At 36.1% G+C, this 72,089-nt stretch overlaps 2 protein-coding genes and 1 non-coding gene across 5 annotated transcripts; all 3 read left to right on the top strand.

The window, feature by feature from the left end:
- Nucleotides 1-30,502: 30,502 nt before the first annotated feature.
- LOC132612054 (uncharacterized) lies at nucleotides 30,503-41,019 on the top strand (the record flags this gene model as incomplete). The annotated part of the gene is made up of 11 exons (XM_060326399.1): nucleotides 30,503-30,635; nucleotides 30,749-30,930; nucleotides 31,030-32,076; nucleotides 32,163-32,366; nucleotides 33,648-33,698; nucleotides 33,759-33,969; nucleotides 34,049-34,248; nucleotides 34,430-34,497; nucleotides 39,974-40,075; nucleotides 40,383-40,569; nucleotides 40,656-41,019. Coding segments are annotated over 11 exons (2,475 nt in total), but the record flags the coding sequence as incomplete, so codon positions are not given.
- A 6,068-nt stretch (nucleotides 41,020-47,087) lies between these two features.
- Nucleotides 47,088-54,922, top strand: LOC132609122 (uncharacterized). 3 transcript variants are annotated; one of them, XM_060322978.1, is made up of 9 exons: nucleotides 47,088-47,310; nucleotides 48,633-48,842; nucleotides 49,156-49,238; nucleotides 49,766-49,819; nucleotides 50,993-51,259; nucleotides 51,341-51,403; nucleotides 51,867-51,935; nucleotides 52,034-52,076; nucleotides 54,485-54,922. In XM_060322978.1, the coding sequence occupies exons 1-9, from the start codon at nucleotides 47,277-47,279 to the stop codon at nucleotides 54,544-54,546; spliced, it is 885 nt and encodes a 294-aa protein (XP_060178961.1). In that variant the 5' UTR covers nucleotides 47,088-47,276; the 3' UTR covers nucleotides 54,547-54,922. The 3 variants fall into 3 exon arrangements, with proteins under 3 accessions (XP_060178961.1, XP_060178960.1, XP_060178962.1); XM_060322977.1 differs by having other exon boundaries at nucleotides 47,091-47,310; nucleotides 52,034-52,079; XM_060322979.1 differs by having other exon boundaries at nucleotides 47,094-47,310; nucleotides 49,171-49,238; nucleotides 52,034-52,079.
- Nucleotides 54,923-62,544: 7,622 nt separating this feature from the next.
- On the top strand, nucleotides 62,545-62,635 carry LOC132612501 (small nucleolar RNA U31b). Its single transcript, XR_009571855.1, has one exon. It is a non-coding gene; the product is annotated as a small nucleolar RNA U31b (small nucleolar RNA).
- The last annotated feature ends 9,454 nt before the right edge of the window (nucleotides 62,636-72,089 follow it).

The raw sequence follows: 72,089 nt of genomic DNA, 5'->3' as shown, positions 1-72,089 counted from the left end.
GTAAGCAATATACCATCTAATCAACAAAAACAACAATTGGGAAAGAAGACCCAATTTTTTCTACCCTTTTCAAATGGATGAAACCATCATTAAATGGTAATTCTATCATAATCTCACTCCAAATAATCATTATCCTCCAATTTATAGGTTTGTAATCAATTTAACCCTTTTAAAACAGATTTTAGGCAAAAGTTCCCATTTTTATTAAAACCCTAAGTTTCAATGCACAATTCTCATCATTAATAATAGAATTCTCATCCTAGGAAGTGATAATCTATCCTTCCAGATGATTAAACAACAATAAAATTAATCTTCCACAATTTATTCAAGGTTTTACTATTTCTAGGGTTCTAGTACCCTCACCCACCGTGGATGGACCTTAAACTAATCATGGAACTTGAAGAAGAAAAGGGAATGAACCACATAAAGATTAGAACTTACCTTCAAAGAATAATTTCACCCTAGCTTTAGAAAATCGCCTCTCACTTTCTTGGTAATTATTTTTGGCGCTATGAGGGTAATGACTTCGAAATTTGCAATATAAAAGTAGGTTTCTGCCCCCCGACTTCGTTGCAGTGTTCCCTAGCTTCATTGTGACGGCTTCGTTGCAGTGGTAATGAGTTTCGCTGCAGCGGACCTGCTAGTACAGCCCGCACTAAAATGACCATAACTCCCTCATCCGAAGGCGAAATGCGATAATTCTTTTTACTATAGCTTCGTAATTGAGATACGGGTCTAATGGTTCAATGGAAACACAAAAAAAGTCGTTTTATCAATATTAATCCCTTTATGGAAAATAACTACGGCTAAAATATCGAATACGAGCACGACAAAACCCAAATCCATCTGAATCTCTTCGGAATCTCACCAAAATTTGAGGACAAGTCCAAAATCATCATATGAAATTATTGGAACATTCAAAACATTGACACGGGATCATCTTAATCTGATGTTAACCGTGGTCAACTCTAACTCTTTAACTTAACCAGTTCCTCCACCAATAACTCAAATCACACTCAAACTTTTTTGAGGAACCAAACCAATGACTTCACTAAGTCATAGATCATACTAACGGGACTCGGGGGAACGGTCAACAAGAGTAAATGGGTCCAAACCACTATAAGACCAGACGGGTCGTTATAGTGTGTTTAACTAATATTGAGTTGTTGGAACGTTGAATTGAATCGTTGGACTGTACTTAAGGGTTTAGATGCTATAACGTAGGCTTGTAACTTATGATTATCATGATTATTATGATTGATATGGATTACTAACTGCGGTTAGGTGTCGAAGTAGTATTCCAAAGACCAACCCTCGTCTCCGTTTTAAGATAGTCGACGATGTTGTTAAGTACATATTGTTTCCCGTACTCACGCTACACTTGCTGCACCTTTTTGTGTGTAGATTCTGTCCCTGGTACAAGCGATGTATGCGAGACTGTCGGTTATTGAGGAGACCTTCTCGAAAGTTCGGGGTGAGCTACACGTATATCCGTAGCACCGAATTCTCTTCAATCCTTACTTTTCTGTCATTTCAATTAAGACAGTTTTGCGTATGACTCAGACTTGTATTAGTATTTTAGCTCGTTCTTGTACTAGTGATACCACATTGTAACGACCCGTTCCATCGTTATTATAAAGATTCTGAAATACCCGTAAACGAGTCATCCTGGGTCTTTCCTCTCACTAAAGCATTTACGACTGGCATCTAACCTAGTGATAATCATTGAGCAGAAGGGGATCAAGCATCAAAACTTCAGGTAAAGGACCCAGCTAGGACGCCCCAGTGCTCATCCGAGCGCTACAGCCATGGCTCTCTTGCATCAAAGACCCCGCTGAAGCGGCTGTGCCATAATAGCACAGGACGCTGCAGCGACTACTCGAGCACCGCAGCACTATCTCCGAAGCAGTAGGCCAACCGCTGAAGGACGCAGTGAAAAAAATTCCCTATTTAAGGAATCATTTCGGGAATTGTCCCATTTTTCAATACCCTAATTTTTAGCCACCCAGCTCGGGGAAAAACCATAAATAGCAGATTCCTTGGTCTTGATAGACCTTTCCAATACCTTCAAATTCATATTCCACCTAGTAGATTACTCTTAAAACCACTTAAATCTTGTTTCCTAAAGAATTATCAAGTGGGTGTTTCAAGTAATCTAAAGTGGAAGAGATGATGGGTTAGCAACATTTCTACAAAAATTCCCTTTTAACAATCTTCCACATACCTCATCTAAAATAGGTTGATAACCTAGACCTCTACTTTCCCTCTTCAAAAAATAAGTTCTTCCATGGATTTGAAGATGAGTATATTTTCCCCAATATAAGCTTAAAAATGGGTAAAACATCTAGGAGTGTTGTGGATGGAATCTAGAAGTGGGTTGAGATCCAAACCCTTCCTTCATAAATCCAAGGTCTCTTATGAAGGTTATAATGGGTATTTCAATTCTTGGGCCTCACGGTTGTCTCCAAGCTCTTTCGTGTGGATTACGAGATGGTGAGCAAATTGAAGAGTCAATAGATGTTCGTGGCATCCGCTCGGCCATGAGTTAGGTTAGGAATTCCCTTCGGTAGACTCCGGTTAGTTTCCCATATCGTTGTGTTAGAAGAAACAGAAATTGCATACGTAGGAAAATTGGAGAGTTAGATGGAATTCTAGGATGATACTGTTGTGTGACTTATTTGTTCGGGCTTGTGGCCTGTAGATTCCTTAGGTGTTGATGTGGTTTAATTGATTATCGGTGGATTTATGTGACTTGGGAGTAACGAACGAAACCTATTTTGTGTCTAACGATGAAAACTTCCAGTAATACGTGAATTACTTGTTTTATGTTATTAATGGTAAACCTAGATGCCAAACGAGAGGATAAAATGTGCCCACGGTTGTGATTGAGTTCTAATTAAGTTGTGACGAAGGACTTCGAGTGTAGGGTGAGATTCTTGCCTAAGCTAATAGGTTGAGTTAAGGAAGTGGTAACGATGCCTATCAACTGATTGATCTAATGTGTGCTAGGACTAGCCACCCTATTATGTGTACTTTAATTTCTCTATTGTGCTGGCTTGATACCGTGAGTAGTTGGTAGATATTGGATTGTGTGTTATCATCTTGATTGGGATAGAATTGACATACCCGTCGTTGGTATTTGTACTTTGATATGTTGTTGGCATACCACTGTTGGTATAGTGATATGATACGTTGTTAGCGTACCCCATCGTTGATACTTGTGATGTTGAACTTGATTGATAATGTTGATATATGCATTGCATACATTCTCACTCATTCATGATGCATGACTGATACCGGTGATGATTCGGTATCATTGATTGAATGAAACTGATACTTGATAAACTCTTTTACTTGAGTGATTGTGAGAAGGACGATGTCCGAAGATCAATTCTGAAATCGTTGATTGAGTGAAACTGATATGTGATAAACTCTTTTACTTGAGTGATTGTGAGAAGGCCGGTGTCTGAAGATCAATTCCAGAATCGTTGATTGCATGAAACTGATATTAAACTTGGTTGTTGATGTTGATATATGCATTCCATACATTCTCACTCATTCATGACGCATGGCCGATACCGGTGATGATCCGGTATCGTTGATTGAGTGAAACTGATATTTGATAAACTCCTTACTTGAGTGATTGTGAGATGGCCGATGGCCGATGATCCATTCCGGCATCATTGTTGCATGGCCGATTTCGATAACTATTCTAGAATCGTTGTTATTGCATGGACTCTGCGGGTCCCCCAGGGTGGTGTCGATGAGAACCCCCCGTGGGCAAAGATCTGGGGTCCCATCTGTCTGTTGGGCAAAGATCCGGGACAGGTGGCGCTTAGACTTCGCCAATCACAATGGGTTGTGCTACCGAGACGTCGATATTTTCGTCCAGAGTACATACGTACACCTCATTTGCATGGCATTGCATTGCACTCATACACGATTGCATTGCATTGTATTATGGATTGATTCTGAGATGTTGGTGTTGGTGTTGTACTTGTGATGATTGGATTCGGGCATGATTTATGCATAATTAGATGCTTTACTTAGGAAATGACGGGTGTTTGGGTCTGGATTTGTTGTTTGGAACTTGTCAAAGTAGCCATAGATCGTCTGGAACATTAGTTATATGTTCAGTCTCTATGAGCTGTAGGATAATGGGTGTCCTAAGATGAGTTGACCTCTAGACTAAATATGAATGACTAAATGTCATGCGAATTGTGAGTCGGACTGGTGGTTAGTGTAGTGAAGTTAATGATTAAGGGGTATTGTTGTACATTGTGTGGTAGATAGACGTATGAATTGGTTGAGTTGTTATCATGCTTGCCTGTGAATTCTTTTACTGATATGTGTTACTAACCACTGTCGACCTATGATACTTACTCAGTACGTGTGGTTTGTACTGATATTACACTTGCTACACCCTTTTTGGGTGTAGATTGTTTCAGGTGATCGATCAAAGCATATGTGGAATTACGCGGTGCCTATCTGGAAAGCCTCCTCCCACTTCATTCCGGGATGGAGGTTGAGTCTTAGAGTGTAGTGGAAATCTCGATTTACTTAGTCGCTCTTGTACTAGTCTAGACCAAGTCATGCGAAATTGCATCGAGTCTGTAATCACGTATTGTTTTAATCATATAAATACTTGAGTTTATTGAATATATTATGGAGTTCCGCTGTATTTCTACTTATCTAATGCTTTTAAATGATTTGTTGCTTAATTGATGTGTCTATGAATGAGAGGGTTCGCCTACCGAGGTGGGAAAGGTAGGTGCCCGCACGGTCCCGAAATGGGTCGTGACACAGATTTTGGGGGATTGTTACTCTATGTTATGTTTTTATGACTATCGATTTATTAAGACTTTTAAATGACTTGTATGATTTCTTTTCCGCATTAATTTCCTTATTAAATTGTTCTAACTGGCTGCGGATGGCTTACTAACTTGGTGAGAGTTAGTGCCTTCACGGCTTATTAATTTGGGTCGTGACAAGTGTCTAAACTAATCTAAACAATAACAATAAGCATGTGTTGGCACATAACTTTGAACAAGAATATGGGTCATACTAACTGAACACATGACTATAGACATCGTTGACTAAGCTAACTAGCAAGGGCAACACAGCTGATATAAATGTAGGCTAATACATGCTAAATTAAGCTAAGCAGGAATCAGACAAATAGGGACTATACTAAACATAATAACACTAAAAGCTAACTAAATGAAAAGATAGGCATTTACCAATATTAACACTAGTATTATGCTAATCTAGCACACACCTAATTAAACAGCCATTTAAACTAAACCAGCATATACGAACAATTTAATAACTAAACTAACACATAATTAAACATACAAGCATGCTAAACACAAACACAAAAGAAAAGTAAAAAAAAATAACTAAAAGGAGGAAAATTTACCTCTTCTTTGCACAGCCTTTGTTGAGATTTGAGTTCAAATCCTTTGCTCCTCACCGAGACTCAGCCACAAAGAAAAAACAAAGTTTTAGACTTAAAACCCCAAACTGATTAAAGGTTTCAGGAAAAAATGCTAAATTCCTAATTTAGTTAGGTACTTTTTGCTCTATGTTTTGAGACTTATGTGTGTTCGAAATCGAGACTTGTGAAAATGAGAAGGGTGAGGTTCTTTATATAGAACACCCAGACCCTAGTTTTTGTGTTGAAATTCGATGTGGACTGAGAAATTTCTTTGGGGATTCATCTTGAATCCCATCTAAACTCAGCAAACCAATGAGAATCAACTATTCAAAATCAAAATGAGACAAATCCCGATTTATCCTTGACTGATCGTGAATCACAGAAAAAACAAAAGAGATAGAGAGGGTTCTACCGTGTTTGGTTGAAGCTCGGTAGAGAGAGGGTGCTCTCAATTAATGCATTGCCCATAGGCCATGCCAGACCTGAGGCAAAGCAACGTACTCTGAATCTTTTCCAATTTTGACTTGATGACGCCAAGAGAGAGAATGGATTCAACGGACGACCGAGGGTTTCAAATGAAACCTTGTTTTACCAATGTTGAAAGCTAAAGAGTCGGTTGGTATATGTTTGTAGACAAAAGACGTTTGGGTCAGGTCTGGGCTGGACTCGGCTAAGAAAATTGGGGCTTGGCCCAGTTTCGTTACTTTAATGAAATCAAAGGCAAAAAAAAAAGGCTATTTGTACAAATATGGAAAACTAACATTTCAATTAAGACCATTTTGAAAATAATTTTTCAATTCTACCATAGCCAAATTTCAAGTGTAGGGATTAAATTGATCATTTCAATTATGACCCTTTAATCGTATAAATAAATCAAAATTTCAATCAATCACTAATTGAGACATAATTGATTTTCTATTTAATTAATCGAATTTCTTGACTTAACGGAGTAAAACATTTATCAATCAATCACGAAAAGTTTTAAACAATTAATTAAATAATTTTTTTCACTATTTCAACTAAATTTTGATAAATATGTTTGAAATTCTTAGAAATATACCAAATATACAAGATGATATACAACAGTATACTTGATGATATTTTGCCAAATGAAATGGCAAAATGTCACTGAAATGTTTTTTGTAAAATCATTTTTGGCTTGTAACATGTCTACTTTACTCTGTTTGTGACTCAAGCACTCCACATAATTAAATAAAATTATTGGAGGGAAAAAATTAGGTGTCAACAATATGCCCTCTTAATTCACCAAATATGTATCAAGAAAATAAAAAATACTTAAATATTAATTTAACAAACCAAACATTGTTTAACACTGTATTTATTTATTTTTTACGATAGTTATGTTTAATTGTCTATAGCGCAACATTCCCATGTATTTGTTTGTTTCAAATGCAAAAGAGAGAGAGGGCAAGAGGGAAGAGGGATAACATAAACAAAAGGCATAAATTTTGGTAACATAAGGCATAAATTTGGGTTGATAAGGCAAAAATCTCCTCGACTGAATGCTCAGGATCTGAGTGAATCATCGGTGTATCTTTCGATCTTCTTTAATCCGCGAAAAATATTTTGTAGATTTCCTCAACTGAAAGTTCTGATACCATTTCAATATTTGTACATTTCTTAATGTAACAGTGATGGTAAATTGAGAAAGGAGAAGAGCATGAGAGAGTTTGAAATTTTTTTAGTATATCTGGGACAATGAATTCTATCTATTACAATGATAGTAGGTACTATTTATAAAAGATTAACAAACTAACTATCTCTACTAACTAATACGTACCAATTGACAAGTGTAAAACTAGCTCACATATATTTATTAACAAATATAAAGTAATATTTATGGAGAACTTTATGACTTGTGTCAACCCAAAGAAAATTAATTTGGCCCAACTTCTAATTATTACCCACTTTAGCCCTAGTTTATATTGTAGCCAAGACAGGTTTTTTTTTTTTTTTTTTTAACTTGTAACTCCTCTGCTAACCCATTTTTCTTCTTTCTTTTCTCCACTTCCACGCGTAAATCCTACTCTAATCTTTAAATGGTTATGTGCACTCTCTTCACTAGTAGGAACCTAGCTGGATTTCAAAACTACAGCGACCTTCTATATATCTTGTTTCCTCTCCTCTTGGGAGTCCGGAACCAAAATGCCAAAAAAAAAAAAAATTTTGAACCAAAATATCCCAACAAAAAAAAAAACGTTACCAAAATGTCTTTAGCGCAGTAAATTACTGCGCTATAGTGCCTCCTTTTTTTTCGGCCCTTTTGGTTAACCCTTCTTCCATTACACTATTTAACGTACTTTGACCATAGATGAATCATGCTTCGGGACCCCGAAACTTCAATATTTTATATAGAACCCTACTTATTTTTGTGCGATTAATAAGGTAGGATCAATACATCAAGAATACGCAAAAGTTCGGATGGCCGTTTTAGTGGCTGAAAAGTGCTCGAACGTCATTTTCGTTTGAAGGCTCGGTGACATTAGCTTGAAGTTCTTTACGAATACTTAAACTTGTTCATTAATAATTAATCAAAAGATAGTCAAAATGGCAGCATTCATACAAAAAAATTAAACTTAATTAAATTGCATCATTCATTCATAACCTTGAGTAGATGAAAATACTTAACATACTAATATTCTTCAAAATAACAGCATAATCATAAATTAAAATTAAAACTAAAATCACAACATTCTTAATCATCATCAGAGTACAAGTCCTCAATATCGTCCTCAGAAAAATATTGGCGGTTTCTTAAGACACATCTTTTTTCAGTAGCAGTTAGTTCTCTACCGATTGATGATGCTTGTTCTTCGGCCAACTGTAGCATGTAAAATCTACATCGTCTTGCCAGCATTCTGTTGTTTTCTTTTCTAATCCTTTGCACGGCAAGCTCGCAAGTTTCTGGACCTACTTGAGGCATGGTTAAGGAGTACCTTGTTGGGATTGGAGCGTTGAGATTTTCCAAGTCACGAACAAGACGTTCTGATTCGGCAAGCCGATGTGACCATTCTCGGCGTAAACCGCAATAATATTTCCGCGGATCTGAATATTTCACACTGCAAAAATCATCATTACACTCTATAAGAAGGTGGGGATTTAGCTCATCTAGTTTGAAATCACTGGTATCGCTCCAAACACTGCTATGATTTGAACTCTCATCATCACTGCTATTTGGTTCTTTTGGAAGGAGTAAAGACCAAGCTGAGTTTCTACTACTCGACATTGAATATGGTGTAGTCTAATAACAAAAAAAAAGGGCTACTTATATAGTTGCAAACCCCCAAGTACCCTCGGGGGGGGGGGGGGGGAGGGTCTTTATGACCCTACCTACTTACCTTATTGTAAGAAAAATATTAATCTTCATCGGACATTTCACAGTCCGAATCCCACTTGGATCTAAATCTTGTGCTATCATGTATACCATATTCTACCCTATGGCAACGTATTTGCATCCGATTGTTCTCTTTACGAAAACGATTAAGAGCCAAATTAAACTCTTGTGGAGTTCCGCGAGGCATTGACATAGTACGTTTTTTTGGGCGTTTAAGCCCTACTAACGCTAACTTGTGCTCCAGTGCTTCAGCTTCCCTAACACACCAATCCCACTCCTCTCTTATTTTATTATTGTATTCTCGATTGAATCTGTCGTTAGGGTTATTTGAGTAATGAAAATCATCATCACCTAGTTCCCAGGTCCTACCCATTGCTTCAAAGATGTTTGCTGGAGTGAACGATATAACACGATTAATATCTCTAAATTGGTCAAAAAATGACATCGTAACTCAAATTTGTGTGGAATGTTGTGTTGGTAAGTTATTCGTCGAATTACGTTATATAAAGTTTGATTCGAATCATGACGTTTTTTTGTTTGACAGTTGAGGTGACAATACGATGCAGCAGCATAGCGCAGTAAAATACTGCGTTATACCAGTATAACGCATTAAATTAGTGTGTTATTCTGACATAACGCATTATTTTACCGCGTTGTGAGGCTCTGTGACAGAATAACGCAGTAATTTACTGCGCTATTTTGCCATAACGCAGTTATTTCATGCGTTATGCAATACTTTATACTTAATTTGATTGGACGTAACACTGCAAGACACTGTAATTGCATGCATGCGTTGGTTTTATATTCAAACTTGGAATCCTATTAATACCGAGTTCGTATAAGGCAAAAAAAAGCATAAAATTCTAAGTTTCAACTAGTTTTAGCATTTTGTATTCCTCCTCAATTATTCAAAATATGGCAGATGTTCCAAGAATTAGAGTTTCTTTATTCTGGGATGGACAAATTATATTCGAGAAAAATAATTTGCGCTACGATTCTCCCCCAAAATACCATGTTAAGTTTCCACTTGACTTAAAATTCTCAAAACTACTCCAAGCCTTGTATAATAGACTACAAGTTAGTAGAAGTAATTTTGATCTAAATATAATTGGAAAATATCCAGTGTCATTTACGCCGCAAGGTGTAACTAGTTATGGACAGTGGTACATTCAAGACGCTGATTCTTTGACTGATTATTTGAAGGCGTCTTATGATTATAGGCAATGCATAACTTTAAACGTCCTTGAAATGTATATAGAAAAGGTGCCCATTAATCGACTTGAATTCATGGCTAGGGCTCCTCAGGAATCCCGAAATACACCTCGTCGGGAAGCCCCGTCTATAATTCAGGCCGAAGTCATTCAAGCGGAACCTACTTATCAACACAATTACCCTGACTTGAGTACCTATGAAAGCATTTTTACTAGCCAAATGCCTCTGGATAGTTTAAGTCAGCAATTTGACGGGCAGTGGTAAATATTCATTTTTTACAATATTATTATTATTATTATTATTATTATTATTATTATTATTATTATGTGTAGTGGCACTTGAATGCTACTAATGATGTCGATTATATTATTTAGGGTTATACACCTGATATGGATCATATCGGACGGTCTCCTCAATCGGGATGGAGGAATCAGGTTGGAACATCCTCAGCCTATCCAACAACTCAAAGCGACAGTCCTTCCTCAAGTTTCGGTGCAGTTGATTACTATCGGTATGGCTATTTTTTTAATATCAATAGTGTTATTTGATGTGTAGTAGTTAAAACACCCTAATTATAGGCAAAGGTCTGCTATAGATGGTCTGAATTATATAGTGACATCATCCAGCGATAGTGAAGAAATACCTAATGCGGATGAAAGTGACGATGAGATTGAGGTTGGAACTAATCCTCAACATCAAGTAGAACTGTTGCAAGACATGATGGACAGTCCGACACACGAGGAGGAACTGAATTCACAGCAACCATTTGAACAGCAAGAGTCGACTCCGGTTCAAACGTAAAGCCAATTTCAACAGCAAGAGTCGACGCCGATTCAGTGGCATTCCAATGAGATCCCCTATCTTGATCATCTTTAAGATCGCCCAGCAGCCACCCTTTGCCTACCATCGTTATTGTTTAAGGCATTTGAAGGCAAACTTCCAAAAGGCATATCAAATCCTAGCACTTTGCAATTGGATGTGGGCAGCTGCAACAAAGCATCAGGAGAAGAAGTTTAACCTGCAGATGGACATTATTAGGCGGGCGAATAAGGAAGCCTTCCACTGGTTGAATGCAATTGATAAAGACAAATGGACATTACAACAGGATGAAGATAGGCGATGGGGTATGCTGACAACAAACAGCTCTGAGTCATTCAATGGCTTGTTGAAATCTGCACGCGGACTACCCGTCACCGCAATGGTGAGAATGACATTTAAGCAGGATGTGGAGCGGTTCGTCACTAGATCAAAGAGGCCAAAGCATATGCAACAGAAGGTCTAAGATGGATTCCAAAACCGTCAAAACTGTTCGAGTACCACAAATATAAGGCTCGAAAACATGACCGGATGGAGTACAACCCTGCAGAGCGCATATTTGAACTCACAACAAGTGTGCACCAAGGTAAAGGAGGTAACGTCCACACAATTTGTGAGATTCCAAGAACATGCACATGCGACAAGTGGCAATCATTTCACATGCCATGTTCTCATGCCTTCAAGTGTTTTATCACAATGGGAAAGAACGCCTCCTGGTACATTACTGAGGAATATACAGTTGAAAATTATGCAAGAACGTATGCTGGAAGGTTCTACCCACTTGGCAGTGAGAGTTATTGGCCACCGGATCCATTTTCAATGGTTGCAAATAAAGCATTTATCCGTAAATTCAAAAAAAATGCATACTCGCGTATTCATAATGAAATGGATGTTCCACCGGGGAGATACACTCGAAAATGCTCATTTTGCAATTATGTTGGTCATGATAAGCGCAAGTGTCCCTTACGGCAAGGTGGTCAAACTACATCTCGCGGTGGAAGTACCTCTCGTGGTGGAGGAAACTTTCGTGGTGGAAGTACCTCTAGTGGTGGTGGCACATCTAGCGGTGGTGGCGGAAGATCAATTCAAGGGCATTAATTGATGAATGTTTTTTAAGTTTTTTTCTTACTTTGATGATTGTATTTTAAAAAGTTTGGCTTTCTTAGTAATTAGTATGTTAAGTATTTTCATCTACTCAAGGTTATGAATAAATGATGCAATTTTTTTTTTTTTTTGTATGAATGCTGCCATTTTGACTAACTTTTGATTAATTATTAATGAACAAGTTTAAGTATTCGTAAAGAACTTCAAGCTAATGTCACCGAACCTTCAAACGAAAATGGCGTTCGAGCACTTTTCAGCCACTAAAACGGCCATCCGAACTTTTGCGTATCCTTGATGTATTGATCCTACCTTATTAATCGCACAAAAATAAGTAGGGTTCTATATAAAATATTGAAGTTTTGGGGTCCCGAAGCATGATTAATCTATGGTCAAAGTACGTTAAAAAGTGTAATGGAAGAAGGGTAAACCAAAAGGGCCGAAAAAAAAAGGAGGCACTATAGCACAGTAATTTACTGCGCTATAGCAGTTAACGGAGCCGTCCCCGTTAAGTGCTTTAGCGCAATAATTTACTGCACTAAAGGCATTTTGGTAACATTTTTTTTTTGTTGGGGTATTTTGATTCAATTTTTTTTTTTTTGGGCATTTTGGTTCCAAACTCCCTCTTTTGTTGCATCTATTACTTTATGTATCCCCTTCAATCCCCATATCAATCTTAGATTTGGTCTATGCAACCTTTGATTCAGCTTTGGTGATATCTTAGGCCAAATTTTGTTCATTATTGTCACTGATTACAATTATGGAATCTCTTAAATTGTTAACATTTTCAAGACTATGTACTTCTGAGATCTTTTCAATGAAAAAATGTATTTTATTGTCCCAACGGAGAGTTCTAATGAAGTTTTTTATATGTCTTTTAGTGTGTGGGTGGGTGGGGGTGATAATTGGGGGTAAGACGGAAATAACGAATGGTGGTGTACCTGTTAACATCAAATTTTTCACAGTTTTAATTAACTAGTTGAAATTCTTGAATTTCAAATAGAGTGAAATAACTATTTTATAATTTATATAGTCAAAAAATATTTCTGAATTATTTTGGTACTATTTTTCCATTTCATTATAATTACATATATCATATATATTTTACATATAATTTTAAGTATTAATGATGTTGTTAATAATTGTTTGATTTAGTACGTATTTCAAATTGTATATTAAATTCGTTTACGCCTTAATTACAATAATTAGTTTCAGTTTTATGAAAATAAGTATTTTACTCTGTTAAAATAAAGAAGTTTAATGATAATTAATTGAAAAGCAATTCATTTCCAAATTGAGTTTAATTTCTGTGATTGGCTATTTCTACTTACAATTAAAATACAAAAGGGCTATTCTACAAACTCATTTCTAACCTCTACTTAAACTCTGGAGGATCAGCTCTTTAAGCTCTTTTTTGGACCAAAATGAGGGCCCAATTCGCCAGCCCAATGATTTTTAGCTTGAAACCCGCTCCAGGCCATCTCTCCCCTTGATTCTCTCAAAGAACTACCCTAATTCCTTACACTCTATTTGGATGGCCGTTACTCGTGGTTTCACGATGTATAGTGTCATATTGTATAGTATCTTATTGTATTGTATTGTATGTATCTGTATTAACGAATATAATATTTGAAAGACTATTGTTTGTTGTGGTCTAATAATATTTTTATTGTTTAGTTTTATTATAACCACGCAAAACCATCAAATATGTTGTTACAAAATTTAAGCTTTCTCATTATATAAACATAATTACAATTGGTTTACAACACCGTACACTATAACTTTATAACTTTAAGAACAAAGGCAACAAACAAAATATGAATGAAAACAATACAATAATAAACCATAGGAAACAAACATGCAAACAGCGGGTTAGTTTGTCCAACCACTCTTAAACCAGTGAACCTTAAATCCCCAAAGACCCAAATAAATCTTAGATCCTACTGCCCTAATCCCCATCGAACCCTAGCACGTCTGATTCACCATTTTTAGTGAAGATCCTCTTCCCTTTCTACGCTCTCAGGTTTTGTTCATCCAGAAATGGCAACTGGTAATGGCAATTGGTCATTAGCGTGAGCGAAAACACACCTCAATAGTAGCATTCCCTTCCATCGCAGACCAGTACATAATTTACATGCAGGCAAGACATTAATTATCTTTATCCCAACTCGAATTTTAATTTTTCTTCAAAAATTGAGTAGCAATCTAGATTTCGAATCCGTCCCACATCGCTCAAATGCTCAAACCCTAAATATTTTTGGTTTTATAACAAAGAACCCCTTGCCACATTCCAGATCACAATTTACACACCAAAACTCTGAATGTTTCAATTACATAGCTCATAAGATGAGTTTTTGAACTGTTGGAGAAAGTTTAATATTTCATTTTTATTTTCAGGATTCGCGTGGTGAAATCATGAAGCGATTGATCCTTGATTTCAGTCATATCCGCTCCTCCTCAACAGGTAAAATCCTCTTCTATAGTTTGTTTATTACTACAAATATTATTTCGATATAGTATAGAATACATTATATGCAATTTTGTTGATTTTCCCTTTACATGGTTCTCTATGTATGAATGTATTTATTTTAGTTCATTATATATTCATTAAGTTTACTTCCTTTCTGAATTTGAGATATTTGGCTTATAGTTTACAGTTCAAAGATGATCTTAGTTTAATTAAAGTATATTAATCCAGATAGGATTCTAGGTTGTTAGTTTTCTTATGGGAAAATAACGTATGGATACATTTATTTCCCCTCCTTTCTTCTTATGGAAATTGCATGTTTGTTCGGAAAATAGTTCATTAGACCTTGGCTAGTCACTTTTATTTGTATTTTGTAGTGAATGCTATAAAATATTTCCATTCGTATTTGTGATTGAGATGAGAGTCGTCCTTTGATAGTAAAAATATATGTGAATATAATGGTATTCTCCTTGTTGTTTTTGTTCATTTATTCAAATTAGCTTTCGCATTTGGCTTGAGATACAATCAACATGTTTTCTAGTCACTTTGTTCAACCTCAAGACATGTTTCATCGCTAATTTCGTTCTGAAATGATTTGTATCTTTCGATTGAGTTTTGGGTAAAGTACGGAGTCATTAACTCGTTGTCATAAGTTTAAGTAGAAATAGTTAAATCAGTAACCTGCCATTTTCTGCTAACTCAGATTATCCTCTACTATGTGTTCTACTTCAATTTTGGTTAAAATTCTTTGGAAGAGTCCAATTTTTAAAACCGTGAATGAATATGTTTTTTAACTGTTGGTGTTTTTTTTTTAATATCTTTGTTCATGTGTTTTCTAGGAATCAGGTTATGAAATTTTTGAATGATAACTTAAGGCTGCTTAAAATGACTTCGTTGTTTGTCACACCCCAAACCCGATCCTAGTGCAACTAGCATTTGGTGCTAAGGAACTGCACTGGAAGTACCTTATAAGTTAGATAATCGTTAATCTCATTTAATACTTTTTTAGCATATATTTAAACAAGTGATACAATCCTAATTAGGAGAGTATGAAAACAACAGTCAAATACACGGAAATCAGCGATAGAGAGAAATATATAGACAAAATAGAAGAAATAGGAGATGAGATAGAAGATAGAAAGGATTTAATCAACTAATTATTGAGGTTAATCAACATTGGATTAGTTGCCAACACCTATCAATCAACAAACAAATATATGAATCAATCCAAGGAGGAAGAGAGACTTAAACTCATACATGAAAATCTAATCCAAGATTATCCAAGAGAGGTTCTAAGCGAAGAGACAAGGGAATACATCCACTAATGACTAAGCAGTAACCTAAGCTCCATAAGGAAGAAACTACACTCATAAGAATTTCACCAACATCAAAACTAACTAATGAAAATGGACTAAGGCAAGTATTTCTAGTTTTGCCTTTACATGTCCTAGCCTCAATTATTGAACTACTACCACATTTGGCATTTGCAAAAACTAACCACATTTAAGATCTAGCCATTATCAAGGATAGACTCTTCTTCAAACGTAGCGGTCCTAGACTCTTCTATCAAAGCTATCTCACATATCTTGAAGGTCGCCACATGTTGACCTTCTATCATCTTCAAGAGCTCTATCTTCATGATTAAGGAGTGTATAACTTGAAGATGTGCACTTGATCTCGCTTGAATGCTTAAGAGGTTCCATAAGTTCCATGAATTGCCCCCTAAAGTGTTCATCTTCATGAAATTGGACGTTGACATTAGATGGTATTGAGGATGAGCTCCAACTTGGGTCATTATAAACATTGAGCTTTCGAATATCATATCATCCTCTCATTCTTGAAAAGGATTCGTCCTCGAATCTGAACCTTGCAAAACCCAAAGAAAGACATACGAAAACATGAGCCTCATACCATGAGGGTTAGTACAAAAGGCAATAATCCTACCATCATGCCAAGGATGCATAAATTTGTGATACAACCAAGTATCAACAATCTACATGAATAAAAATCCCACCATACGAGACATCAAGACTCCTCCTTTGATGAAACTTCACAAGCAATTTAATCAAATAATAAAGTCTATCAAAAGAGAGAGTTTTACCTTTAAGCTCAACGACCTATGCCAAGATTCGAGTAGCATCTCCTCACTCTTTAGGTTAGAAGATCTAACATAGTCCTTTCAAGAAATAGGCTAATTTTCGTTCAAATTGCTCCCCTTCTTTAAAGAGCATTCTTCAAATTTAAAAATCCTTTTTCACACACGACGTCCATCCATCAAGTGGGTCACAAACCCTCAAGAAAAACTTTTCGTCATCGGGGAGGATGTCAACGAGTTCACCCACCCCATGCTTGTCATCATGACTAAGCATCACTTCACAATCTCTCTAGAATGAAGTTCCTTCACCGGAAAGGGGATCATCATACCATAGTGAATTATTAAACAACTTGTGGCCTTCAAAGGTGGCTACATTTTTAACAGTACAATGCGTGCCGCTATGCACATCACTTTCAATAGTCATGTCATCATCAAATAAGACATTATCTTTAAAGAAATAACAATAAACGAATGATGATGAATCACAACATGTAATTTCATTTTCACAAAGATAAATGTCATTTTTCAAAGCACTTTTTTTCACATGACTATCTATATGACCAACTATATCAACATCATCACTAATTTGAGGTTCATTAAGCACATCATAAAATTTCTCTGTTAGTGGACTATTATTATACAAAAGCTGATCAACACAAGTATCCATACCAGTTGGACTCAAATTGATCTTGCTACAAGAATCTATTCGATCATCAATATGATCAAATAGTGTTGAGAAATCTTATCACATGAAAATGCACTAACATTTTTATCACAAGTGTCAACACTAGGTGGGCACAAATTGACCTTGCAAGAAGGATCAATCCACTCATAGAGAGGATCAACTAGTGTTGGAACACCCACATGAAAAATATTGTCAACAACCATTAAAGATCCAAGCTCAACACATTGTAAAGATCCATTCAAATAACACAAGGACAAGCTATCACTCATACTCAAGTTAACATGACCATTCACAATATTTAGAGATTTGATATTAGCTATTTTACCTTGAAGCATATACAAATCATCTTTTTACCTTGGTTTTCAACTTTGGAGCACATTTGCTCATTCAGAATGCCTTCAACTACCTCATGATTTTTAAAATTTGAGGTTCAACATTTAGCTTGCTTCCAAGAATACTTGCACCATCATTAAGACAACTAGAGAAAAAAAGAAAAGTTACATTTGTTAGGATGGGATAGTGACAACCTTCTTACATCACTCCTCACAACCTCTCATTTTTCTACTCTAGACTTGTCACTTTTCTCTCTCTTTCTCCTCTCAATACTTTCTTTCTTAATTTTATGGGAGTTGGGACAAGTGCCAAGAATTCCTTGAGAAGAATTAGTTGAACCATTCACTTTTATCTTCCATGACTTTCGCTTCTTATATTGGTTGCTCTTTGTCCAAGAGTTGAGTGACTAATGGAGATTCTTTTTAATATTTTTTTCAATGTTTTTCAAACCTTTCCCACAATGAAGGATTATGATCGCTCACTCTAGGAAGTGTTTCACTTGCATTTGAATCTTCTTTAGGTGGTATGGGTGGAAAGTGAAGTTTCCTTTCTTGTCCACTACATACTTGTACCATTCTTGCTTATATGGAATTTTACGTTCATTAAATCAAGGATTTCTCAAATACAAGTCACCCCTGTTCATTGGAAGTACATTACACTAAACCTCCTCTTGATATTCACCATGATAAAAGGATACCTTCACACTTTTATCAACCCAATACCCTCTTTGATAGGAATAAGGGTTTCATATCTTTACACAAGGAATTCCCAAATATTCAACCGCATGATGGGTGATGAAGTTTGTGTACCCATGATCATCAAGTACAAGAATGAATCCCGTACAACCACAAACACTCACTTTTATTTTAAGAGTTCGTCTCTTCAGTTAATCCTCCCTTGTAAAATTAGATTTCCTCTACTTTGATTGCCTATCGATGCTCCCTTCCTACCTTCAACATCATATCGATTTGAGAACAGGGCACATTTGTATTAGGTTAAGAAGCATGAGACGTGGTACTTCTTAAAGTAGGAAATGCATATTCTCCTTCTCTTCTAGGGCAATGTTGACTTACTCCAACACACACAATTATACCATCTTGTTTAGTATAGGAAATATCACACAACAATGCTCATGAATATCCACTAGAAGACTCTTCACCATAATTTCAAACCAACTATCTTTATTGACATATTCATCACAAGGCACATAATCACAAGATTCATGTTCATCACTTCCTATTTCATGAGGATCTTAATCAAATGATTCATAAGGTATGTGTGAGAAGGAATCATACCTCAATCCATCTCCATATCCATGGTGTGTAGTATGAGAACCTCCATCTCCGCCATAGATATCATCACAAGGTTCTTCTACTCCTCCATCTTCATCATAAGATCCATGAGAACCATTGGCCTAATACTCATCTCCGAAGTAGTAGTTCCCACCACCGTATTGTTCATGATCATATTGCCCATCATCGACTCCATAATATCCATCGTCATGGTCATAGCCTTCCATGTCATCATCAGAAGGATCTAAAGATATGGACGACATAATTCCTTATAACATCTTTCCTTATGTCTCCTATATGTGTACCTACAAAATGAGCAACCAATGTTAGTAATAAAAATTCCTCACCCCCACTAATCCTTGCACTCGTTTGTGCTTAGCTTGCACCACTCAAGTGTGCTTACCTTTTTACCTTTTACAACTCTAGGAGTATCCCTAAACTCGTAAACCACCAACTTGAATAAGTTCTAAGATAACACCATGTATTAGTTTGGAATGGAGTTTATGCAAGAAACAGAATAGTAAAAGTAATAGACAAGAATCAAACAATTCACAATGAATTAAATGAGAAAGCACAAAAAGATTTAGCATGGAAGAAATATGGACACAAGAACTAGCTAACAACAAAGTAAGGACAATTACAAATGTCAATTAGTTTGGGAGATCAAACAAATGAAGTTAAAGTAATCCAAAAATAAAGTGCCAAAATACCCCTCACATTCACCTATGTGGGTGAGTTATGTGGCCATGTAGCTCACGTGGGTGATTGCAGAACCTATTATTTTATTCTCCTCAGATGCGTGGGTGGCTACGTGGGTGACTGTGTGGGTGAGTTATGTGGCCAATTAGCTCACATTGGTGATTCCAACTTAATTTTTTCTTCTCCTCAAATGCGTGGCTGGCTGTGTAGGTGAGGCCAGCTACGTGGGTGAGCCATGCGTCCCACTTAGACTTCCCTCTTTGCACCCAAAAATTACTTTTCCAATTTTTCACTTGGCTTTTAGATCAAACTCTACTTTTGGCCTTCTTCTTCACTAAGAGCATGAAGAACAATAAAGAACACCAAAAATTGCAAGTCCTTTAATAACTCTAATTGACTCCAACTTTCAGATCTAGCTTCCCCTCAACGTAGAGAACAGAATCCACTTTAAATCGGAATCAATCAACCTTGAATTTCAACAAACCCACTTGCTTGTTCTGTAAACCTTGAAGGTCATCAATGGTGAACTTGACCAAAACTCTTCCAAATCACTTGAAACTTTGGGCATTGATAGATTCAGCCACAAGGAGCTTGAATCTATCAACCAATTAACTCAAATCACAACAACACGATTTATTTATTTATTTTGAGATTTTTCGAAATTTTCCAAATTTTTTTTCAAATTGAAAAAAGCTAAGGTTTAAGAATTTTTGGAACAAATCTTTAGCATAAACTCTGATACCAATGATACAATCATAGTTAAGAAATTAGAAAACAACAATCAAATATGCGAAAATTAAAGATAGCGAGAAATATAAAGATGAGATAGAAGAAAGAGAGGATTTAATCTACTAAGTGTTGTGATTAATCAACATTGGATTGATTAACAACATCTATCAATCAACAAACCAATATATGAGTCGATCCAAGGAAGAAGAAAGACTTGAACTCACACATGAAAATCTAATCCAAGATTATCAAGAGATATTCTAAGCTAAGAGATAAGGGAATCCACCCACCAATGACTAAGCATTAACCTAAGCTCCATGAGGGAGAAACTACACTGATAAGAATTTCATCAATCTCAAAAACTAACTAATGAAAATGTACTAAGACAAATATTTATTGTTTTTGCCTTTACATGTTCTAGCCTTAATTATTGAATTACTATCCAAAGTTGGCATTTGCAAAAACTAGCCACAGTTAAGATCTAGCCAATATAAAGGATAGACTCTTCTTCAAATGTAGCGTTCTTGGACTCTTACATCTAAGCTATTTCACATATTTTGAAGGTCGTCACATTTTGACCTTCCATCATCTTCAAGAGCTCCATCTTCATGATCAAGGAGTGTATAGCATATCAACAAGTCACTAAAGGCTAAAAGAAAACATGCACACACTTATAAAATATAAGCGGAAGTTTAATATAAATAAATAATCATAAAACATGGCAAAACGCCCAATGAGTCAAACGATGACTTCATCAACTACCCACATTAATAACATCTATATATGGAGCTTCTAAGAAGCATAAATAAATAGTCTAACTTGGGGACGCAGCCCAGAAACTGAAAGAAATAACTAAAATAGAGAGGTATCCCACGAACAAGTATACGGGCTCACCAATCAGTCCGGAAAGCAGTAAGTGCACCTATTCCGTACGCGCGTCACGATCCTGCTCTTCTACATTACCTCACACACCATAAAAAATAACAATGGTATAGGTACTCAATGAGTGTCTAAGGGGAAATAATTGACAGATCAAAATTAGATAGTAAATTCAGTAAGCGATATCAATGAAAGCAGTTCAAAATCCAGAGGTAGAGTAAATCATCAAACTTAGTAAGAATCATCAGTGAAGACCAATAACAAAGAAATATATCAGATTCAACTCATTATACCATTTACCATATTATAAATTTTTCATATTTTATTGCCTTCGACTAGTCGTTTGTTTTTTCAAATTCTATCAAGATTTTTCACTTGCGAACTCGAAATCATCAAGCCAACTCATAAGCAACCAAAGAATCAACACATGCTAACTCATGGGTGAAGAATCAGTTGATACACCGGAGTTACTATCCTATTGAGGATAATCCTCCATTGGACTAGCATAACAATAGATATATCGGGACTATTTTTCCACTGAGGTCAATCATCCTCTGGACTGACACAACAATGCTCAAAAGCAATATATTAGGATCCATAACGGATAATCATCCTCTGGATTAGCACAGCTTGCCGAAACAAGCCCAACCGCAAACACTCACAAATCATGCTATATTATCTGAATCATCAACCATGACTTATTAGCCGAAATGACCTTTTAAATAAAAGAGGTGTTTCGCGGTCATAAATCCATTTAAAAGCCTTATTCAATCTTTTATTAAGTTTCAAATTGAAGATGACTAATTCAACAACAAGACATGTTTAAAACTTCAACCTTTAGGAAATAAGTTCAGCAAAATCGTAGATTACATATAAGGCAACGTCTGCCGCATAAGGCAGACTTTAATTATGCCTTAAGGCAAACTCTGCCGCATAAGGTAAACTTTTTGGCAAAGTCTTGCCTTGCGATTTTTTTTTGTTTTACTGAGTGGGGTTTTGAACCCAGAACCTCTGGATATTTTTGGCCACCTTTTTAAGCGAAGCATAAAAAAATTAAAGACCAGCAATTTGAGGGCCAAAAATTAAAGGCCAGTGCCTTTGCAGGGAATCTGCGCATTGCATTATTTTGTTGGGCTTTTAGCTCAATTTCTAATTAGATCGAGTCTTTAGCACACAGTCTCATATCAAACTAAGCCCAACAAAGAGAGGAGATGGGCCTAAGATTCGAATATGGAATTTTTACGCGTTATAGCTACTTCTAATACATAATTAGTGGTAATAACTACCTTTTGTTTTAATTACTAATAATAACTAAATACTTTTCTAATTTACCTATTATAGCTACACAGTAACTTTTAATTACCATTTCACAAATACACCTAAAAATTAGCACCCTCAATCCCATATCCCCCTTTTAATGGTAACAATATTAATCACTTAATATACATTAACATTCTCTCTCCTTTTTCATAAATTCTTACCTTTTTAAAAAAAGGAAGAATCTGTGAATGCCCAGTGAAATAGTCGTCTTCTTCCTCTTTTCACCCTTCTGCAAAATTCGATTTTCCATTTTGGGATATTGCAATCCGAAACGGTATTTTCAGTATGATTATTTCGATTCAAGGCATATGTGGTCAAAGTGGGATTCTTTCACGTTCTATCCCATCTCCTTTGTTTCGCGAAATTTTCGCTATTTGTGTTATTATTCTTCCACAAAATCAACTTGGTGGAAGTCATTGTTTTTGCTCCAGGCCGTGGTGGTGGTTATGGCGGCGCACAGGAGAGAAGGGGAGAGAGAAAGTTTTTTAGGGTTTTGAGAAGATGAAATATATATATATATATATATATATATTTGTGTATGTTCTATGATATAACTACCAATTGTTGTGGTTGGTGGTGTATTTTTGTAAGTTTTTCTATATATTTGTGTATTTTTTTCAAATTAATTTCATCAGTTCATCTAGTTTCAAATACACGGGTGACGCAAATACATGGTAAGTTTTCTATATATTTATGTATTTTGTTCAAATTAATCCCATCAAATACATGGGTGATGCAAATTGTTACTCACACAAATACATGAGATTTAATATAAAATACATGGGGTTTGATTGGAAACTTCAAATACATTAGTTATGCTATCAAATACATGGGTAAATAAAAAACGAAATCAATATTGAAAACTTCAAATACATTAGTTATGCTATCAAATACATGGGTAAATAAAAAACGAAATCAATATTGAAAACTTCAAATACATTACCACTAAATACATGGGTGATGTAAATTGTTACTCACACAAATACATGATATTTAATATAAAATACATGGAGTTTGATTGGAAACTTCAAATACATTAATTATGCTATCAAATACATGGGGAAATAAAAAACGAAAGCAATATTGAAAACTTCAAATACATTGGCTGTTGAATGTTTTCAAATTTTGAATTTTTGATTTTTTACGTTTCAATGTTGAAGATTGGATGAAGGAATAGAAAACGGTTATGGAAAAGAAATCTAAAATCTGAATTTGTGGAAGAGTATGGTAAAAAAATTAACTAATTAAATGATCCCACCGTTATGGCCTAAAATCAAGCGATATGTTTTCTTTTTTACTGTGTTTCTATAAATTTACACGCATCAAATACATCCGAAAAAATACCTTAATTTGAGAAAATATAGCTACAAATGGTAATATTTAAAAGGTAGATATAAATGATAGGAAACTATCATTTGAGTAATTTTACCTTCGAATATTTCCTCAAGCCCAAGTCGAAGAAGCAGATCACAGCTAACAGTGAAAATTGGGCCTTGGCTCGGAGTTATTTACTTATTTCTCTTCACTATTTATTTCTTGTATTATTAGGACTAATTTCTCGAAAAAACAAAACACAACATTTTTTCCTTTAGTAGTTCCATTACTTATATAGAACAAAATTTTGAATTTAACCACCTACCGGTCACAACCCACCACATCCACTGCAGTATTCCCTACCATGCCTCTGTACTTATTCCAAAAACAGTAAAACAAATTCAACATGTAAAAAGCAAAAAACAGTAGCAGATGACCAAATGTTGAAACCTAATCTACCTATAAAAAGGACCAAAAAATAAAATAAAAAATGAAGGGTTTGTTTGGAAAGCCACCTGGTAATTGGAATTAGGGTAATTACTAGTGTAGTAATTACACAGCCTAGTAATTACACAATATTGTAATTACAATGACATGTTTGTTTATCATAATTTAACTACAGTGTAACTATAAGCGTGTTGTTTGGTTGTACGAGTGTAATTACACAGTTAGTTTAATTTAAAAATAAAATTTAATTATAAAATATTTAAAATTATTATTTAAAAAATATGTGTGCTTATAAATGATATTGAATTAGTTATTTAATAACATAATGTTTCTTGAAAATATATTAATTAATAATCATTTGTAACTAATATTGTAAAAAAAATTGATATATATTTTTCAAATTAATAATATTTTAATTATAAACTTAAAAGCAGACTTTTTCTGAGAGAACATCATGGATTGGATGTTTGACAAAAAAAAAATATTCATAAATATAATGTCATAATATCATTCAAATGTTTGAACAAAATAAAAAAAAATCCATCAACTGTAAGTGAAAAAAAAACAGCATACAATTTGAAATAACAAGTTAATAATACTAAAGCAAATAACTTAAAATCAAATATGTAACCTAAATTCAAAATCCGTAAGAAAACATTTAACATAATACTCTTATGTCAAATTCCAACATTACATAAGTAAGTTCCAACGTAAATTAAGTAAATAATTCAAAAGAAAGAGAAAATATAAGTTTATAACCTCATTCACAACGAAATTATACTTTAATAATGCTATTCATTATATGTCAAGTTTGTTAATGACTCATTCTTTCTAATATTAAGAGGTGTAGTTTCAAAAATTAGAATAATAGCACGGTTATGCTAAATGAATAAAATAAAAAAATACGAGCAATTACATGGAACCACAAGAAATAAAGGTTGGGAATGAGAAGAAAGGAAATGAAAGATAAATAATATAAAAAGAAAAATATATTTTAAAAATTAAAAAATAAAAATAATAGAAATTAAAAAGAAATTAAAATAAAACAAAAAGGAAGAAACTAAAAAGTAACCCTGTAATTATAGGGTGTAATTATACTCAATTCTCAACCCCCTTTGAGAATTAAAGAATGTAATTACACCCAATTTTTATCTAACTGCATAATTACTTGATCAAACAAACATGTCATGTGTAAAACCCTCAATTCCAATTACTTGACCTTTCCAAACAGGCCCGAAAAGTACCGTCCTACAAGGATTTCTGAGGGTAACTCGGTCAATTCGCACAATTGCATTTAATCTCGCCACCTTAATTAGTAAACTTGTGAGTTGGCAAGTAATGGACTTATTATAGACGCATGGCACCGTTTCATGCGTATACTGGAATGCATTTGACGATCCACAATGTAAAGGTTGAAATATCAATTATATGTAGCTTTTTATAGCAAATACAAACTAACACTAGCAAAAATGTTTGATATTTTATAGTAACTTGTTAATTTGGTTAAATATTATTTCATAACGTCAATCATATAAAATATTTGATCAAATTACTTAATCTTTTTAATGAATAATTAATGACTTTTGACCTTCTAAAAATAATAAGGAAGGAATGAAAAACAACTTACTCTATCCCAATTTATGCAATATAATTCGAATTTCGAGAATCAAACTTCTTTATTTTGACCGTATATTCTGACAGCTATCTTTAAGTTTTTTAAAAAATACTTTACATATGTAATATTATAAATTACAATGATTAACAATTTAAAATATTTAAAGGGTATAAGAATAAATAATGTTTTCCTGATTCTAAAGTGCCATTTTTTTTTAAAAAATGTAAATAAAGCGACAGAGAAAAGAAACTTTTAAAATAAATGGAATTTAAATCCTCGTCTCTTCGGTGTCTGCTCTTCACTCTGCCTTTCTTTGAGAAAAGGCCATAAATAGTCTCTTATCTATGGGAGTAGGTCTAAAATGGTCCCTTAACTATACACTTACCGGTTTTAGTCCTTTAACTATCCAAAAACTTATCAAATTTGGTCTCCGTCTTTTTTTTTATACAAACTCATAAACCTTCGTCAGATTAATCATTAAACCATTCCTTAGGCCTATATTTCTCTCTCCCTGATTCTTTTTCCTCAAGCTCCTCTTGTTTAAAAACAAACTGGTAAAAATCGACAGAAAAAAAAAAAATCGACGGAAAGACCGACAGAATCTGTCGGTTTTTTCAATAATATTTTTAAATATTTTTTTTAAGAAAACCGACGGACTGCGTCGATTATTTTTTGCACAAAAATGCGCAAAAAATATAATTATTTGTTATATTATTTTCTAAAATAAACTGATGGAATCCGTCGTTTTTTTATTTTTATTTTTTATTTTTTTATAAAAAAACCGACGGAGACGGAGTCCGTCGGTTTTTAGAGTGAAAAAACAGTATAAATTAAATCAATGCAAGTATATGAACAAAAAATATCAGTGGTCTAGTGGTAAAGCCCTTTAATGCCAAGGAACATAGCCGGGTTTGACTCCAAGTTCCTACATTTCATTCTTTAATTTTCAAAAAAAAAAAAAAAAAAATCGACGTGAGACCATCGGTTTTTTTAATTTTTTTTTTTAACAAAACCGACGGACTGGGTCGGTTTTAACCGATGCAGTCCGTCGGTTATGAAACGTGAGAGAGAACTTGAGGAAAAAAGTTGAGGTTTAAGAATGAACTTGAGGAAAAAGAAGCAGGGAGAGAAATATACGTTTGAGGAATGGTTTAACGATTAATCTCACGAAGGTTTATGAGTTTGTACGCTGTTTGTATAAAAAAAATAGATGGAGACCAAATTTGATAAGTTTTTGAATAGATAAAGGACTAAAACCGGTAAGTATATAGTTAAGGGACCATTTTAGACCTATAGATAAGGGACTATTTATGGCCTTTTCTCGCCTTTCTTTTCTGAAAATTGTAGAGCATTATAACATATATACTATTCTAGTAATTTCTAAAATGTTTTAAAAGTGTTATTTACTCCTTAACAACAATTTCTCTTTATATATAAATAAATATATAAATATATGGTCATCACTCACACTTATTATCCTTCTCTTCTGTTCTCACTTGAAAAAGGTGATTTTTTTGTTATGCTTCACGCTTAATGATCAGTGTTTATGCTTTTTATTAACCGATAATGTGCATATTTGCAGATATATTAGTGCTTAAGACGTGATCGTCTTCGAAAATGTGTTGTATTTTACTATGTATGAAGCATATTGTTTGAGTGCTAATGTATTTTCACTTTTTGGTAATGTTGTTGAAGCGAAGAGTGTTTTAACACTATGTTTCGGTTTCATTTCGTGTTGGAGTATTTTTTTTTTTTTTTTACAGTGTTATTTTCTCGGTTTCAGTACTGTTCGTACGTTTTTTATGTTTTTGTTTGAAGTGCAAGGTTTTAATAGACTAATATAGGTGTTTTTCTTCCTAAAAGTTTTGGTTATTTTTTGGCATTATATACCTGTCTCGTTTTCTAGAGAAACTGTTTTTTTTTTTTTTTTGTGAAATTTGATTTGGAATATTTTTTCACTTTATTTGGAATTTTTGAAGATGGAGTTTGTGTTTGGTTATAGTTTTGTAAAGAATATTTGATTGTTTGAATGTACTAAAGTGAAAAAAGGGCTTTAGGTGTTTTCCGAATTCCAAATACAACTTTAAGTTGGTGTTTGGCCATGAAAATCAAATATTTTTCATTTTATTTGGAATTTTGAAGTTGGAGTTGTGTTTGGTTATAGTCTTTGCAAAGAATATTTGGTTGTTTGAATTTATTGCAAGTGAAAACAAGGTTTTAGGTGTTTTCAAATTCCAAATACAACTTCAGGTTGTATTTGGAATTTTCATGGCCAAACATTGATTTCCAAATAAAGTTAAATAATTTTCTGGAAAAAAGTGCAAATTTCTCATAGCCAAACGGGTCCTATAAGTTGTATTTAGAATTTTCATGGCCAAATGCTGATTTTCAAATAAAGTGAAAATGTTTTGCGGGAAAAAGTGAATAATTCTCATGGCCAAATGGGAATGGGTGTTTTTAGTTTCTTTTGGTAACGAGTAGTTGTGCTCTAGTAGGAGTTATTTCTGCTGCAACATACATTTTCTTATTTTGTGATTGCAAATTTGCAAGGTATGATGATGCAAATGTGAATATTTAGGTAGTTAAGTTACGCTTAGTTTTGCCTGGGTTGTTTCTGTTTTGTTCGAGTTAAAGTTGTATTTACCTGGGGTGCGTTTGTTACTAAGGAAAATGTTTTCATAGGAAAACAAGTGGGTTTATTACTTATTTTCTATTGTTTGGTAAGTAAGAAAATAAAATATTATCTCAAGAGCATTTATATGTTATCTAGCAAAACGCTACTGGCGTAGGATGGGGAGTGGGGGTTCAGGGGTTGGGGGCATTGGGTGGGTGGGTGGGAGGGAGACAATGAACTTAGAATGTCGCTTATGGAACTTGTTTTCCCTACTTCTGTTAGGAAAGTTATTTTTCTCATTTTTAAGGAACTTGTTTTTCCTAGAGAAAATGTTTTCCAAAATATTTTGACCAACCAAACATGGGAAAATTGGAGAACATTTTTACTTGTCTTATGTATAGGATATTACTAGCGATTCTGTGCTGCTGCATCAAGATACAGAGCTGTACATTATTGACTTATCTTTCTAATTTGCATATTGCAGTTTAGCTATGTTTTGCTTCCATAGGTGTCTTGTGAAGTCATTATGGGTTGTTTGAGGTTAGAAATTCCAGTCTTAGAAAGAAGTTGCCTGTTGTGCATGTTTATAAAATCATGACTGGCCAAGAGACTTTTTTGGAGAATGCGTGATGATTTCAGAAATTGAAAACCAAAAATAAACTTTCGGCTATTTGCCAAATTTCGCAATTAAGCCACATAGTTGATTTTTAGAATGACATCATTGCGGTTAAGATTAACACGACCAGCTATAATTGCAAAAAAAAAAGTACCCCTGGAAAGCTAAAAGCTCTCAGCAATGTAACTCGCTCCCGTTAACTTGTAGTTGTAGAATATAGACTCTGCCTTACTACGTTATCCTTTATTACCTTTTTGTTCCTGAGTTAAGTTGGTGCCCATCGCACATTGTTCGTTGTTCTGTTTTTCTAGAGCTGCTCAAAATTCCTCAAAACTTCTCCATTGGTATCATGGTCAAATAGATTATACAGATAGGGCCCAAAAACTCTAGCAATAAATTTGTGATCGATAATTGAAATAATTCAGGAGAGGGTTTTATCATCCTATTATATCTTTTCTTTACCACATTCTTTCCTTGGTAACAACAATTACCATGGCATTGTACTTGCATCTTCTCCAATTGTCCCCCTATTAGCTCTTTCTATGTACAAAACGTTTCGGTTTGTTACTTTGTCTTCTCTGTGTTTGTTCGTATGATGCACTTATGGTTACTTCTTCCTCTCAATTTATGAAGTCAAGATAGGACATGTCCGACTTATGCCTAGATTGAGAATTCTTTTTCATTATCTGGACATCTTTGTTTACTCATTTTGGTCATTAAAACACATAGAAGTACATTATAGAACCTCGACCTTAGTTACTATTGATGTTACTTGTTTTTCTCTTCTACTTCAGAGCATAGTTAACATTTATAAAGCTGACCTTCTACAAAGTTTTCTAACTGCTATCACAACAAGTTGATGCAATCACCTTATCACAAAGAGACAAAAAGAAAGAAAAAGAAAAACAAGTTAATGCAGTCATCGTGCATTTCAAATTCGCACCGTTGGTAAACTTGTAATCTTCCAGATGCCCTTAACAGGAAGCACTTTTGTGCTCATAAGAAATATGTATCTGTTACTTCATCCCTAAATATCCTGCATGTCATGCTTTAACATTGTTAATGCTCATAAAAATTAATTGAACCTAGTCTTTACCCAAAAAAAATTAATTGAACCCAGTATTCCATCCTCTGTGATAACATGCAAATGCTTTAACATACTTATCTTCGCTGATACATGTGGATTTACACTGCTGGCATCAATCTTAATTCATTCTTCTCATCAATATTTTTAGTTAATTCTTGAAAAGACAAGAGTTAATAATAGAGGCAGAAATGAACTTCATGTATGATCTTTATTCTTTTTTGTTTGTTGTTGAGTACTGATTGTTACTGAACACAATGTGCAGGTTCAACGAGAACTGTGATTACCAACTCTTTCAATTCAAGACTTCAACATCATTGGTCTTCGACGGGCAGGTCATTTATCTTATAAAAGAATGGGGGCTGGGAGAAAGACAAAAACGGTCATGCTAAAGGAGAAATCCAAATGTGTCGACAGTTAATGGTAGCGCATCAGCTAGGAATCTGAGAAAGGCTGACCTTGGAGCAGTAATTTTTGGATGCAAGCATTTCACATATAAGGAATGCATGTTCAAACAGTCGTTTGGTTAGTCTTCTATTTCATATCAGACTTTTGTCTCTGTGTTATTTTATCGGGTGATGATTGCACAACAACTTGATGATGTGGACCTTTATTTTTCTCTTGATCTTGTCGAACAGGTTTACCAGCTCCGCATTTCTCAGATGTGAAGAATATCAACATTGGTTTAACTCTATTCCTATTCAACTATAGTGATCGAAAGCTCCATGGCATCTTTGAGGCTACTAGCCCTGGGCAGCTGAATATCAACCCGTATGGGTGGACTTCTGATGGAGACGAAAGTACACCATACGAAGCACAGGTACAAGAATTCTTCATACACGTTTTGGTGTACTAGCTTGTTACTGTTTGATTAACAATTCCAAGTTACTTACCCTAGTGTGCTCTCTATCTTGAAAAGGTAAGGATCCGAGTGCGAAGGTTGTGTCGTTCCTTGACTGAAGATCAGTTTGCCTCAATCATTGGCGAGAACTATTATGCACCATTGTTGTTTTGGTTTGAGCTGGATCGAAGCCAAACCAAAAGATTGGTTGACTTGTTTTCGTCTTTGCCAGCCCTCGACTATGCTATTATTAACCTGCAAAATCCATCTAAGTGGAATAATCCTTTCAAAAGTCTACCACCGACGGGGCCAATAGATGCAGTTGATAAAACAAAAGACTGGAATCCAGAAGAAAGATCAGATCACTTGGATCATGCTGGTTGGGCAGATGCTTCGAGATTGGCGAGTACTGATACCACTGGGAAGCTAAATTATGGCAAATCACATGTCTCTGTGCTAGGAAGCACTAGTGCATCAGTAATTGAACCCAAGGCCAATTCACAGAAGTTGTGGAGTTCATTGTTCAAATCTTCAGCTTCTGATATGGATAAGACAGATTCAACTTCTGACATGGGCAAGACAGATCCAATGCTGAATTCATCTTCAAGTCCTAGTTCATCACTCCCAGATAAACATAGAATGGATTGGGAATCATGCCTTGGATCTTCTGTTGACAAAGATGGGCATGTCTATCAGGCTTGGGACTTAGTGGAACATGAAGAACCTGTTGAATCAACATCAAGCTTTGTCTATTTTTCAATGCAGAATGAGTCAATCTCCCTCAGTGAGGAGAGCAAGTTGTTCGAAAGGCAATACACGGGACAGGAGAGTGAACATTCTGAAGTCACTGTTTCTGAATTGAATCTTCAGCAGGTCAATGAACTGAAAACTGAATGGGAGTCATCCTATGGAGAAAGTCAGCATGCAGAATCCTCCATGGACAATGATAATGTGGAAGTGCCGGATGATGGACCACCAAGTTTGATGGGCTTAAAGGAGGAAGGTCAAAGAGATATTTCTCACCGATCTTTTGCTGTTAACGTTGGTTCTGAAGGTAGAAATTCTGAAGTGCTCGAGACGCTCAAACAAGTGATCCCTTCTGATCTTTTAGCTATTGTAGCTAAGGTAAATTAAATTGTCCTTTTTTACCGGTCTGGTTACTTTCCTCCCTTTTGCTGCTACTAATAGATTATGGTATATTATCCTTGAAGTTAATAGGAGAAGTGGAGGGATTGAAGAGATCTAAGTTGGAACAAGACCTGAAAACGATGTTTCTGGAGAGCTCTAAGTTGGAACAAGACCAAAAAATCATGTTTCTGGAGAGGTCTAAGTTGGAACAATACCTGAAAGTCATGTCTCTAGAGCAAGAGGTGGTATTTTCTACTTTGTCTGACCTAATGTTTTTTGTGTTGCTGGTTTATTTTATGCTCAAATATCTTGTCTACAGTCTTTTTGCCCCTGACTTCAGCTATGAAATCTTTGGTTGGGGATCTGCTCCTTTCTCATAAGTGAATAATTCTTTTGGATCTTAATTTATAATTTAGTACTAAGCCTAAGATCTGCAGTATAAGACGTTCTCTTGTGGTGAACTGGAAACTGTTTCCGGAGGCGATCTTTTACCCTTCTTATGCAACTTTTTCCTATTTTATTCCTAAAACACACAAGTGACTCCACATGTTCCCAACGGATAATAAGCAATTTAACTCCTCTTAAGAGCCCTGTCAGGAAAAAAAAGTCCTATGTCAAATAGACGGTTAAATTGGCATGGAGTGTACTTCTCCCCAAAAAAAGGGCATGGAGTGTCATTTAATATTTTGTAACGGTTACATATAGATCTACATGTTACTTTTTGGTTTTAGTAATTGAATAGGAAAACATTTTAATATGAAGAGAAATGTGGTTTACATGCAGCTTTTAATATAGTATGGCATATTTTGATACTTCAAGAAAATGGGTATTATTTTGGCAGTGCAAGAGGAGATATGGATATTAAGTTTGAAACCAAAGCATTATTGAGCTTTGTGTCTTCGCGAAAATGTTTATATAGAGAGGCAGCTGCAATAATTTATAGGGTGTTACAGACGCTTTTGTGCTAGCCAATACCATGTTAATTATGCACTAAAATCTGATACTTCTAGAGAGGCAGTGCCTGTTTTAAGAAGATCTAAAAGGGCTTCCAAATAATTTTGATGGTTTACTCTAGTTATGTCTATTCTGCTATTCTATTGAAATGCCTTCTTCATTGGTGCTTATGTTGGTAAGTTGTGAACTCTGCCGAAAATTATCTATTTGTATCTTTGTGTTTGCACATAGTTCTGAGAGGTAGTTTACTGAGTTCCTCTCCGTGCCCAACAGAATATAAACCTGTTATAATGAATGGTGCCTTCTTATTCCTTGAACTATATTCCCCCGGTTTCATTTTATGCGTCTTAGTTTGACTGAGAACAGAGTTTAAGAAAAGTAAGGAAAACTTTTGAATCTTGTGGTCTTAAACTAAATGTGTATAATGTACCAAAATATCCTTAGATATTGTGGTCTTAATACACCATGTGAGATGTTGGAATTAAGAAAGTACTAAATATAGAAACCAACATTCTTTTTTAAACAGATTATAAAGAAAAGTAAGACACATAAATTGAAATAGAGGGAGTATGAGCTTTCAGTTCATCAAGTTTATTTGCTTGTTACATGCACAGGTTCATTTTAAATTGGGACTTCGAGAACCGATGGACATGCATAAGAGATTGGTACCTGGGCTGTTGTATGCCTCGAAGAGTCTTGAGGAAGTACACCTACCACGAGGATAACTTCTGCAAGATATTCATGATTCTGTGGTCATTGTGGGAGGATTTGATGGTTCTTCATGGCTTCCATCCTTGGATTCCTACTTTCCTTTGCACGATCGTGTGGAAACACTTAGACCAATGGCATTTTCAAGGTCTCATGCGTCGGCAGTGAAATTAAATGGCGAAGTTTTTGTACTTGGTGGGGTACATAATGATGTGTGGTTGGATACAGGTATAAGAATCGAGATTGTTTCTTCCCCTACGTTTGTCTGTTTCCAAAAAATGTGTTAACAGTATTTGCTCATTTCTAGTTGAATCGTACAATCCATTGAGAAATCAATGGATGCCACAACCTTCAATCAATGAGAAGAGGGGATGCTTAGCGGGAGCTTCTTTGAATGATAAAATTTTTGCTTTTGGCGGTGGAAATGGTGATCAGTGTTTCTCAGAAGTGGAAATGTTTGATTTGAACATTGGAAATTGGATCTCTGCTCAGTCAATGATGCAAAAGGTATCATCCAAGTTTTTACAGTTTATGGTGTTGTGCATGACTTATTCATTCGTGTTGGTATCGCCAAGCATGTTGCTCTGTTAATGAGAAAAGTGTTTTTCTTTTTCTTAGATAAGCTAGAAGCAATATATCCTGAAATTTGCTCAGTTCAACTGATGTGGGTTGTTTGCATATGTTGCAGCGGTTTGCTTCAGCAGCAGTAAATATCAATGGTGCTGCTGGTGGTTATGATGGGAAAGCTTATATGAAGTAAGAATTAGTGTCGTTGCTAACTTTTGTCTTTTGTCTTCCTTGTGCCTCGGGTTCCCATGATTTTCCTGTAATTCATTTTATTTAGCCGTTTGTTGCATGCTTTGAATCATATCCACTTTCTTGTGTTCCGTGTCTTTTCTGAAGCATCTATGCCTATTTTTTTGGGGATAAGTCCTTACACGTGTTTATACATCCAGCTTTTAGAAACTCAGTTTTATGGGCAACCCTGTTATCTTATGTACAAAGGTGTAATTGTGTAGGTCAAATCCTATTTAGTCTTTCCTAGCCTGATCAAGTAAGGTAGGTCTTTTATTTCACTTTTTTCATGTACTTTTTGCCAATCCTTTTTACACTCATGGTTCATGACTTCACATCACCTCTTTGGCCTGCCAGGCGGCGGAGACATTGTGATGTAGGTGGCTGTCAAACACGCATTGTGACAAGGAATTGAATACTATATATAACTATAAATACGTACATATGTTTAGATATGTGTGCCTGTATACTTCTTTGAGTAGATTGGGTAAGCTGGGTTGTATCTGTACTAAAAGTCAACAACAACAACAACAACAACAACCCAGTGAAATCCCACATCGTAGGGTCTGGGGAGGATAGAGTGTACGCAGACCTGACTCCTACCAAGGTAGGATGGCTGTTTCCGAAAGACCCCCGGCTCAATAAAAGCATAAAGAGAAGTCAGATAAGGTTAGATAAGGTTAAGAGATTCGGATAAGAGATTTAAAGCGATATGGAAATGAAATAATGCAAGCGACATAGATAATACAGGATACTCAGAGCACAGAAAATAATCGATAATAGCAGAAATCGGAGCAGATGACACAGGATAACCAAAGCACAGGAAATAACACATAATAACAGATAATAGCAGAAATTGGAGCACAAGAAATTATATTGCAATAATGCAACTAAGAAGAACGGATAACGAGACTATCTACTAGCCTTCTACCCTAATTTGGGTCCTCCAAACCCTCCTATCTAAGGTCATGTCCTCGGTAAGCTGTAATTGCGCCATGTCGTGTCTAATTACCTCTCCCCAATACTTCTTCGGCCTACCCCTACCTCGTCTGAAACCATCCATGGCCAACCTCTCACACCTCCGCACTGGGGCATCTGTATCTCTCCTCTTCACATGCCCAAACCATCTCAATCTCGCTTCTCGGATCTTGTCTTCCACCGAGGCCACCCCCACCTTATCCCGAATATCCTCATTCCTAATCCTGTCACTCCTGGTGTGGCCACACATCCATCTCAACATTCTCATCTCGGCAACTTTCATCTTTTGAACGTGAGAGATCTTAACTGGCCAACACTCCGCCCCATACAGCATAGTCGGTCTAACCACCACTTTGTAGAACTTGCCCTTAAGTTTTGGTGGCACCTTTTTGTCACATAGCACTCCGGAAGCAAGCCTCCATTTCATCCACCCTGCCCCAATACGATGTGTGACATCATCGTCAATCTCCCTGCTGCCTTGCACAATAGACCCAAGGTACTTGAAACTACTTTTCTTCTGGATGGCCTGGGTACCAAGCCTTACTTCCAAGTCAGCCTCCTGAGTTGCTTCACTGAACTTACACTCCAAGTACTCTGTCTTGGTCCTACTCAGCGTAAACCCTTTAGACTCCAGAGTATGTCTCCAACACTCCAGCTTAGCGTTAACTCCGCTACGAGTCTCGTCAATCAGGACTATGTCGTCCGCGAAAAGCATACACCATGGCACCTCACCTTGAATTTGCCGTGTCAATCCATCCATCACCAAGGCAACTAAAAACGGACTAAGAGCTGATCCTTGATGCAACCCCATCACAACTGGAAAGTGCTCTGAGTCTCCTCCTACTGTCCTCACCCTGGTTTTGACTCCCTCATACATGTCCTTGATCACCCTAATGTACGCCACAGGTACACTTTTAGCCTCCAAGCATTTTCATAGGATCTGTCTTGGAACTTTGTCATAAGCCTTTTCTAGGTCGATGAATACCATGTGTAGGTCCCTCTTCCTCTCCCTATACTGCTCCACCAACCTTCTCATAAGATGGATGGCTTCTGTAGTTGAACGTCCCGGCATGAATCCGAACTGGTTTTCTGAAATAGACACACCTCTCCTCACCCTCATCTCCACCACCCTTTCCCACACTTTCATAGTATGGCTTAGCAGCTTGATACCTCTATAGTTGTTGCAACTCTGGATATCTCCCTTATTCTTGTATAGAGGGATCATTACACTCGCCCTCCATTCTTCGGGCATCAATGTCGTCTTAAAGATGACATTAAACAACCTAGTCAGCCACTCTAAACCTTCCGGGGCCGCGCTTTTCCAGAATTCCCCCGGAATCTCATCAGGTCCGGTTGCTCTTCCCCTGCGCATCCTACGAACAGCACCCTTAACCTCGTCAACCTTAATACTCCTGCAATAGCCAAAGTCGCGACGCCTTTCTGTGTGTTCTAAATCACCCAACACAATGTTTCTGTCCCCTTCTTCATTCAAGAGTTTGGAGAAGTATGATTGCCATCTCCGTCTAATGACAGTTTCCTCTAGCAATACTTTGCCATGCTCGTCCTTGATGCATTTTACTTGATCCACATCACGAGCCTTTCTCTCCCTTGCCTTGGCTAGCCTGAACAATTTCTGTTCCCCTCCTTTCTCTTCTAGGTCAGCATACATGCGTTCAAAAGCTGCCGTTTTTGCCGTCGAAACCGCCAACTTCGCCTCCTTCCTCGCCATCTTATAAAGTTCTGTATTCGTCCACTTCTCCACCTCATCCTTGCTTTCTATCAACTTCGCATACGCCACCTTCTTTGCTTCCACCTTCCCTTGAACTTCTCCATTCCACCACCAGTCCCCTCGATGCTGACCACGACTACCTGTCGAGACCCCCAACACTTCCCTTGCTACCACCCTAATGCAACTAGCCGTCTTATCCCACATACTGGTCGCATCCCCACTACTATCCCAGGCCCCCATATCCTTCAATTTCTCTCCCATCTCCAGGGCACTAATAGTGGTCAAACTCCCCCATCTGATCCTAGGTCGGTCCTCTACGACCCTCTTCTTCCTCGTCATCTTGATCGCTAAATCCATCACCAAGAGCTTATGTCGGGTTGTAAGATATTCGCTCGGGATGACCTTACAATCCTTGCACAGACCTTTATCATCCTTCCTAAGGAGTAAAAAGTCAATTTGAGTCTTAGCCACCGAACTACGGAAGGTTACCAAGTGTTCCTCCTTCTTTGGGAAACTCGAATTGGCTATCACCAATCCAAAAGCTCTTGCAAAATCCAAAAGTGAGACTCCTCCTCCATTCCTGTCCCCGAAGCCAAAGCCTCCATGCACATCATCATAACCTCCCGAAATAGGTCCGATGTGTCCATTGAAATCACCTCCCACGAATAGCTTCTCAGTAGGCGGTATGCCTCCCACTAATTCGTCCAAATCCTCCCAAAAGCGCCTCTTCTCCTCGTCGCCTAAGCCCGCTTGCGGCGCATATACACTAATAATGTTCAAAGTGAGTCCTTCAACGACCACCTTAATCGACATCATCCTATCAGTGACTCTCCTAACCTCTACCACCTGATCCCTTAATTCACTATCTACTAAAATGCCCACCCCATTTCTATACTTCGACCTACCAGAGAACCACAACTTATACCCGTCTACCTCCTTAGCTTTAGGACCTACCCATTTGGTCTCTTGGATACAAGCTATATTAATCTTCCTCTTCTGAAGAATCTTAACTAGCTCTATGGACTTCCCCGTTAACGTTCCAATATTCCAAGATCCTACTCTCAACCTAGACGCTCCTTTAACCCACTTACCCCTCCTAACCCTCGCCCCCGTCCCTGAACGAGAACATGACCCTAGTCTACCATCACTAAGTAAAGCCACGAAAATGAGTATGAACTAATAAACTATTCAAAAGTCTAAAGTTAGCAAAAAATGTAACTACAAGTGTATGGACAAATAATGAATATGGCAACCGGAGGTACCAACTCCAGTTGAAATGAACCTGATCGCCGCAGGAAAACACTGTTCAACGTCCGAGTACTGTTCACTGTTCACTGCCGGAATTATTTTCACAGAGTCCTGAAACAGGAGCAGAGAAGAGGGGGAACAAGAAAAGAAAAAGAAAAAAGAAAAAAAGGAGAGAGAGAGGGCTGGCCGGAAAATGGTGCCGGAAAAAGTCTCCGGCGATGACGCAGCTGTGTTCTGGCAGCGCCAGGAGCAGATAAAAAAGGGGAAAAGGAGAAGAGAAGGAGAAGAAGAAGAAAAGGAAAGAGAAAAAAAAAAAAGTAGATCTGGCCGGAAAAGAGGCCGGCGTTACCTAATCGCCGGAGTTACCTGGTCGCCGGACGCGGTCTGATCGCCGGATGTGGTGGCAGGTGGGGTGGGGGGAGGGAGATGTTACCGTTGATCAAAATTTTAAAAATAAATTAAAAAGGAATATCAATTTTCTGTATAAAATAAATAGCATCATTACACTTTAACAAAACTAGCATTGCATCTCTCTTAATTCCAAAAGTCCTCTGTGATTACCTAAATAGTGAAGCATACATAGATGTTGGGAAAGTCAAATACTCTGCTTGGCACACAATTTTCCCTAAATGGTATTATCAGCTCTTAGTTTGAAGGTTAACCGTTCATGAGATTTTGTTTTGCATGCTGATTTGAAACCATTTTGAAGAGTTATTGCGTCTTTGTCTAGGAACCAACAGTCACTAAGCTACTAGTATCTTCACTATAAGAAGTTTCAAGTCACATAGACATCTTTCTTTTGATTTTGATAAGTTCCATTCACAGAGATATCATGAAATGAACGAATAGAAATGTTTGAATGAAACTAAACTAAAACACATAATGGGAGCAACACACATTTTGCTCATGCTGTCCATGAAAGCCTTACTTTTGATATCATAGTAAAGTTTTAGACTAAAGTACTCGTTAGAACAGAAATTTTGGAGTTCAATACGGTTACATTTCTACTTCGGTACTAAACAATTCCAGAGGAGAAGGTCTTGATGATTGGCTTTGGATTTTGGCAGTTCCTCCTGTGTTTGCCAATGCAGTATGGGCAGACATTTTAGGAACTACATTTGAAAGACAAATTATGGCCTGTCATAGTATTCTGGAAGGCACTACTAAACTTCTGAAGAGCCCTAGCGCTCTCAGTAACCTGTAGTTGTTTCTGTTTGTATAAATTTAAGTATCTGGTTAACCAAAAAAAAGGTCTTGATGTATATCAATCTCTACATATATTAGCAATAATGGAATATAATGAACACATCAAAAGTTTAAGTGGTGGTTTTCTTTTGGTTTCATTAGTTGCTTCATACCACGGTTTTATTGAGTGTGGATGTATGACCATATTGTGCTTTTACCAATAATGACACTTATTTTGGTCAAGATTCTGTTTGTAGTGCATTTGTGTCTAACTATGATGTTTGGTTCAACACTAAGATCTGTTGAAAGATTTGACCCGAGAGAACCTACATGGACTACAGTTGGAAGCATGACAACGAGGAGGGGATGCCACTCGTTGGTTGCCTATAATGAGAAGTTGTAAGTCCGTTTCTGTTAGAAGCCTCTGTTAGATATGTTAAGTTTACCATCAAACTCTTTTATCTGTATTTCTTGATCCTTAAATGATTGTTGGATGGGTGCACGATGACTTTGTCCCTTCTTGTGAGCTTTTCTATAGCAGGTTTAAGGTAATGAGCGGTAGGATCGAGTGTAGTGACTATTACCTGATCTTGTTATATACTTGCCCTATTACCTGTAGTTACTGGACCTTAGAAGGTCCTGATTTCATGCTTATACATTGTGCTTGAAGATCGATATAACCAGACGTATAAATTTTTTCTTGCAGATATGCATTGGGTGGTTATGATGGAGAGAACATGATTTTGTCTGTTGAGATACTAGATCCACGATTTGGTTCATGGGTGATGGGAGGGGAGATGAACAGTCCCAGGGGTTACTCTGGAGCAGTTGTGATAGGAGGAAAAATATTTGTAATTGGCGGAGTAAACGATCAAGAGGAAAATCTAGATATGGTATATTACTTTTATTTATTACTTCCACCTTGGTTTAGTACATCTATCCATTCTTTGCCTCATAAGTTGCCTGCAATTCATGGCAGATCGAATACTATGAAGATGGCCATGGTTGGAAGATGACTGACACGAGGACTTTAGGGAAGAGATGTTTCTTCTATGCCGTCGTCTTGTGAGTTTGGGGAAAAACATCTTAACATTTTGGTGCTGATACATGTATTGTCATATAGTATGACAGGGTAATGGCTTCACTGCACATATTGGTGATCCAGAACTGTAAATGATTAGTATATAGAACTAGTTATATGCACACTGGTGCACAAGTAATGCTATTGTCATGTGTGACTGTTTAACTCCATGCTTTTGCCACTTGACTGAAGTTCTGATATACAATATGCTACATGCAGTCTGTTTTGGTGAAACATAGAATGATCTTTCCATATTTGAGAAGATTCCAGCTTCACTATTGTGCTTGTAGTGCGACAGTATTAATGGTCTTTTGTCACTTCTCATTTCAGTTTTTTTATTTGCATGTACAAAAATAGAAATTCTCCACATCTATTTTCGTAATGTGAGATAGAGTTTCGCCAATCAAGCTAGTAAAAGACTCAAAACACTAATTCTGAACTTTTGTTTTCCAGGAAAAGCTCTTTATCGTAGGGGTATTTTCCTCCTTATTCTTTGTCAAATTAAAATACATAAAAACTTCATTACTTCAGAAGTAGATATGCTTTTAAACCTCACTGTTCCTTTTCGTTGGTGTTCCCATAAAGAAATAGAATCGCCTACTCGACGCAAGATTTCTTTATCTGATTTTTGCGGCATACATATTTATCTTTTTCTAAGACTAGCATACATATATATTTTTTTTCCTCGAAATTTCACCCTTTTACTCTAGTTAAAATTAGAAGAAAAAAAAAATCTGAAAGCAACAAAAACAGAAAAAACTGAGAACGATGGAAACTCTTCAGAAAGGTCATGTCCTAATCAGTAACTTAGCTCTTCTCCCAAAAAACTTAGCTCTTCTCCAATCGTTGGCTTCTTTTTTGGAAAAATAACCTTCAACTCCTAGCATCCAATAAATGTACATGCAAGCAATATAGCATCACAAATGTATAGTAACAATTTAAAACTTTATTTCCCTGCCTCGCAAACGCACCAGAAGAATCAAAATACTCTCACACTCCGTCAAAATCGCAATGAAGTTTTGTTTGGTTTCACATTCGGTATTCGGTACCCGCATTGAAGCTCAACTAATCCGATTTCGTGCCGCGTAGATCTCATTCGGGGAAAGCTCTCCCTACCAAAGAAATTGCTTGAAACTCGAAATATCGGGTTAACTGATAAGTTGTTATTTTCCCAATGCCCTTAGAGTTAAGTCTTAGAATTACTAAGTTGTATTCTGAATTTAACTCTTTGTTTTAGTGGAGTTTGGATAAATTCTAATGGACTACATCGTAATTTTTACACCTTTGAGTCGGGGATTATGCACATAGGAAATTTGTGTTCTTTATTTCACAATTTATAATTTACTGTTGGTCTCATCAGAAACGCAAAAAGAACTAGTTACTTCTAGAGGGAAGTTAGACAAATTTAGGAAAACGCAAAAATTGATGGGAGTCAATTCATTGCCCTCTTGTGTCGGATTGATGTACAAAATACCATTAATAGGAATAGTTTTCTCTTAAAACTCATACTTTGTGGACTTAACCTTCCAAAAATGCTACTTGAAATTTATTACTTAAATTCAGTCACATTTTAATTTCAAAATGTATTGGTCCAAACAAATATTATAGGCTAATATAATCAAATTAATTGTTTAAATTCAATATGCATGGATTTAATTGAAAGACCAATGCAATTTGGCTAGTCTATTATTCAATTTGACTAGTCTATCTTGTTTAGCTCAAGTTCCATGTCATGTGTCAAATGACGTGGCAGAAGTCAATAACCAATAAAATCATGCCGCGTATATATATATATATATATATATATATTAAAATTGGTGGAACCATGTGATAGATTTAATGACTAAGGTAGACTGATCAAATTGAGCAAAAGAAAATATGTATCCATCACAAACTCTCTCTGTGTCCTAAAGTTATAAATAGGAGTCTTCACAAGGACAAAAAGGATCAAGAAATACATAGAGATTTGTGAAATTTTGAGCCAATTGCTATGATTGCCTCAAGATAGATCAACAATACTGTATGCAAAAAATATTTATGCTGCTCCATCTGATGAATGTAATCGTGTTGGCTCGACAATAAGCAGCAAGCTTAACATGACGTGGCAGAAGTCAATAACCAATAAAATCATGCCGCGTGCATAAGTGATGTTACATGCTAAGTAAATATAAGAATCAATCAAATGTCGCCAAGTATTTAAATGGCATGATTCAACCAATTATATATATATATATATATATATATATATATATATATATATATATATATATATATATTAAAATTGGTGGAACCATGTGATAGATTTAATGACTAAGGTAGACTGATCAAATTGAGCAAAAGAAAATATGTATCCATCACAAACTCTCTCTGTGTCCTAAAGTTATAAATAGGAGTCTTCACAAGGACAAAAAGGATCAAGAAATACATAGAGATTTGTGAAATTTTGAGCCAATTGCTATGATTGCCTCAAGATAGATCAACAATACTGTATGCAAAAAATATTTATGCTGCTCCATCCGATGAACGTAATCGTGTTGGCTCGACAATAAGCAGCAAGCTTAACATGACGTGGCAGAAGTCAATAACCAATATAATCATGCCGCGTGCATAAGTGATGTTACATGCTAAGTAAATATAAGAATCAATCAAATGTCGCCAAGTATTTAAATGGCATGATTCAACCAATTATATATATATATATATATATATATATATATATATATATATATTAAAATTGGTGGAACCATGTGATAGATTTAATGACTAAGGTAGACTGATCAAATTGAGCAAAAGAAAATATGTATCCATCACAAACTCTCTCTGTGTCCTAAAGTTATAAATAGGAGTCTTGTCAAGGACAAAAAGGATCAAGAAATACATAGAGATTTGTGAAATTTTGAGCCAATTGCTATGATTACCTCAAGATAGATCAACAATACTGTATGCAAAAAATATTTATGCTGCTCCATCCGATGAATGTAATCGTGTTGGCTCGACAATAAGCAGCAAGCTTAACATGACGTGGCAGAAGTCAATAACCAATAAAATCATGTCGCGTGCATAAGTAATGTTACATACTAAGTAAATATAAGAATCAATCAAATGTCGCCAAGTATTTAAATGGCATGATTCAACCAATTATATATATATATATATATTAAAATTGGTGGAACCATGTGATAGATTTAATGACTAAGGTAGACTGATCAAATTGAGCAAAAGAAAATATGTATCCATCACAAACTCTCTTGTGTCCTAAAGTTATAAATAGGAGTCTTCACAAGGACAAAAAGGATCAAGAAATACATAGAGATTTGTGAAATTTTGAGTCAATTGCTATGATTGCCTCAAGATAGATCAACAATACTGTATGCAAAAATTATTTATGCTGCTCCATCCGATGAATGTAATCGTGTTGGCTCGACAATAAGGAACAAGCTTAATTTTTTGTGGATTGAATAAAGAAAAATACTTCATCTTCTTGGAGACACCAAAGAAAAACAAATCTTCGACAATACGGGCAATCTTTAGGGACAAATCTCTTGTTCTCTATTTAAATTATTCCTCATCAAAGCCGCAAGCTCATAAGGAGGACAACATAGCGATCCTTTACCAAAGACCCAAAATCATAAAGATTGTATCTCCATTTTTATGGGTACTTCAAATCTCATCTGTGAATTTCATCAAGCCTATGTTCCGACAAGCACTGAAGTAGGGGCATCTGTGGACATCAAAAGTTTAGTAGATTCATGATGGGCCTTTGCAAGATGAGCCCAATCCTGTTCTCTAAATCCTAAGGTCCATTGGAGCTGCTTGACGACTACTCTACCCTAAACCATAACTCATACCTATATAAAGGGGTACATATGCTCTTGAAGGGGCATCTCATAAATTTCATAAACTCCTGAGATAAATTTACAAAGAGACCAAGACAACAAATATTGTCTTTCTCAATGCCGAAATGATCAAGAGGCATTCTTCCTCAAGCTCAAGATGAACCAGTATAATCAAAGTGCTGCCCCACGTTCTTGACGATCAAATACATCACAAGAAGGTTCACATCATTCTAAGTTCGAGAAATACACTACTAACGACGCTCGAATCACGAAGAAAACTTAAGAGAGAAGAATCGGGAATACACAAAATTGTACTCACGAACTTGATAAATAAAAACACCCTTTTATCTATTTTGTTTTGTGATTGCAGTTATTTTTCATACTTGAGAAATTTTGTTGCAAACAACTGATACGATCAATTTAATTTTACTATTTTGTAACTTCTTATTTTGTTATTCTTTGAATACCAAATCAAGTTTTATTTATGGAGTAATAAATAAATAATGAATAATCAAACATATCAGTTAATGACTTTGAATAATGAAAGAACTCACCACATATGAATAAGAAATTGAAATTTCTTATATGGAGTTTTTTCTTAAAATTTAACATGAACGTTAAAAGATTTCTTATATGGAGGTTTTTCTTAAAAGTTAACCATAGATACCAAATAAATATTCACTTTATTTGAAAATTTTGAAGTTGGAGTTGTGTTTGGTTATAGTTTTTGCAAATAATATTTGGTTGTTTGAATGTACTTTTTCTAAACAACATGAAATGTGATTTATACCCGCAATTTCTATAAACTAGCAAAACCAAACAATTCATAAAACATAACCAGTTGGTTGAATCAAAACAAGCTATTACACAATCTACTTATGGCTTTTGGGATGTGATTAGTTACCGGCATAGAAATACAAAGAGCTTACAGTCAATCTACTTATTGTGTAGAAGATAACCAAAATAGCGTGAGAATATTTTATATTATTAATTAAGATCATATGCAAAATACTTGGTAACTATGGTTAAATTTTAGTATGTATAATTAAAGAATATAACAAGTGTCATTTATTTACTTGTTGGGTGTAGACACCTGGTGCAGATTAGTTTTTATCGGAAGAAAATAAATTCTTTAATCAAATGATGCAATAAATTACCACTAATGAGTTGCCATTCATAAGGTTTGAGCACATTTGTTGTATATGTGAAGCGAGTAACACTGTTATGCGGAGTATCCCACCTTGCACTTATACCCCATACAAAACCCAACAAGAACTAAAACAAATAGTTGTAAATACTACCAATACTAGAATAAATGGAGTTAAATTTATAAAAATAGAAAATTTAGGGTAAAATTTGAAAAAAGAAAAACAAAAGCAAGAGTCAAAAACAGAAATTGAAAATAGTGAAAACAAGGTTTTGGAATTGTCATGGCCAAACACTAGTTTTAAAAAAAAAAGTGAAAAAATTTCCGAAAAAAGTGAGTAATATCCATGGCCAAACGGGTCCCTAATATGCGTAATATCAAAATTATAATTATTAAAATAAAAGTATTTTTAACAAATTTCAAAAAATTGTACTTTGGATACTTTATACTTCAAGCGACTTTAAAATTACATTTTAGAATGAGATGTTGCACTATTTGACTGAATCCTTTATGATTACAAAAAGAATTAAAATATTTCTTAAAGAACAAAATAGGCACTGTCCGAGATATCAGATAAAAATGTATTTCACCCATAGCTGCAGGCAAATCCAATTCTTTTAAGCAAAATTGGAGAGGAGAAATAATTTTCACCTATAAATACTTCCGTCCGGTCCATTAATTTACTTGTCATATATATATATATATATATATATATATATATATATATATATATATATATATATATATATATTTGGCACACCCTAAGGAAACATTAGCTAGAGGTAATTTGACTAAATTATTATTATTATTATTATTATTATTATTATTATTATTATTATTATTATATTCCTCTCAATTTAATATAATTCTCTTTTTCACATATTAATATTTCTCTACATTTATATGAGTAATGGTCAAAGCGAACAAACAACTAATTATCCTGAGTTTTTTTTTTTTTTTTTTTTTTTTTAAAATGACAACTATGTTGAACCATGAATTTTTAGTAAGAGAGACAAGTAAAATGGATAGGATCGAGTATATGATGTATATACCTCCATCTCAATCTGGCGAGGTCACTAAAAATAATTATCTCAAATTATTTATCGTATTAGAATTCAAGGCACAATTAATAATATCTTTTCCCCATTTTATCTTTGTCATTAATGAGATCATTGACATATAAATAGAGTAAATATTAAATGGAGAGATTATAAAATAAACGCGTAAAATAGTCAAATATCCTACTAATTAGTATTTTTTTTTTTAAATTGACAGATAATTTGAGAAGGAAGGAGTAATATTTGAGAAGTTTTTACTACTTATTATTCAATCAACATCAAAATAATGTGGGTTGGTGCAACAAATTGCAGTGTATAGCGAAGTGGGCGAAGAAATAGAAGTTGGGGGCGGACATCTCAATGAAGATAGTACACTAATATACTCATCTCACAACTGTAGTAAACTAAACTCTCTTTTTCTCAGTTTCCCATTTTCTCTCCTTCCAAATTTCTTCATCGGTATCTCCGATCACAGCTCATGGAGTCCGCTACAGCTCTTCGCTCCTTTCATTGTACGTAGATATACATTCTCAGTTGTATTGAATTGTTTTATAATGTTAATGTATCTGCAATTTTTTGCTCTTCTTTTTGGTTTAACATCCGGTGTCCGGTCCCCCGACTATTCCGGATTCACGCCGTGTAGGGCCCCTTTGGGAGGAGGGCTGGATTTGTCTATACTCAGGGCTCGAACTGTGTTTAAGGGAGAAGCAACCCCATTTGGTGGTGCAATTTTTTGGTCTTATATTACAAGGATAGCGAGATTAAGTTCTTAGATTAGATATATTTTTAGCTCTAATTGGCAAGAAATGATAGCTATGTGTTTTACTTTCTGATTTTCATCTCATTGATTTAAATGCATATATTATGGGATGGCACGCGTGCGAGTTTTTTAGTTTCTTAAATGGGACTGAGCTTTATAGCTTGTGGATATCTCTCTATTTTTCTCTTTGCTACTCCCTTTGTCCCAATTTATGTGGCACAATTTAAATTTCGAGAGTCAAAACGATTTAATTTTGACCGTGAATTGGGGCATGGAGTCTTTAAGTTTAAGATTTACATATTTGGAAACTACTTAAAAGGTACTATAAGTCACAATAATTGACAATTCAAAATATTTAAAAGATATTTGAAAAAATTACGGTAAAGACTTGTTTAAATCTCGAAATCTGAAAGGTGCCACATGAATTGTGATGGAGGGAGTATTAGTTTTTGTTGATTAATAATGGAATTGAATGATATTTGGAACTGTGTAGTAATAATACATTGTCCTTTCTTTTATGCCTGATTTTAGAAGAACTGATGATCAGAAACTTGTGGCAGTAGATATATGCTATTAGCTTAGTCTTTAAGAGGAACTTCAAAGTAGTGGTTCATGATTGATGAAGCTGCAAGGTCTTACGTGCAATTTACTTTCACAAAAGATCACGAGTTCTGTTGAGTATAGGGACTAATTGCAATTGATCCAGAAAAAACATGAGGTAGAATCCTAATTAATGAGTATAAACTGGTGTAAGGCGACGCGGGAAAGGGAAAAAGATAATGTTTCTCCTTCCACTTGAACGAAAAGAAGGGAAATATTTTTTTTAGCATAAGCACATAATTGGCTTTACCGGTTTTTGTGCATTTTTTATTTTAATAAACCTACAGCTCCTTTTATCTTTTGGTGTTCACTGTATCTAGTTTCTCAATTACCTTACTGGTGCCAACCTGTTTTCTTGCATAAATGCTTGCCAATAGTTCTGCTCTATCTATTTGTTTCATGTTGATATACTCCAAGTAGTTCTAATCAGTCTTTCTGTTTCATGTGGATATCCTACTTTACTGTTTCTGATAGATTCAGTAGGTACCACTTCCCATGTGAGGTCCGTAATTGAAATGCATGGCGTCATTCCAATGAGTAGTGTTGCCTTCTCCAAGCCTACTAAGTTTCCCCTTAAGGGCTCCACAAATGGTGCAAGGCTCGCGTCTTCTCCTAACAAGCATGTTAGATTGATACTTTCATGTGCAAAGACATCTGAAACAACTGTGACAGCGAAATCTGATGGTGAGTTACTTTGTTATTGAACCAGTTGCAAATCAGTATCTAGGGTCTAATCTTTTCTGATTTCCGTTTGGCTATTGCATTGAGTGTACATCACATTCTTGGTTTATTTGATGCGCTAGTACTTTTTGGTATCTACCGTACTATTATGCTTGCAATCACAGCCTATTAATTCATTCTGAGCAGTATGCAGAACTTCTATTGGAATCTAAAGCTTATCATTTTGGCATTTATCTGATAAGGGGTGGAGAGTAGTTTTCTAGTTTCCTTTATTTTGTCACATCTAACTTTTAGGCCAAACTCCCTTAATCTGAAGGAACCGTTCTTGCAGCTAGCCACCAAAAAGTGCCAACGGAAAGGAGTCCACTGCCAACAGCAACGTTTCCAAAGGGTTTTGAGGTTGGTTAATCTCTTTGGATTTTAGAATGTCCTACTGGTTTTTTTTTTTTTTTTTTTTTTTTTTTTTAAAAAAAAATTCTTTTTACGGGTGCCTAAAGTACCTTGTGTTGATTATTTAGCATTATATGCTTGATGCCCAACTTTTGGCTTAATTGGTCCTTCTGAAGTAAAGCATGAGTTCTATGGATTTTATTTTTTAACCATTTTCATGCAAATGCCAATTGAACTATGTCGAAACCAAGACTTCCTGCAACTTCGGCCAATCTTTGTCAGGCATAGTTTTGAACTTGTGATTATTTCTGTATGATTTGAAAATACTGCTCATGTTTGTGGCAAACCCATAGTCACCAGTGTCATTTTACTTAATTTTGGCAACCAAGTCAAAACCATATCTTTTATTCTTTATTAGGCAATTGTTATTTAAGATGCTTCTTTTATACTGCTTTCTTATCTTAGACAAATTTCTAGACTAGCTCTTTGTTTGCCGTGACTTTAAGCATGATTGTTGTTATACTGCTTTTCACCAGGCTCTGATTACTGAGGTGTGTGATGATACAGAAGTGGCTGAGCTGAAACTTAAGGTAAGCATTTCTTTGCTTGCTGGTGCATCCTTTCATGTGTAGTGCATAATGCGTTTTTATTTGTTTGGGAGATTCTGAAACAGAAATATGGAACTATACTATAGACGGGATTATAAGACCGTAAAAGTCTGAGGAAGTTGGAAATGACCAAAAGGGAATGTTAAAGCATGACTTATCTTTTTTAATGAAGTAAAAAATTCATTAATAGGCATCAAGAAGATGCAGAAAATATAGCATGTCTTATCTTCAATCCTATGAGATTCCAGAGCCACAGAGTATGCATTATAGCTTTACCACTGCCACATGATCTGAAACTATATACTAGCATATTTAGAAAATGGCAACGTGGTGGCAATCTGCAGATTGCTTATTTTTACAAGTTAATTAGTACCAAGACTTATAGCCTAGTGGTAACGGTGGGAGTCTCCACTCAATAGGTGTGAGCTTGCTTCTCACTACCCCACTTCCCTAGTCCCCATTTGTAATAGAAGAAAATTTAATTTTTAAAAAGCTTGTAAAACGCATTACAATTGTTAAAACAAAGTATAAAATATCTTGAGACGGTAGCATTTACTATTTTAGCACTACCCATTTGATCTGAAAGTTCTGATGGTATATTTGGTGATAATTTGGGAAGAATTCAAGCATTCATGCAATAGGAATCAGAATTTCATATATTGATTTATAGTAGAAGAAGAAAAGAAGGACTACAGGTTCATGTTGATGCCGAGAGCTTTGCAGGATTCTACATTCTATACCACCAATCATGTTCATATATGCTACTGCAATGAGTAAAACTTATAAGGTTGAAACATTCCTACATAAAGAGTTGAAAGCTGCTATTATTCTGTCTTACTGGAATTGTAGCAAGTATCGTCCAAGTAGTTTGAAGGCAACAATTGTGGAATGCTTATGATAGTCAATTTTCTGATTCAGTTTGTTGCTTATTTGATTACGCAAATCTACAAACTTCATGTTGGTTTTGATAGGACAAGTATCTTCAGTTTAGAGAATCACTTTTGTAGGTTTCTCTTGTAAATAGTTATTTAGTCTTTTTGTTGAAATATAATTCTAAATATTTTTCTTAGAAAAATTATCTTCTAATATATTCTGAAAGAAAAGGCGTTATGATTCCCATTGATGTTTGATTGGATATTATGGTTTATCTCATAGGTTGGAGATTTCGAACTCCACCTGAAACGGAACATTGAATCTCCAGTAGTGCCTGCACCTGTTGTTTCCACACCACCACCACCACCACCACCTAGTGCAAGCAAACCATCTATTTCATCAACAGCTGCTGCTCCTGCAGCATCCCCGGGGAAATCGTCCTCAGAAAAGATCAGCCCATTCACAAATGTTGCTGCCGAAAAATCAGCAAAATTAGCAGCTCTAGAGGCTACTGGAGCTAGTGGTTATGTTCTTGTATCATGCCCAACGGTGTGCATTTCTTGACCTATTAAATCCTTTTAGCATGTATCATGTACTATATCAGCAATGGCTTCCACTTTTCTCTGACAGGTTGGTTCATTCCGAAGGGCCAGGACACTAAAGGGAAAGAAACAACCCCCTGCGTGTAAAGAGGTAACCCATAATGAATCCAACCCTCCAGCGTTTGTTATGAACTTTATTCTTCTTTTTGAAGGCTTTCATAATATAAGGACAATCACTAACTTTCTTTCTCCTAAAAATTAGATTAGTCTCAAAAAAAAAATCTCTTGACCACCAGATGGTTGTAGGCTGAGTTCTTCAAAAGAGTACAGTTTGTTACTCTGAATAACTACCATGTCTAGATGATGGAATGGATGAGCTGAGGACATCTAGCTTGTTTTTGCCTTGTGAGCATCATCATTTCTTTGCTTAAAGGTCTAAGGGTTGAGAGCGCCAGTGGTTTACTAGATCTTGTAACTCAGTGGACCATTGACATTTCTTGTTGGCGTATGCTTTTTATCTTCAATGTGATGCTCACATGCCAGGATTAAACTAACAGAGGCCTTTATGGGAGTATAGCTTAGTGCTTGAATCATGCATATGTGCTTGTGTGCAGGGTGATGTTATCAAGGAGGGACAGATTATTGGCTTTTTGGATCAGTTTGGAACTGAACTTCCTGTCAGGGTAAGCCTTTTTAAGGCAATTTTTTGTTAAATATCTGCTCTGAGGGTAATATTTGGTGACCTCTCTTTTTAAATTTTTCTTATTTTTTTGTTGAGCAGTCAGATGCGGCTGGAGAAGTCTTGAGGATCCTCTTTAATGATGGTGGTATGCTTCTTTCAAACATTTTTTTCTTTCTCCACCTTGTTTTACTCGTCAAGTTGTCCCAGCTGCAGTTTTTCTGTTAAATTAACAATTATAGTGCATGTGAAATATTTAAAATCTGCTAAATTAACAATTATAGTGCTGAAATAATTAAAACCACAAAATTGCAGTGGGTACACAGGAGTTGATTGTCCACAAGAAGTTTTGACTTCAAGTCCGCTCTATTTCATTCGGAAACAAACCTTTTCTACTCCCTCCATTCCATAATAAGTGACTCTTTTAGCTCATGCACACCCTTTAAGAAATTAATTACTCCTAGAAAATTATGAGTGTTTTTACTAACTTACCCCTAATTAATGCTTAGAAAAAGAAAAGTTATTTAATGATTCTTGATTATAAATAAGGGTAAGTTTGGAAGAACAGGATTAATTTCTTCTTGAAATCCTAAAGTGTCACTTATTTTGAAACAAAATAAAAAGCCTAAAAGGTCACTTAATATGGAATGGAGGGAGTATAATCTAAATGCCTTGCTACTTTAACATATGCTATTTTGCGATGTTTAAGAGTAGAAAGAAGATCAGGAGAAGCTTTTTACGCGAGTTCTTTCTTTCAAAAGTAAAAACTACACTATTTCTCAAAGGGGCTGTTTGGAAAGCCACCCATGTAATTGGAATTGGATGTAATTGGGTGTAATTACACAGTTTAATTACACAGAAAGAATTTCCTAAAATAGAAGTTACGTCAATTTGTTTAACTTCTCCCATCAAAGTAACTCCTCTCCGTAGTTTTTTTTTTTTTTTTTTGATGACATGGGAACCCGCAGCCGCTACCCTTTGGTTGCGCACAGGGTAAACCCAGCTCCTGTGTAATAGCTCGCAAACCACACAGGAGAGATAACCCGCACTAGGCAAGCCTTGTGCGACGAGCTCGGCCCAGAAGGCAAATCTCCTGTTGTTGTAGGCAGGGGGTTTCGAACCTGAGACCTCCATTATGAAAGCCCCATGCTCAACCAACTGAGCTACCCTTGCGGGTCCTCTCCGCAACTTCCCCACTCCTCAAAAACTAACTTTTGCACGACTGCACTAGTAGGTTGGTTGTTTCATATAACCAACCATCTAGGACACGATCAGCCCATATGGGAGATCAATAATTGATCTAAACTAACATCTCCTACTTAAGACATGATGGGCTAGACTCCAGTCCAGTATCATGTCAACAACACATGTTCTGATATTTTGGGTTAATTCTCAGATTGATCTGATGTAATCATGTAGTTATGCATTGTTGTCTTACTGCTGTATTTCTTTCTGGGTTGAGTGGATTGTTTAAAGTTGATTTGCTTTCTTTAACCTGGCATGTAAGACTTTGATCCTATAGAAATGACAGAAAATCTAGTGAGTCGTATGTACATCTCATAGCTGGCTGTATTCTTTTAAAAAAAGAAGTATAGCTGGTTGTATTCTTTTTTAAAAAAAGAAGTATAGCTGGTTGTATTCTTTTTTAAAAAAAGAAGTAGCGTCCGCCACAATTATAGATTTTAGAGTTAGATGAAACGATTGAAGCAATCAATTATAAATTGAGAAACAATAAGTAGCTACTCAAGGTTGGATTCAACTAAATATTAAATCTAACTTTGATTTTCGGCTCAACTAGTTGGAAGAATGTTGATGTCAAATAATTCCTATGAATTAAGGTCAAGTTTATGTGGATATGAGATAGCTATTGAAGCTGTTTTAACTTGTGTAAAACACTAGCAGTGCTCGAGGGACGCTATGTGACAATTGAAGCTCTATGAAGTTTGAAAGGTTCCATTTTTCTGTGTATATTGTGTATAATGTGAAAGAAATGAAGAAGTAACCTATTGAATAGATATGTTTAAAGAGAATGATGCCGTAATTATGAATTACGTATAACAATGCTGTAATCATAAATGAGTAGTTAAGGCGAAGAGACGAAATCAAACAGAAATAAGTAAATGGGAAGATGGATTCAATTGGTCAATCACAGAGTGATACTGAAAAAAGTAATAGGACCTAACAAGCACCTGATGTACTTGTCATTGTTGCTTTAATCTCCTAAGGTACAGGTGCTGCCATAGTTAGTGCCTGAGATCTAATTGATACGTGAGTGAGTTTTGGCCATTTTGCACATTATGATGGTTCTTTTGAACCGAGCATGCCATGCATGGTTCACAACCAACCAATTTAACTAAGCCGTTTGCCCTTTCCCAGTATTATTTCTTTGGCATTTGCGTTTGATGAATCTTTTAGCTTGGTAAATGTGTGCAAACATTAACATATTTGATGTGGGTCTGTGCATGTATTTTTAAATTGTCAACGGTATCTACTGTTTTCTAATGTTCTTTCTGGAAAACCTCAACTCACTGTTCAATTGGTGGTACTTTGCAGAAGCTGTTGGTTATGGTGATCCACTTATTGCTGTCTTGCCATCATTCCGTGGTATCAACTGAAATTGCTGTCACCTCTAGTTTTTGAATTCTTGGAGAGTACTAAGGTTGCTGTTCTTTTCCTTGTATTTTGGTGAACTCTGTCATCTTGGGACTCTCTTAATCCCATTTGGGATGCAAGTTTAGGTGGAACTGTAAACTTCTTATTAAAGGTTAATTCGGCTTTAGAACAATAAAAGTTTGTCCATTTGAGGTTGAGAAGTTGTTTTGCTTTTTCTGGTTTTATGATTTTGTGTATTTATATAACGCTGATGGTGTTATCAATAGGGACCAGAAAAGGGTGTTGATGGTGGAGTTTGCAATTACTGCCTACTTTAAGGAGTGGTTGATTGGAGTAACTCTGGATATTTTACCATGGAATTCAATATGTCTTTTATCACCTTAACTTATCTACAGTGCAACTTTTTATCTCTAGTTCGCTACCTTCTTCGCACATTGCATTCGGCAATAGTTAACACACCTCTCACTGGCACAAGATTTTATAGCTTAAGAGCGACAGGATTTGTTATAATTGCACACCAACATCTTTCACTTTTTAAAATAAACAAAGGATGCCTTTTATTCTCCAGTTAGCTTGTCGTTTTTTATGTGCTCCATAAAAGCCAAAGGAGTCCCCATCAGTTATTCCCACAATGAATTGAAAGCTTTACAGTTGACAATTTAGCTGCCCAAAAGCCTTATTATAGTTCTGGGGGGAAAGGGATGAACCAGTGAATATGTCGATGTTAGCTTAATCGCAGGAATTCAAATATGAACCTGAGAATCAAGTAGCTGAATCAGAAACTTTACAGAGAAGTTCGGGAGAGATATCTAAAGTGATGGAAGAAAGAAGATGAACTGAGAAAATTGAGTTAATACAACAACCACAACAACCCAGTGAAATCCCACAACGTGGGGTCTGGAAAGGGTAGAGTGTACGCAGACCTTACTCCTACTAAGTAGGACGGCTGTTTTCGAAAGACCATCGGTTCAATAAAAAAGCATAAAAAGAGGTCAGATAAAGTTAAGAGATTCAAAGCGATATGGAAATGAAATAACGCAAGCGACACAGATAACATAGGATAATCAAAGCACAGGAAATAACAGATAATAACAGAAATCAGAGCACAAGAAATTATACTGCGATAATGCGACTACTAATAAGAAAGGATAACGAGACTATCTACTAGCCTTCTACCCTAATCTGGGTCCTCCAAACCCTCCTATCTAAGGTCATGTCCTCGATAAGCTGTAACTGCGCCATGTCGTGTCTAATTACCTCTCCCCAATACTTCTTCGGCCTATCCCTACCTCGTCTGAAACCATCCATGGCCAACCTCTCACACCTCCGCACTGGGGCATCTGTGTCTCTCCTCTTCACATGCCTAGAGGAGAGACACAGATGCCCCAGTGCGGAGGTGTGAGAGGTTGGCCATGGATTGAGTTAATAATGAATGAAAATGAATTATGCTGTATACGAATATGGTAGAACTGCTTCTAACTAATTCGACTTATTTCAATTAACTCAAGTGGTTGTAATTACCATAACTACTTCAGCTGACATTACCTCAGGTTAACTGATATTTCAGCTCCATTTTATGTATCAGTACTCCGTCTTGCAAAAGATCCTTGACCACAAGGGTCAAAATATGGAAAACTGATCCTCAAGATGGTCCTTCCCATTTAATCAAGAAGACCTGTGACACAACCTTATTCCCCCTTTTCACCATTCTCCTCTGCAATGTACGTGGATTCTAGATGGGGGGCAAAAGGACGAGCAATGAGGATAGGGAATTTGGGCAGGCACCTCATAGCACTTCTTCAATAAGGATACATGGATTGTAGGATATAGCTGTACTGAAGATGGAAATAGGAGTATATAGGCAACTGATCCTATCCTATTGAAAATTTGAAAGGGCCTACAATACCATGCAGCTAACTTGTGACATGGTTGTGCTGAAACGCTAATTTATTTGTAAGGTTTAACCTTAAAAAAGACCTACTCTCACCTCAAAGTTTTTGTCAACCTTATGAGAATCAACCTATCGTTTCATCCTCAACTGAACTCTCAAGAAATGGTGCTTAAGCAAGTGCAGCTTCATTTCTCTATTAGGTCGTGTATTATCTACCTCAACTGAAGCTAATTCACCAGACAGAAGAGATAAATGCGGAGAAATCTTCCATAGAGAGCCTCATAAGGAGTAGTCTTTATATCAAAATGGTGAGATGTATTATACCAATCTCAGCCATAGACAAACAAGAATACCAGTTTGTAGCATCTTCAGTGCAAAAGCATCTCAAATATGTCTCCAAACATATGTTCAGGACCTCAATTTGGCCATCAAATTGAAAATGGTAAGCTGAAGAAGTGTTCGACTTCACTCCTTGTAAAGAAAATAACTTTGTCAAACGGAGCTCAAGAACACTACATCTCTGTCACTCGTTATGGTATCTGTTAGTGTTATGATTTTAATGATGACAAATTGTTGTGTAGGTACTATACTCAAAGGATCAACCAAACGGATTGGACAGATAAGCCCAATGGACAACAGGAGTTCAGTCGGCTGAATAGAAGTGCAAGCCCAAGTCAGCTGCTTAAGGAAAGAAATTCAAGGCTCAATAAAAATAGGCTACTGCGTATTTTTGGAACAAGAATCAGTTTTTACTCAATCAATTAAATCAGCACAATCATGGGGAATCAAGCATTAAATCAAATATGCTATACAAGGAAACAAGTACCACTCCAACAAGGCAAATGACGCATAAGGAAAGCAGCTGTACAGCCTTTATTACATATCAACAACGCACAAGGAAACAAGCATCTGCCAACTAGGATGATACCATAGAAGGAAAGTGTCACGACCCAACCCCGTAGGCCGTGACTAGTGCCCGAATTGGACACTCATATTGCCTGTTAACTGTAATCATTTATAACTAGCATGTCATGAACTTATTTGTATAAAAAGGCAGGGCGTTATTTTAAAGCTGTCACGATTCTGTGTGTCATAAGCACCTGTCTCCTGAGGAGTTACCATTTTCAACAACAACATATATTTATATATACGCAAGCCGACAAGGCTGCCATTACACGTAACATTCCAAACATACATACATATGCAAGCCGACAAGGCTGCCATCACGAATGGGTACGCCCCAAACATAAGTCATGTTCATACAACGCATCATCAACTATACATAGACCCACACAGATGTCCACAAACCTCTAAGAGTAATGACAGTATCATGTGATGGGACAGGGCCCCGCCGTACCCCGAATAAACACATACACATACAGAAAAAGGAAGTTATACCACAAGCTAGGCTCTGGAACAAAGGAGCAGTCCAAAATAGCTGAATAGGTATCCTAAGCTGGCGGATCTCCAAAACGAACGTCTGTACCTGCGGGCATGAACGCAGCCCCCCGAAGAAAGGGGGTCAGTACGGAATATGTACTGAGCATGTAAAGCATGAAATGTAGTAATAGACTCATAAGGAGACAAAGTATGTAGGACCCAATGCAACAATCAGAAATTCATAAAAATTGCCTTTGGACATATTTCATCTGTATCATTCTCATATCAATATCGTTATAGAGTTTTGTAATCAAAGCTGCATAATCATTCTGTATATAACATATATATAACGTGTCCCGACCCTTTAATGAGGGACTCGGTAATTAATAGCATCATAAACATAAACATAGACGTGTCCCGACCCTTTAATAAGGGACTCGGTAATAGGGAATATGCCCTCCTAGCCACCATCTCCATATCATCATATCATCATGTCATCATATCATCACATCATCATATCATCATATCATCATATCATTATATATATATATATATATATATATATATATATATATATATATATATATAACGTGTCCCGGCCCTCTAGTGAGGGACTCGGTGATTAATATAGTAAATAGGCGCACGAGAACGTGTCCTGGCCCGGGACTCAGTGAAGGATATAGCGGTAAGCACGAGCAGAATAATAAGCAACCACATATATGCAATTCATCTTTTGAGACTCAATAGATAAGCAACTAACCAGCTCTAAAGTATTGGGATAATAATCATATTCAATGTTTTTCAACTCTCATTATAAGTTATAGCAAGGAACGTTTCAGCTTTCATGTACATGTATCAATTTCCATGATGTAGTTTTTGAAAGTCAAGTATGCTTCTGTTCATGCCATTCTTTTAAGAGTAAGAACTCCTATACATCATTCATTAGTCAATCATGTAGTAGGCTCGTGACAATAGCATTAAGGAAAGATAGAATCATAAGTCATGCATGGAACTAGAGAATAGAATTTACCCCAAGGTTCATATCATTTCATACTTACGTCTAGGACATGCCAAAAGAAAGAAAGAATAGGCTTTACATACCTTTAGCGTTTAGTCGTAGTATAACTTGTACTTGCTGCCCAAAAACACTTATCCTATATCAAGACATCAAGAGCTACAATTAGTCTACAAGGGAATTCAATACGTATTTTGACGCTCACAATCCCTTTCTAACATTTAAACGACGTTTCGTTCGCATTCAAACCAACTAGCGCTACAAGCTAACATTGCTAATCGTTCTTTCATATATTAATCCAAACTTGTTTAAACATGATTTAGGGAACTTGGGCAGTCCATACATCATTCAAAACTGTCCCATACACACGGCTAAACAACACACATGACATTTCCATTCTCACTTAGCAATTTTCTAGTTTTAACTTACAACAACAACAACACGTTTAATGACATTACTTTCATGATTCTTGGAACTGTTTTAGCATCATTTCCATTCTTACAACAGCCCACAAATCATTCCAATTTCGACCTGAATCATTGCACTTCACTTTCACTAAACGTTCACAACAAGAATCAACACTCAACACATACAAATTCACTTCTAGCACTAAAACAGTCCACTGTTTTGGACTGCTTGTATGCTTCAACATAATTCATTTCTTTAACACCTCAATTCACATATTCAACATGCATACAATACACCACAATGTCCATAACAACAACAATCAAAATGTGACACAAAACAGTCCATAATCTCCCCTAAAACAGTCCCCTTATACGGCTTCAACACCATTCCAACAACTTCATGATTTTCATCCATTTATCCATATTAAAACACATTCAATCCACTTCCAATACATGTACAAGAAGATTAAACATGATTCCATTAAAGCCTACAACACACGGCTCATTTAAATTTTTAAGAAAAATAGTCCAATACCAACTTGCAACATCATAAACCAACTTCTAAAATCTTTGTTCATTTACGTATGTTGACACATATTCAATTCATCAACAATACAAGCAAAATGAAATCAACCATGACTTCACCACTACTCACGGCTCACCCCCTACTTCAACTACAACAACAATCCAACAACCTTCATGAACTATACATTCAAATCATCATGCAACACAAGAACAATAAACATTCTTACCTTACAACGTGTTCTTCACTTTGGCCGAATCTTCAACCCTATTGAGGTGCTACACCTCCTTGTTTCTTTTCCACAACTACTACACGTTCTTGTACACTAGATGAGGAGTAAAATTGGTGAAGAAACTGATTTTTTTTGGAGCAAAACTTGGAGCTCATTCTCGGCCAGCCATGGCCGAGAGCTTCTCTTTCTATTTCTTGGTTTCTCTCAACTTTGTGAAGGTGAAATGGCTAACTAGTTGAACCATGAATCAGCATTTTTTTTTCTTATATATGCAGTCCACAAGTTGGACATGTGTCCACTTAAATTTTTGGGTCAAGAATCTTTGACCATTTCACTATAATGCACGGCCAAACATGGCTTAGAATAAGGGACTGATTTTTGTTCCCAATCCCACTTAATAATTTAACCATTGTTAATTTAATCCCATTTTGCTGCCCAAGAAGGCCTTACACGTTCCCCCAACTAAGCATGGGCAAAAATCTGATTTTGTCATGTGTTTGTGGGGCCCACACGGCCACTAATGAAAAATTTGTGAACATTTAAGTCTTAATACTCAGCCCAACTTGCATCGTCCATATATCCTTACCCCGATATCATTTGGACGAGCGGTTTGTTGCATCGAAAACTAGACTCGATGAACTTCATTTTAGGCTTTTGAAACATCTTAAAACTCCTCATATACTAGGAGATATGCCTCCTACAATATAGGCTAAAATCGGGTCCGAGATTTTACTGAAATTGTTCCGATTCATTTCGTTTAACTTCTTATACTCTTCCAACTTCCTGTAACCTCTTATACATACATATACACACTTATATACATCAATAAAAATCCATATACACGTCTCGAAGGGTCCGGAGAATCACAATAACCTTAAACATAACTAGAGAACTCACAAAGCTTCGACGAAACTCCAATCGCAAAAGTATATTCATATCTTTTGTCCATCTTCTATATCATTACTAATAATCTCAAATACTTTAAAAGGTCACTCACATCACCTCATATACATACTCATAACGCGATTTCAAATCCTTTAGGTTACCATGTCACCTCGAGATACTTAAGACAACCATATATATAACGATATTCTTACTAACTCGATTAACTTTCCTTGAACCTTCTTAACTCATTCTTTCTTGTTTTAGTACAAGTAGCACAGATTATTATGGAGTGTAACAGAAAGGATCGTTACAAGTTTTAATAAGCTCTTGCTTTATTCTTGGAAATTAGGATCCTCAAATATTCCTAATTTACAAGGATCAAATCTCTTGGGCTGACATCTCTGCTGAAAAAAAGAGTTTAACGGCTAATCACTTGAAGACTATATATTCGAGGCTCTAGAGACAAAGAAAGAGATACATTCGTCTCATACTCTCAAGCTCTCTGCTTTACTTTTCACAAACATTGTATTCTTGAGTGATATAGTGTAAACAAAAAAGAAAGGAGAGATATAGAATAGTTTGTGAGGCATTGTATCAAAAAGATTACAAGTGTTTGAGTGTAGACGTAGGAGCTCCATTCAAACAAACCATTGTACCAAAACATTTACAAAGAGCTGTAGAGAACACCCTTGCAACCCAAGGGGACTGGACTAGGATTCACATTGAATCTGAACCAGTATAAAATATCTGTGTCATTTATATTCTGCACCCTCATTACTGCATTACGCTATAGTCAACTAGTGTACTCAGTTAGTCGATTGTCTGAAAGAAAAAGTTACAATTCACCCCTCCCCCCTCTCGCACTTTCAGTATCAGGTAGGCCATGTAACATGACAATAACATCCATGAACACCTTAGCCACAGACTGAGCATAAGGATGTTTAAGATACATAAAATGAGCATACTTGCTCAATTTGTCTACTTCTACCAAAATTACCTCATGGCCATTTGATTTGGGAAGGCCAACAATAAAATTCATACTAATTGGGACCAAACCACCTCCGAAATCGGATGTGGTTGTAACAAGCCAGGATATGCAGCCAAATCATACTCTTTTCTTTCTTTGAAAAGTATATATCAGTCTTTATGCCTTTCCACTAGAATAGTGTTAGTAATCTCTTTAATGTAGCTTCAACTCCAGAGTGGCCTCTCTCTGAAATAGAGTCTCATAAGGCAATGATATCATTCCTCAATTGTTGGACCTTTCCAACCACTAACCTCCATTTCTTCTCAACTGATTTTGATTCTAAGTAAACTGTGGATGAGTAGTTGGATTGGACTGTAGTTGCTCAATCAGTGTCCTCATTTCTGTATTTGAATTTCAATTATCTGCTATAGCTTGGAATAGATCAGTATTTGTAGTGAAAATTTTCAATGACATAAGGTCAACCTAGTTACCATTAGAAGTGCATAAACCGCCTTGTTTTCTACCTCTCTTGTATTCAGCAGTGTAATCAGAAGGCACCCGTTTAGTCAGCCATAGCAACTGAGAATTAGTGTGTAATCTACTTCATAAGAAACTTTATATTTCTCTTATCAGTCCTGATAATAAACTACTGACCAAATAAGTACTGAGATAACTTAGTTACTCGCTGAACTATGAGAGGGAAACTGATGATAGTTATTGTCGCCCCAATCTTACTTGCATCCCATCTTTGGATGTCAAAAATGGTGATTGACACCTTTTATATCCGATTCTCTCTGAAGAGAAAAAAAAAAGACTCGCTGAACGATAGCCAGTAGTTCCCCGTCATACACTAAAAGTGTTGCATGTCTAGGTGATAAAGGTTTACTAATGAAAGCTACAGAATGTGTATACATGGCAAAATATAGCTCGACACGTGGTAATATGGTATTGGAACACGTGGCAGTAGAAGGTGGAACGTTGCAAGTTGTCTCATTTAATTCGAGTAAGAAGCCCCGGAGACATCCGGAGCAAATCCACAAAGGCAAATTGTACCGGGTCATTAATAGGGGAATAACGTTATATGACCGGTCCAGATACGGAGCAAGCATTACAATATAAAATTAAAGCTGCATTTATTATTCATTATTAGGATTTAATCACAGCTTAAGAGCTGAGGTATTTGCATTATAAGAGGAGCCTAACGGCCCTTGAAAAGGCATCGAATAACAATCACTTATATTTATTTCTTTGAATCCAGTCTTTACAATTAGCTATTTTACTTATTCTTTTGCACCGGAACAGTTCTCATTTTCTAAGAACCGGAGCGAATATTTGTTCCACCGGAGGAAACCCAACAAAGGATTTGCTCCAAGGATCAACAGAGCCCAGGCTTAATTATTCTATTATTGCTTTTTTGCCATTTTATATATCTTTCACTCGACCAATTTTAATAATTATCGTTGGCTTTATTTCATTCATTTATAACAAAACAAATTACGTATCCTTTAAACCACAAACTAAGGCCCCATTTGTCCATAGAAACCAAAAAAAATTGCTTTTTTTTTTTGGAATTTTGGAGTTGGAGTTGTGTTTGGCCAGAGTTTTGAAATTGTAGTTTTTGGTGAAATATAGTTGTAGAAAAGTGAAAAAAGTGATTTTTTTTGAAAAAAAAGGTTTTTTGAGTTTTTGGTATTCTGGAATACAACTTCAAGTTGCATTTGGAATTCTTATGGCCAAACGCTGAAAAGTGAAAAAAGTGAAAAAAAAAATCCGAAATAAAGTGAATAATTCTTATGGCCAAACGCCTACTAATTTAACTGTTCTCTTTTTAGGGTAAACAGTTTGGCGCCCATTGTGGGGCTAAGGATAATATCATTATACTTATCATTCTTAAATCTCAGTTACAAGGTAAAATTGAAAATGATGAACACTGGAAACCAAGCTGATGGAGAGTTGAACAATTCAAACACTCAGGAAAAAAATCAAGCAGTAGGAGAGGACCGGACGAGGAACGAGCAAGTCCCGAATTCACCTCGTGGATCCAAGCACACTGGAGATGATTTCGTTCCTAACGATGATCATGAGGAAGAAGTGGTTGCAAAGCGGATCTAGGTATAGCAAAAATACTGGATCTATTGAAAAAGCAGCAGAAAGCTATTGCGAATTTGCAAGCAGGGAGAAGTAATGTCGGAGTTAATCCACCTAATGCGGAGGCAGTGTACGGAGAAAGCAGCGGTGAAGCCCGTAACAATGTTGCGGCACCCGAGGTGATGCAGTACTTGGAGGCTCTTTCCAATCGGTTGGAGAAAACTGAGAAAGAATTTGTTACACCCCGTACTTTTATATGTTAAGTTTCTTCATGAGCTGGTTGCTATAGATTCAGAGAGCGGAGTGACCTTCGAGGTCATATGGGATTAGACATGTCTATGTTGAGTGTACAAGAGTTTAAGATCATGTTTAGTAGGTATTGGAAGGTTCCGGGATCAAGCGAATCAAAGAAATTAAGTTTGTTGAAACTTTGGGAAAATTTGGCAAAATTCTGGACAGGATTTTTGGTCCAACTTTGGAGAGGTATATCTTCTAGCATATGAATAGTTATGGAATGCAAAACCTATGTAAATTCAAGTTCAGAGAGTTTTCTTTCCAATGCAACTGACAAATCACAAATATAAGAAGTACGGTGCAAAATACGGCCCGTACAAAAAAATACGATTTCAAGTACTGACCGTATTTCCCTTGGCAGAAAGGAAAATTTTTATACTGAGAATTACGGACAAGAAATACAGACCATATTTAAAAATACAGTCCATACTTTTTGGCTGTATTTTTAAGTCGGCAGTAGTTTTTTTTTATATACTTATCTTTTTTTTTATGTACTTATCCTTTTAACTCATTTTCTCCATTCCCGGATCTCCAACATTCTAGAAAACTCTCTCCATCATATCTAATCCATTCCTAACAAAAATCAAGGATCGAAAAAGAAGATTAAGTCTTTAAAGGTGCTAAAGTGATCATGGAAGCTTGTTTCTCCTCTTGGTGGTGGTTTTGGAGGATACTTCAAGATGAAGCACATTGGTATTGATGTGTTCTTGAGTTTTGAGATAAGATTCTATCCTAACTCCATGTTTATGAGTTTATATGATAATTATGCTAGGTTTGGAGGGAAAGGAGTTAGAGGAAAGGTTAAAATATGAATTTGAGGTTATGTTGGGATGTAATTTAACTTGAGTCATGTTATAAATATGTTTTTAAGCTAAAACCTTCTCATAAGGATAGTAGTTGGTGTTGTGATTGTATTGAGTGTGTTATACTTGGTATAATTGGAAGAAGAAGGGGTTTAAGTGTTGTATACAAAGCATATATTGGGCTATTTTGATGTAAATCTTGGAGTGAGTAGTAATGTGGAATTAAGAGACTTATATGAGGTTGTTGTTATGTTGTTGACTGTTAGCTGTGCTATAGTGACTAAGGAAATTGGAATACTAGCCCGACAGTTTCATTGTGGGATTTTGTGGATGACTTGAGGTATGTTAAGACTAACTTTCCTTCTTTGGGCATGATCCTTATGAACGAAACGTAAACGTAATGCTACTCCATAAATGATTCTATTCTTAGCAGTTAGGGATGTTCCATGTTAATTCATCTTCCAAAATGTTGTTTCAGTAAGTCCTTCTTCAGATTCACTTGTTGATGAAAAATGTTTTCTCTTAACGATGTTCGGAGGTATAACGACCTTACATCACTCCGACAGATTCATGATGTACTCTTATCATATTCATGCATTGCATTATATATATATATATATATATATATATATATATATATATATATATATATATATATATATATATATATATATATATACATGTATAGATTTATGACCCTTCAGGCGTTATGTACGCGTATATTATATATTATATATATGAATGGGGTATGGGGACGGTGACGGCGTTATACACGCACTACCACCTGATTAGTTGGTCACATGATGATGATGATGCCAACAGAGGCCGATATGATATGATAGGATGCCCACAGAGGCTTGACAGGCGTTATATACGCATATATATATATATATATATATATATATATATATATATATATATATATATATATATATATATATATATATATATATATATATATATACATGCATGCATGCACAGTATTTATGCATATCATTGGCCTTCAGAGGCAGTTCAGACATATAGGTTGCATTCATTTCATCCTATGTACTCATATATCTCTTTCATGTTACTTTCATTCCTTACATACTCAGTACTTTGTCCGTACTGACGTCCCTTTTCTGGGGGCGCTGTGTTTCATGCCCGCAGGTTCAGGTAGACAAGTTGATGATCCGCCCTCGTAGGTTGTTGTTCAACTAATATTGGAGCACTCCTCTTGTTCTGGAGTTGCAGTCTAGTCATGGTACGATATTTTTTATATGCATATGGGTATGACGGGGCCCTGTCCCGACATTGTTACGTCACGTACTCCAGTACAAACTTGTAGACAGTCATGGTATAGTTAGACTTTGTATGGCCCTCTCGGCCTATATTTTTGCTGTGTAGTATTCCACGATGGCCTTGTCATCTTGCATAAATTTTGTGCAGCATAGTTGCATAGTATGTCTTTTCGGGCTCATCCTTTGTCAGCATATTTCTCATATGATTTAGCAGATTTCCATTTAGTGACCCCCGAGGTCCACTCTTATCTATGACCATGATATGAAAGTATGATTAGAGGTGTTCGGCAGGTAGGGCCCGGGTGCCTGTCATGGCCATTCAGTTTGGGTCGTGACAGAATTAAACAGCCGGTTAGATCGTAGTGAAAATGAGTTTAAGGCGTTCAAAACCCGAATAGATCATATTCCAGGAGCCCCACCAATACTAAAGGGACCGGATTCAAAAAGATATGTGCAATTGTCGTACCCGCCAAGTGAAACACCTAAACTAATCCTAAAGAGGTTTAAGATGCTGGATCTGCCCAAATACGATGGGACTACCGATCCTCAAGAGCACGTGACCACTTACACATGTGTTGTTAAAGGAAATGATGTGCAGGCGGATGAAATTGAATCTGTTCTGCTCAAGAAATTTAGTGACACCTTGTCCAAAGGGGCAATTACTTGGCACTTGTTACTTCCGGAGCATTCAATCCATTTTTTTAAATGTTTGTAGATGCCTTTATTGAAGCTCATGCTGGAGCAAAGAAAGTGTCAGCAAGAAAAATGGATATATTTAAAATTGCTCAAGGTGATGATCAGTTGCTCCGAGAATTCGTTATTCGATTTCAAAAGGAACGCATGCTGTTACCGGCTGTTCCGGATGATTGGACATCGGAGGCATTTAATAAGGGGTTAAACCCTAGAAGTTCTAGTGCGTCGTTTAAGTTAAAAGAAAACTTATTGGAATTCCCTGCTATAGCATGAGCAGACGTACACAATAGGTACAAGTCAAAAATTCAGGTGGGGGATGACCAATTCGGATTACCGGTTGGGTTAACTGGTCTGAGTCGAAACTACGAAAGGTCAGGAAGGAATGCTGGTTTTGACTCTAGATTTGGAAAGGATAGGTATCAGCCGCATGGTCATTAGTAAAAGCCTCGCTCAAGGCCAGAACGAAGTCGAGACAGTCAATATGAAAGACCGTTTTCTGATTGGAAGGGTGAGTTTGGTCAAAGTAGACGAGGAGTGCAACCCAAGACAACGACAGTTGATTCTGTTACAAGTAAAACAGAAAATTCAAGGTTGTCGGAGTACAACTTTAATAGTGATTTGGTAGAATTGGTTGCGGTGATAAATAAAATCGATGGCGTGAAGCGGCCCAGACCAATGAGGACGAATCCAGTTTAGAGAGACATGAGCTTGTTTTGTGATTATCTGGGACTCATGGTCATCGAACGATTGATTGTCGACACCTCAGGGATGAGGTAGCACGATTGTTGAAGAACGGTTACTTAAGAGAGTTCTTGAGTGACAAGGCTAAAGATAACTACGAAAATCATAGAGACTTGGTCAAGCAAAAGCCTTAGACTGAGCCTCGCCATATTATTAACATGATAATCGATGATCCCGAGCAAACCAAAGAAATATAAGAAAGGGACCAAATTGTTCTTTTAGATTAGCAACCGAAAAGGAAGGTATACCTGGGCACCGGTTTATCCCCGGAGCTCAGGCTTAAAGTTATTGAATTTCTTAAAGATAATGCTGATTGTTTTAATTGGTCCTATTTAGGTAAAATAGGGATCTTGTCGGAAGAAGTACCTTCAGTTAAAGGGAATGAGACAGCGGGTGCTCTCGGGCAAAAGACTCCAGAACTGGAGCGGATGGATATGATAGGGAACAAAAGTATAAGGGAAATCTTACCGTGTCCTAATGATCTGGTGATTTCCGCTTTGATCAATAGTATTGTGGTTTTCGGAATAGCGATAGTTCCAAGAAATGCAGTGAACATTGTTCAATGGGGAGTCATAGAACAGCTGGTTGAAATGGGTGAAATTGAATTGTCCGAGGAGGGAGCCTTTGGCTTAGTTCAATCTAGAGTTGTGGAATTAATGGTAGACATCAGAGGCGGAGAAGGGAATGTGAAGTTTCGAGTTGTAGATGAGGCCGAGGGTTTTGAAGGTTGTTTTGGGGAAACCTTGGATTCAGGATACAAACGTCGTGATCTCAGCTCCCCTCAAGCGGTTGGAATTTCCGACCCCAGAAAGAGTGGAGTACGTCTCGGCAAGAAATTTTAATGAGTGGAATGCCCGATAGTGGCATAGTCCAAGTAGCTTTAAAAAAAAGTTGCAGATAAGCTGAAGTAATAAGCCAATAAATTGAGTGAGCAAATGATATAAGCGAAAGACTGTTTGATCGGAGAAAATATCCGAGAAGAAAGTTGAACAAAAAATTTTCAGGCCAAGATTGTTTTGAGGTAAGCTTAAATTATTTGAACGTTTCTTTCTCTAAGAAAGTTTTAATATTTATTACAAGAACAAAGGATTGATTCCGAAACGCTTCCGAGTAAGGATGGAGCCCGGAGGCAAGAAAAGGTCACAAGGATATTTGGAGGACTTAGAGAACACATGTTGCACTCTTTTTTTCTTCGCCCCAATTTTATCCCTAAAAATAGAGAAAGGTTTTTCCGGGCAGGGTTATTAATGAGGCAGCAACAAATGTGTTACTCTGGATAAAAAGTCAGATCGGGAATAATCCCAAAGAAGCTTTCAAGAAGAGTGGCCACAAGAATTTGAATAATTTAAGAGCCATAGCAACAACTTTAAAGTTAAGTGTTGTGAGAACTGGGGACTGTTGACCAGACACTAAGCTGGTTATCAAATTTTTTACGATTGCAATGAATTTGTTTCTCAAATGCTTGATTTATAGCTGAAAGAGAATTATATTGGTCAAATAGACTTTTCAACCAAAACTTTGACTGAGTGTTATTCATGCTCAAGTTAAATACGCAACTATAAGTTTGCACTTAAGCAAATAATGCCCAAATGAATCGGAAACGTCTGATTCATCAGCATAATTATAAGGCCTTATTCATAAGAAAGAAAATTGAACCGGATGATTCATTCCGGACCAATAACTAAAATGTAGAGGTAATTAACCCCACGAAAATCAAACTCGGAGATACATAAAACTCGAGTAAGTCAAATCTAGAAGCAATAAAATACAAAAAGCCAGACTCTAGGAAATTCAAATCCGGAGGAATCAGGCTTATAGTCAATTGAACCCAAGAAAATTAAGTACAATATCATTTAAACTTTGAAAGTTCTTATTAATCCGAAAATAATTTACTCTAGAAAAACAACAGGATTATTTAAGCTAAACAAACAAGAATTTGTTATTTGCCCAAAGTTCAGCAAAAAGTAAGTAGAACTTTTTTGATGGAAAAAGATGAAGTGGGGGAGACATTTTCAGGAGCAACATATCCGGGTAAGCATTGAATATTTACATAGTTTTAACTTGTCTTGCATTAGAATAATAAATTTTCGGAACAATAGAGAAGGGCATGGCAATAAAATAAGCAGAAAAGTCATGTTTATATAGCCAGAAACGGAAAGTACTCAAGATGCTAGTGTTAAACTAATCAACATTTAGAGCATCTACTATTCTAAAAAATTGTAGCAAGAATTCTTCCTATACGGTTATGGTTGAATTAAACTTATGGGTTTCTTCTTCTTCAAAGAACTTTCTTATATGGTTATGACGGAATTGAACCTATGGGTTACTTCTTTTTCAAACCTCTCTGGAACCTTCTGCGAGGATGAGCAAGGAACAACTTGGCAAGGTGTTCGATAGACATGTCAAGAAGAGCATCAAAAAGCTGAACTTCTTGAACGTTCTCTTCTTTGGTTGTTGTTCAGCAACCTAGCCCCCATATTCCCCTGAGAAGCCTGAGGAACAAAAATAGCTAATACATCCAAGTGCTTTTTATTTTGATGATTGTTAAACTGATTCAGACCAGATAGTGACCTGGTTTGTGATATGCTCTCTGTGTATCTTGCATAGTAAGTAGAGACAGCTATAAAGCCGAGCTACTCACTGCGCATAAGTACAGCAGTTGATCTGGCCCATGCTCGAGGTCAAATATTGAATGTGTGGTCTCTATCCATCTCAGATGCGTCCCACTATATATACAACATGTTGCAACATATTGTGTATCACTTGGAAAACCTAAAAATCACCTAAAAGGTGTAGCCGTCACAAGACTCTCCAAGTGTTCAACAAAGCTAATCACAAACTGAAGGATCTATTTCCAACATTGAATATGCTTTATTCTTTTAGTTTGTTTTAAGCTTTGTTTCATGTGCTTTAACTTGTAAACCTACTCTTCTTTTATAAGAAACTGTTGTAGGTATTTCAAATTCTTAGTAGTTGTTAGGCAGTTTACCTTTCAGTCTATTAAGTGGTAACCTTGGATAGTTTAGTCTAAGGTGTATTAGTTGGGTTTGGCTAGAGGTAGTCAACCTTAGTTTCCTTGGCTAGAGTTAGACAAGTGGAGGTGTTTGCAATCGGTGTATTGCAAAGGTTGAGGGACTATGGGAGTTAGTTCCTAGGTTGCCACTATTGTAAGGGTTGACGGATTATTGTTGACACCCAATTTTGTCCCGCCTTCCTCTAAATATTTATTTACACTCCTAATATTTTGGCAACTTAAGAAGTAATTATTTCTATTTTATATTTTTTACTATAATTATTAACACTGGCGTTTCATTATACTGTTGTAGTCACTACTGTTCTTACCTTTTATTTTATTACCGTTATTACCACCACCATTATCATTATTATTATTATTATTATTATTATTATTATTATTATTTGCTACCAGTATTATTATAATTCACATTTTTTATTATTTCAGTATTTTTACCAGCTTACGCACACGCATTGCATTTATCTTCGCATAATTAATGTAAATGGCGTTTATTTACTGTTGACTTTTAAAAAATATTATCGCTGGGCTATTATGATATCGTATAATTTTTTTTTTATCTGAGCACCGATAATTATGATTTTTATATTAAGTAATATTTTAGCACACGTTGTTATATCATTAATGGATGGTCTTTTATTCAAATTTATAAAGCCCCATATTTTAAATCCATCAGTCAAATTTTGGGCTCATCCGTTTCAATTAATCCACAAGCCTTCTTGAACCAGTCCATACTTTAATTCATCAACCCAATTTTCGGACCAGTCCACATTTTAATTTACCAGCCCAAATCAGCCCATACCCAGTCCAAATTTCGACCCGCCCTTTTCGTTTAACAAGGAACCATTAGGGTTCCTTGTTCATTTTCCTCTATACACCGCCGCCCCCTCCCCTCTCTTCTCTTTCCCTTCTCTCTTTTCTTTCCCTCTTTCATCGTCATCTCATCCCCACCACCGCCGTTCTCTCCCTGTTCCCCGCTGTCCCCCACTTCACGTTGTCCCCCCGCTCCTCTCTCTCCTCACACCCTTTCTCTTTAGCAAACCCTAGTTGTTTCCTATAAATACTCGTTTCAAGTTTCATTGAAGGGGGACTTTTTTTTTTCAGAATCGGGGAAATTCGATAAAAGAGGTTTCAATCATCGAACTCCCAGAAATAAGAAGTCGTTTAACCGCAAGAATCCCCCGAAAAAAATATAAGTTTAACCGTTTGGAATACCCTAAAATCAGTCCTCTAGCAGTTACTTTGATTGTTTGAATATCGGGTCAAGGGTTGCTAAATCAATTTTTTGTTTCGTTTGCCTTGGTATTGCCTTGGA

Source organism: Lycium barbarum, chromosome 9 (assembly GCF_019175385.1).
Source record: "Lycium barbarum isolate Lr01 chromosome 9, ASM1917538v2, whole genome shotgun sequence".
In the NCBI taxonomy this organism is placed as follows: Eukaryota; Viridiplantae; Streptophyta; class Magnoliopsida; order Solanales; family Solanaceae; genus Lycium; species Lycium barbarum.
This window is presented reverse-complemented; position numbering and strand designations above follow the sequence as displayed.

Bases quoted from the DNA above. Each gene is read 5' to 3' on its own strand.
- LOC132609122 (XM_060322977.1), top strand. From the start codon at position 47,277: ATGGAGTCCGCTACAGCTCTTCGCTCCTTTCATT. The intron at 49,239-49,765 runs GTTGGTTAATCT...GCTTTTCACCAG, and splicing joins CGTTTCCAAAGGGTTTTGAG to GCTCTGATTACTGAGGTGTG. The intron at 51,260-51,340 runs GTGTGCATTTCT...TTTCTCTGACAG, and splicing joins TTCTTGTATCATGCCCAACG to GTTGGTTCATTCCGAAGGGC.